Source organism: Ammodytes marinus (assembly GCF_949987685.1).
Source record: "Ammodytes marinus genome assembly, chromosome: 5".
Classification (NCBI taxonomy): Eukaryota; Metazoa; Chordata; class Actinopteri; order Uranoscopiformes; family Ammodytidae; genus Ammodytes; species Ammodytes marinus.
Genome location: NC_137234.1, coordinates 25103316 through 25164263, shown reverse-complemented (window position 1 = coordinate 25164263; position 60948 = coordinate 25103316). Strand labels below are relative to the sequence as shown.

At 41.0% G+C, this 60948-nt stretch overlaps 2 protein-coding genes and 1 gene segment (V, D, J or C); 1 reads left to right on the top strand and 2 right to left on the bottom strand.

Annotated features, from left to right (window-relative positions):
• Nucleotides 1-842: 842 nt before the first annotated feature.
• On the bottom strand, nt 843-6247 carry dnaaf4 (dynein axonemal assembly factor 4; the record flags this gene model as incomplete). Its single annotated transcript, XM_080027698.1, has 9 exons — nt 843-952; nt 1188-1293; nt 2968-3121; nt 3204-3313; nt 3868-4013; nt 4097-4310; nt 4410-4543; nt 5638-5785; nt 6125-6247. 9 exons carry the CDS (start codon nt 6245-6247, stop codon nt 843-845), a joined length of 1245 nt encoding a protein of 414 aa, XP_079883824.1.
• A 2181-nt stretch (nt 6248-8428) lies between these two features.
• On the bottom strand, nt 8429-10806 carry LOC307250581 (Ig kappa chain V region 3374-like). The segment is given in 3 exons: nt 10743-10806; nt 9591-9754; nt 8429-8542 (listed from the first exon to the last, which is right to left on the bottom strand).
• Nucleotides 10807-19694: 8888 nt separating this feature from the next.
• LOC307250580 (aminopeptidase N-like) lies at nt 19695-45772 on the top strand (the record flags this gene model as incomplete). Its single annotated transcript, XM_080027697.1, has 21 exons — nt 19695-20019; nt 20469-20769; nt 22605-22747; nt 23017-23159; nt 23438-23564; nt 25830-25984; nt 26421-26534; nt 26625-26768; nt 26867-26932; nt 31713-31778; nt 31891-32063; nt 32254-32327; nt 36297-36436; nt 36561-36616; nt 38319-38466; nt 38592-38683; nt 39073-39180; nt 39315-39482; nt 39564-39704; nt 40552-40633; nt 45617-45772. 21 exons carry the CDS (start codon nt 19695-19697, stop codon nt 45770-45772), a joined length of 2922 nt encoding a protein of 973 aa, XP_079883823.1.
• Nucleotides 45773-60948: the final 15176 nt, after the last annotated feature.

Below are 60948 nucleotides of genomic sequence, written 5' to 3'. Positions count from 1 at the left end.
GCCCCTTCCATAGTAAAACAATGGCAGCTCAGGGTTCACAAACTTTTGCACATACAAAAGTTGGCAAATCATTTTTTTAAATTTGTTTTAACAATTGATTTCCGGAAAAGAAAACTGTGGAATTGATAAACACACACCTGTAAACATACTTATGCAATCGAATCAATTTTGTTGCTAATCTTTGACATATCCAATACTCTAATCACCACCAAAGCCCCATCCCCCAAGTATTTATTATATGGAAAATAATATTTAGTTTTTGTTTTTTGTAATAATAAATAATTTATAATTCAAAAACTGGCATTTAAGTGATTAAAATCACGAAAACGATTGACTGTTTGGTAGTTTTGAGCAAGTTTCAAGTTGTTTAAGTGATTAATAAAAAAAGCAGAAAGCAATAGCATAGGATTTCAAAAATGTTACTGAAAATAAAAGTCACTGCAAACAATCATGCCACATGCTTTAACACAGCCAAAATTATCACCAAATAAATAAAAAAAGTCAAGAAAAATTTACAAAAATGCCAGAGGGCACAAGGGTTAATGAGTTGCAACATTTGACCACAAGATAGTGCTCTGTGCACACTAATGCACACCACATCGTTCTTCAGAAAAACACATTACATAAAACATTCATCTTAATTTTCCTGTCTTAAACTGACACACTTTTCTGGATTCCATTTAAACATAAGGGATTAAACTTAAAATGATTGTTATACTTATGCAACAGCCTTAGGTTCTCTGTCCTGATTTATGAAACCACTGGGTAACAGACGAATAACACAAACAATGAACAGCCATAAATACATCTGTGCAGTACAGTTGTCTGTGTGTTCCTGTGGCTCAGGGTTGACTGCAGTGCCCTTCAATAATGTCTTTGATTCTTTGTGTGTCTGCATGCAGCGCTTCATTGCAGGGGTCAATCTTCAAAGCAGCTTGGTAGTCTTGTAGCCCTAAAGAAAACAAGTTACATGTAGATCGGCTGACAACACAGAGTAGGTTGGACAGAAATCAAGTCATCATTCTGAAATACATGCTACAGCTATGTATCGTTTCTCTACCGTTATGTTTTTAAACACAAAAAGTATTTATGTTTGAACATTTGTCATTATGTGTGTAGTTAAAAAGAAAGCAAAATATGAAATTGAAAACAGTATAATCAAAGCATACAGAATGTAAGAGACCAACCTTCTGCATAGAGCTCTAACTGGCAGAAAGCAGATCCTCGTCGGACATGTGCTCTGGCTCTGGCAGCTGCATTGGCAGCAACATGGGGAGTCATCAGATCAAGTGCCTGCAGAGAAACATGAGGTTTTTTCTTCTTTAAATAAAAGCCATATAAGAGATGAATTCATCCTTTTTTCTTTACAGTCTGACATATACATAGTCACTGCAGATAAAAGCCCGTCTGACTTCAGGTGAGTTCTGTAGTTATTTAGATAATAAAAGAAAAAATCTGCTTGTGCTTTGAATAATGTGCAGCCTGTAACGTTTGCATCCCGTTGAGCAAAATTGTCTTATGTCAACCTAAAGCTAATAAAGCTAATAAAATCCCATGCAGCAGTAGCAGGGGATAGCTACTAGCTGCTAAACATATAGCTACAGTATGTTACGCCCATTAACCTATATGTGTGAGTGGGTTCCATACAGGGTCAGGGATGTGTCAGGGAAACAATTTTTTTTTATATATAGCTTCGATAAATCCTGACCGTCACCACCATCACCATACGGTTCCGTTAACCTTTCTCTGCAACGAGCTCTTGGGTCCACGCAGCCACACACCAGTCAATCAAACTACCAGACGTTCAACCAATCAGAAAGTAGCAAAGAAGCCACAAGCAATTATGACCGGGGGCCAAGCCTCCGACGCAACTCGGAACCGAGCGTCATCGACTGCTGCGCAGGCCGCTCACTTTACAGAATCCGGGGATGTAAAGTTTCTCGATGTGGGTTCTTCGGTTTGGGAGTTATAGACCAAAACGCAAAAAAATCGCAAAGAAATTGTGGGAGCTGAAATGGAAAGTCTGTTTTGCAGTTGCGATTTTGCAAATAATCCTTAAGGGTTTAAATGGTGGCCTATGCTAAAAGATGCAGCTGAATTCAGTGCATCTGTGGATATAAAGGTTTTGAATGTGGGATGTTTGGTTGGGGAGTTATGAGCAAAAAGAGATTGTCAGCCTCTCCACTGTAAAAAAGTGGAGAGGCTGTCATCCTCTCCACTGTAAAAAGAGAATTTTTTTTTGGAGCCACAGTGCTTCAAGTGGGAGCCAGAAAACCCCTATCCTGAAGGCCTCAAAATCTGCCACTCGAAGCTACAACAGCGAGCATCAGTAATATCCAGTATCCATATTTGCTGAACTGAACTAAGAGTTTTACTGTAATAAAAGAGTTTTATAAATAGAACTGTGTCTTAAGATTTAATATTGATCCCCAACACTCCCCCCCAAACAACTACCCTAGGCCTACACCCATCTCACTAGTCTGGCATTTGTTATTAATCCAGTTATACTTTCATCATAAAAAATTACTACAATAGGCTATATTTTAACTAAAACAAAGAAATTATACTGAACTGAACTTGTGTTAAAAACCATTATTATGCTTTAAATTAATAAATAAACACAAAAAAAAAATTCGATTGTGCGCTTCGCGCGCTCACATGGGAAATCCGCTTCCGTCTCACTCTAAACAATTTCCAAAAGTTGAGAACCCTGTGTCAGTATTTCATTTAGTAGAAAACTCTGCATCACTCCATCTCCATCAACATGACTAAAGCTCTGTCAGATTAGATCAATTAAAGAGCAGCGAAAACACATGACCTCAATTGCCTCCTTCCACGTACAGAAGTTATCTCTTTTTTTTATATGCAAGTTGCAAAAAACCAACATGTGCAGTGATTCGTGAGTATTCAATGTGCAACATGTGTTGCAGATGTACACAGATTTAAAGTCAAACAGACAATACATACCTGTGAGGAATCCTCAAGAGCCTTATGAAGATTTCTTAACTTCAGATGACATGCTGCTCTGTTTGAATACAGAGCTGGGAGTTTTCTGTTGAGCTTGATAGCCAGGCTGTAGGCGTTCACTCCACCAAGGTAGTCCCCAGTTGCAAAACATTTGCTGAAGAAAGAGTCAATTTCGTGATCCATTGGTTCATAAAGATAAGTATTGTTAAATAGTTTGGAGAGCAGACTTCACTTACTTTCCTTTGTCCTTTAACCAGCCGGGGTTCCGCTCCTCCTCTTTCAGGTCTTTCAGCTCTTCAACATCTGCATTGACTGCACGTCTGGATTTAGCTTGTTTTTTGAGCCACTGTTTAGAAATAATAGAATCAGGCCTAGGCTACTAAGCAAAGATAGTAACTTTGCATTCGATGTTGAAGTCTATCAGAACCAGCTAACAACACAAATACAATTTGAACTCAGTAGCAGAATAAAACATCTAGCGTCATTTTGTATTCAAATTAATTAAATCCACGTATCCCTTTCCCTATACCTTTTTTTTGTGGTTATACTACTGTAAAACCACAAGGGAAAAGGCTGTTGATGGCAGAAAAGGAGATAAAACAATCCCTGCATTACAATACCCATACTTCCCAACTATTTAGTATGCCAGAAAAAGATTTAGGATGTCCCAATACACGCACAATCAATTGTAGTATGCTGAAAATACATAAATGCCGCCCTGACTTCAATAGCATTTTGGAGTATTCGTCTTTATTCTCGACATTTCTCGACATAATGAAAGAAATTTATCTTAATTATCTGATTTTTTTTCTCTCCTGTGTCCGTAAAACTCTTCTTAACTTTAGTATGTGGTGTAGTAAAAAAAAAAAAGTATGTGATTTGGAACGCAGGGTACCTCACCTCTTCCTCCTCTTGCACTCTTGATTCCCTGAGGGCTGTTGGGAACACTCGTGGGGTAAATGTGACTTGAATGTTTCCAACAACTCTTGGAGCCGGCAGGTCCACTTGTTTGTTCTTGTCTTTTGCTTCACTGTTGCATCTGTGATCTACAAACAAGAAGGTTTTCATTAACATACTCACATCCAGTAGTAAAAAAGAGAGCATTTGATCACACAAAGAATTGACTTACCTTTGATTTTTCCTCCATCTAAACATCCATTTTCCTCTGTCGTTGTCATGGCTTCCAGTCTGCTTTGATTGTCTCTCTGCCTTTTGAGTTTCACTTTGGCTTTTTCCTCTGCTTTCTGCGTCTCTTTTAGTTGCCATGCCGTCAGCTCTGCTTCAGTTTTCTCTCGCTCGTTGTCCTTCATTTTCTGGATACTGTCTCTTTCCTCCTTTTCAAGCTGAGATTTAAAAAATAAAGTTTGTAGTCCTCTTAGGTTTCACAGCTGGTTAGACACTTGCTGCTGTGATTCATGAGTAGGTTTGTGGGGTGCACTTACCTTCATTATTGTCTGCAGTGCAAATTTTTTCTCTGTGTGCTTTTTCTCTGCTTTCGCTCTTGGCTCAGAAGAAAGCTTTTCCTGGTGTTTCAATAGTGCCCTTCTTCGGATGTCCATTTTTTTCCCCTTATCGTCTGAAACACATTGACTTATCATGGAACAATAATTCTATGTGAAGCAAGGTATGCTTTACTTTCAATAAAGTAAAGCTGACATTTATTAACAACTGACTATGTTCTTCTTAGCTGAGGATTTTCTGATATGTCTTAATATTTTAAAGCATAACCTAGTATTGTCAATGTTCAAATGTAGGACTTGGAGGAGGAGGCTATAGGACCCGCTGAATGAGTTAACATGCACTATCCTCATTGCCGTTTAAATCCCTCCAACACCTGTTATAGACACGGAACATGAGGACATTAGCCCAGTGACCAATAGACTCCAAACACAACAATCAAAACTTCATAAGAATATCTTGAGACTTCAACTTCATTTGACTCCCTGCCACACTGCCAACATGTGTACAATGTGTCAACTGCCCACCAGAGACAATAGGAAGGGATAAATGCAGAGCTTGCAGACTCAGAGGAGCTGAAAAGTGACACCAAGGGAGAGCAAGGAGTGCAGGATAATACGGAGCCCCTCTGGTGACATCTGGGGAAAATAATTATTCAGTTCGCACAATTTAATAATCTGTTTGCACGACTTATACATGAGACAATACAGAGCATTTTATTGGGGAATGAATACTCCATCCATCCATCCATCTATCTATCTATCTATCTATCTATCTATCTATCTATCTATCTATCTATCTATCTATCTATCTATCTATCTATCTATCTATCTATCTATCTATCTATCTATCTATCTATCTATCTATCTATCTATCTATCTATCTATCTATCTATCCATCCATCCATCCATCCATCCATCCATCCATCCATCCATCCATCCATCCATCCATCCATCCATCCATCCATCCATCCATCCATCCATCCATCCATCCATCCATCCATCCATCCATCCATCCATCCATCCATCCATCCATCCATCCATCCATCCATCCATCCATCCATCCATCCATCCATCCATCCATCCATCCATCCATCCATCCATCCATCCATCCATCCATCCATCCATCCATCTATCTATCTATCTATCTATCTATCTATCGGTGAGCCTATACTGTTTAAAAATGACTACAAGGTCAGCTACATTCTCTTACTTGGAGTTATCATCAGATGCTCCCACATTTTGTTGGTCCTCTTTGGCAAACTGATTACTGCAACTCCGTTTCCAACCTTTGCAGTGCTTCTGACGTCATCAACAGGTTCACAAAGGAAAGCTTCAAACAGATACGGTGGGTAATGCACCTGTATGGAAAAGAGAGTGTAAACAATTCATAGAATTTTATCAAAGGAAACTCAAACTTTTGTTTAGAACTACCATTGTGTCTGTATAGCCTACTATTAAATAGGCGACAGAAACAATGAAAAGTTCAGTAAAAATGTGAGTGTTACTGAAATAAACGCCTCACAACAAGTAGACCAAGAAATGTAATGCTTGCGGTATCCCTGTTATATTAATCCCTTTTTTATCTTCTTTTATCATGCATTTCTAGGGGTATAGCTGTCGAAAAAGCCGAAGTGGAGTGCGTGACACCAACATACAGTAATGACCACAACGTTTATTATTCTATTAACTAACTTTACCTTGAGGTATTCGTCTGTAGACACGATGTCCACCTTCGCAACTTGCGCTCCTTTTATAGGCACATTTATGTAAACGGTCGAGTCTGTCTGTGTCCATGAGTAGTCAGTCACTAGCAAAGGCATTGCGGCAGAGCTAACCATATAGTGTCAACCTGTTTGAAATAGCTGTGCCAGTAGCTACTTAGAAGTAACAGCTGTTCAATTTACAGTTCACTTAATGCGCAAAATATCGATGCAGTTAGGTCAAAAACGAACATCTGTGACCAAAGGAAATTACATGAACGCCAAAGTCTGATTCTAATATCGTGTTGCGTCTCGTTGCTATAGTGACTAGAGAGTAACATAGCCGAGAAGGGTCAACACAAAGGCAAAAACCCCTAGCAAAGTAAAATTCCCATTCATTTTCTCCATAGGGGATTTGATTATAAGCCTTAATCTAATGTCATAACCATCCAAGGCAGATTTACCGCGACGGTCGTCACCTACCCGAGAGTGAAGTCATACGCATGTTTGCTTTTTCTCAGTGCAGGAGGTTTTTGTAAGGCCACTGAATGAGTTTGTATCACTGTGGTGGACTTTTGGTGGAGGAACAAAACTCATCATTGACTGTAGCCTACCATAGATTTCCAATTTTTCCAACGTATTTCGCAAATGTAATTGTTATCTTATATTTTTTGAGTTGATAAAGTTCATTGTTAGAATTATGATTATTTTTGTAGGCTATTTTATCAAACAAGGCTGATCCCACGATCTGAGAAGACACTTACAGAGATCATTCATTTGATTTAAAAAAAATTAAAGAAACTAAAGTTATGCTAATTTCTGATAACTCATTTTCACAAATACATTCAATTATATTTAGCTTTTATATGTTTGAAAAGGAAACTATGGTTTCATGAAACTTTTAACTCTCAAAAAATAATTTCAGTAGGCCTATGATCTTTATCTGACCTGGTTTCCTGTTAAACACTAACATGGTTTTATCAATATGCAGCTTTTCTCTGTGTTCACGGTTCATTCATTTTACATAGTGAAAAGGAAGTGAAAGAGACAGATGACAAAGGTTTCAACTGTATTCACATGAGTGTTTCAGCTCAGTCACTTTAAACAGGAGAAAATCATCACGAGTTATTCTCTGTGACATGTTATAAAAACAAATAGGAAAATGTCATCAATAACCGTTTTCAATTAACCTAATTTACCCTTCAATCATGTGGCTGATGGACTGATGGATTTATGAGTGAAACAGCATCAAAAAGTATTCTCTTTATTGTAACGAAAAACCAGAAACTATTAAAAAAGTATTTCTTCATTCCAACTTCCCTCTGGTTCCCCTCTCTCTCTCCAGTGGGTGTGGTGCGGCCTACCCTGAGCGTCATCCCCCCTCCACTGAGGAGCTGCAGCAGGGCAGTGCCACACTGGTGTGTCTGGCCAGCAGGGGCTTCCTCTCAGCCTGGAGGCTGGGCTGGAAGGTGGGGGGCAGCAGCACCTCCTCGGGGGTGTCACACAGCCCGGGGGCCCGGGAAGAGACGGCCATTACAGCTGGAGCAGCACCCTGAGCCTCCCTGCAGACCAGTGGAGGAAGGCGGCCGCAGTGAGCTGTGAGGCAAGTCTGAACGGACAGAGCCCCGTCACTCAAACCCTGGACCCTGACAGCTGCTCAGTGTAGAGCTTCAGTAACACTTTCTGTTGGGAGATGCGTCTTTGATGGAGATCTTGATGGAGATACAGATCTCCTCTATTCAGATATTTCTGCAAGTTTCACAGCTCACTGCTCAGTGTGTTAGTGTGCATGCTGCTTTCTAATACTGAACTTTTGCTTATTCTTCTAAACGATCCTTTCATCATAAATGTGCTCATAAATAAAACTATGGATTGTAATGAGGCAGTGTTGTTGCGTGTATTTTATAATGTATTCATCACAAAATAAACCTTCTTCATCATCTCAGTATCAAAGCTGATACTTTTACACAGTATAACTTCTACACATAACATGCATTCAAAAAGAAAACCCTTTGAGAATTAAAGCTGGGGTGGAGGATTTGGGGAGAAAATGGCAGTTGGGAGAGATTCAAATCCAAATACCTCAACCGCTCCACTTGTTCTCTTTGGTCCCTATGGTCCCTCCATGACAGGCTCTACACCAACAAAGTCATGCCAAAGTGAATGGACAGTCCCAACAGCCAATAAGAACAGTTCACTGGACCAGTTCTCCTCATCACAGTCTCTTCACCAACCCTCTGAACCTGCAACAGGCCGTTTTCACTTCAGTCAAACTGAGGGAGGGTTTTGTATGGCTCTGAATCACTGTGTGAACACATTGCCATGGTCACCCAGACAGTAGTAATCTCCAGCATCTTCTGCCAGAACACTGCTGATGGTTAGTGTGTAGTAAGGAAGTGACAAACATTGCACTACCTTCCGGTGGCCACTAGGGGGGTGGTACCAAAAGTTTTTCGTTGACTCACTTGTTAAACAGGCCGCTTTCACAGTCTTGTTAAACCTATTTACAGCCTGGTCCACAAAACCATTCTAGTCTGTATGTTTAGGTCATATCTCCATGACAACACTGAGGGGGGTTAATTTTTTTCTTGCATGCTAGTTTTTATTCTTTTGGAGGTTAAAATGTATGAATAATTAGGGGCATGATCTCTTGAGTGACAGCTATCCGCCCGTTGTCCCTCACTTCGCCTCGGAGGTATACGTCAGCTAGATGGGCGTATCTCCCTACCTCCCCCCGACGTCACATCGATGCCTTTTTTTGAGAGACACCTATTTGCAGACCCATGTTATTGTTGGATGTTGTTACTTCCTTATTCAAGTGACGGTGACGTATTTCCGGTTCAACAATGGAGCTGCGCTTCCCCATGGGTCTGCAAATCGATACTCTTGGAGATACTGGTTGCGTTCCGAATCGCATACTTTCTACTATATAGTATGTAGAAAAAAGATTTAGGATGTCCCGATTCTTGTGGCCAGATTTAGGATGTTTAGAAGTACCCGGATGTCCTACTTCATGCGGCCAAGATTGTTAGAGTTGAAAAATGCATCCTATTTGGGCGATTCTGACCCACAATCCATTGCGCACGTGAAGTGACGTCACATCGACGAAGCCTCCATATGAAAACAAACCGGGATGCGACGGATATAAAAGCAAGAGGCAAGATCAAGGCGCAATGTTATGATGAAATAAGAGAGTAAAGTATGTCCTAATAGTATACCTACTGCATCCTAAATAGATTATTTTTATCGTCGGATGTAGTATGTAGAATAGAAAAAAGAAAGAGTATGCGATTCGGAACGCAACCACTGTTGCTTTTTTCGGCAAGAGGAGTGAGGCGGAGGAAAAATCTCACAAGATGGCGACGCGCATAAGCCAGGAGAATTGGATGCAGTAGGAATAACTGAGGTCAGCCCGGATGCTACATCCATTTTATATACTATCTATGGTTGAGAGTAGTTGCACTGTACAGTATATAAGAAGTTTGGGAGCCTGACCAGGTTTCTGAATGTACCAACTGAGATCACCATCAATATTTGAACTCCCTGTGGCGCTAATGGTCACAGTCCCTCTAAGACTAACAGACTTGGATGTGTCAGCTTGAGTCAGAAAGTTGTTTGCAGAAGACTCTGTAATGAGAAGAGAAATATAAAGCTTGAGAAATAGCACTTAAATAAATTATGAATTGATTAGATTAAATAGATTTCAAGAAAATATTTTTTAAGTACTTTATTTATGTTTTTTGAACAAACACACAAAAAAAATACAAAAACTAAATACAAAATAAAATAAACAACAAACATAGCGCAATCCACTCCACATGCTTCCAAGGACTTCCACTTCCATTGTTCAAACCACATACATACAGCAGTTTCACATGTGACGTTAAGTTGTTTACACTTTGTTTGAGTAGAAAATAAATAGTTAAAAGAAATTAAAGAGAGAACAAAATAAAAAAACTGAAAAAATTCAGTATTGGGCCAGGGTTGATAAAGAATTGAAAGAAGTTATTAAAGAATCCCATTTTTTTGTAAATTTATTTGCACAGCCTTTCACTGTTAATTTTATTTTTTCGAATTTTTAAATGAACATAACGTCTTTGAGCCAGATTTGAATTGATGGGGGATTAGGGGATTTCCACATAAGTAAAATACGGTGTCTTGCCAGAAGGGAAGTGAAGGCTAATGTTTCTGATTGTAAGGCTGTAATATGGGGTTGTTGAGATGGGGTTCCAAATATTACAATGACAGGGTCTGTTTTAATTTGATAAAAAAAACATATGACTCAAGTTACAAGAGGAGGCGTGGCATCTGTCACATTGTTCCACAACATTTGGATACATTTCAGATAGTCTGGATTTGTTAAAATGGACTCTGGATAATAATAATAATAATTCATTTTATTTGAGGGCGCCTTTCAAAGCACCCAAAGTCACCTTACAGGGCATAGTTAAAAAACAAAATCAACAATGATAAAAAACACAAGAACAATACACATTGAAACAATTTACACAAGGGTGGTGAGATGGGTGGTAGACAATGAATTATATGGAATATGTCAGTTTAAAAAGATGGGTTTTTAGACGGGTCTTAAAAGTGGAAAGAGTGTCGGAGTTACGGATGCCAGGTGGGAGGGTGTTCCAGAGGTGGGGGGCAGATCGGCTGAATGCCCTGGACCCCATGGCAACCAGGCGGGCGAGTGGCACAGTAAGTTGAGTGGAAGAGGAGGACCGGAGAGTGCGGGTGGGTGTGTTGTAGGGATGTAACGGTATACCGCAAAACGGTCGTTCGCGATATGAAAAGGCCACGAATGTCAACCGTAAGTTTTTTCTTGTTATACCGCGTCACGGTATTACAGGCGAGCTTGCATGGTAAATGCGCTCCGTCATTGTGGAGAGTCTGGTGAGCAACGTTGTCATAAACGTAGCACTCAATCTAACACTGTATGGGCCACACCAACATTGGAAACCAAACAATAACACATTGACACAACATCTTATCACTGAAACATGACTTCTAACTTCGTCTTCGTCACGTCTCACGTGGGCCGTTGTTTACACTAGCGCGTGCAGCTTCGCCACATTGAGTCACGTAGCGGCAAAGAAGAGAGAGAAAGAGAAAAGGGAGCTACACTCAACAAAAATATAAATGCAACACTTTTGTTTTTGCTCCCATTTTTCATGAGATGGACTTAAAGATCTAAAATTCATTCCAGATACACAATTGTACCATTTCTCTCAAATATTGTTTACAAATCTGTCTAAATGGGTGATAGTGAGCACTTCTGCTTTGCTGAGATAATCCATCCCACCTCACAGGTGTGCCACATCAAGATGCTGATCTGACATCATGATTAGTGCACAGGTGTGCCTTAGACTGTCCACAATAAAAGGCCACTCTGAAATGTGCATTTATTTGCTTTATTGGGGGTCTGGGGACTCAGAACCAGTCAGTATCTTGTGTGACCACCATTTGCCTCATGCAGTGCAACACATCTTCTTCGCATAGAGTTTATCAGATTGTCAATTGTGGCCTGTGGAATGTTGGTCCACTCCTCTTCAATGGCTGTGCGAAGTTGCTGGAGACGGCTTATGGTGGAGAAATGAACATTCAATGCACGAGCAACAGATCTGGTTGACATTCCTGCTGTCAGCATGCCAATTGCACGCTCCCTCAATGCTTGTGGCATCTGTGGCATTTTGCTGTGAGACAAAACTGCACATTTCAGGGTGGCCTTTTATTCTGGACAGTCTAAGGCACACCTGTGCACTAATCATGATGTCAGATCAGCATCTTGATGTGGCACACCTGTGAGGTGGGATGGATTATCTCAGCAAAGCAGAAGTGCTCACTCTCACACATTTAGACAGATTTGTGAACAATGTTTGAGAGACATGGTACAATTGTGTATCTGGAATGAATTTTAGATCTTTAAGTCCATCTCATGAAAAATGGGAGCAAAAACAAAAGTGTTTATATTTTTGTTGAGTGTAGATAGAGAAAAAGATCGACAAAGTAGCTTACCAGACTGAAGAGAAAGTTGCTCGCGGGTCAATTATATCATTATGAATCCAGGCGAACATGAGGAAATGAGATTATAAAAAATAAAAAAAAATAGAACAGAACAGAATAGAATAGAATCCACCGCGACCGGCGTTAAATCCCCGGTAAAGTCGGCGAACTTCCGTGAAAGGCAGATGAAGGAAATAAGTCCAAAGATCCTTGATATATTCATCACAACTTCACGTGAACTCAGCATAGACAGTATATAAAAGCTAACAGCATGTTGCGCAATACTATGGAATCCCTACTATGTCAAACATAGGTGACACTACTTTGGTCAAATGAAGGTGACGTTGCGAAAGTGTGAGGAAGGGAGGGGGAGAGGAGTGCACTGCAAAAACATTGATTTTGAGACTGCAATTTAAGTTAATAACAAATAAAAATCATAAATAAATATTTTACAGAGTTCATTGTGCCAGTCATAATGTAGGCCTATTAAGGTAAAACATGGCTTGTAGAAATAGAGTTGATAAGCAAATACAACATAAATAAATGGGGAAATTATCACACTATTTAAATAATTTTTATTTTATACATACTTTTACAGTTACAGACAAGTGACTAAATTAAGTTTAGATTTAGAATTCCTATTTCAGTTTGAAAAATATAGGTGTAATGCTTCTTTAAAAACGGCAGTAGAGAAGCAGTGTCTTTGTTTTGGTGATAAGTTGTTTAAATCTCTCAGAAATCTCTTCTTCATATTAAGATATAAAAAATTTGAATTATTCTTGCGTTTATGTTTTATTTAAATCAGCGTTAAACCATTTAATTTAAGGGGGTAGAAATGAATTCCGCGCTTAATATCGTATCGTGATATCGTGATATCAATCGCAGTATCGTATCATATCGTACCCAAAATTTCATATCGTTACATCCCTAGTGTGTTGGTGTGTAGGAGTTCACAGATGTATGGAGGGGCGAGGTTGTGGAGGGCCTTGAAGGTGAGGAGCAGAATTTTGAAGTGGATGCGGGTTTTGTGAAGCTGCTGTAGGACAGGGGTGATGTGATTAATGGAGGGGGTTCTGGTGATGATGCGGGCGGCAGAGTTCTGGACCAGATGGAGTTTGCGGATGGACTTGAGGGGGAGACCAAAGAGAAGCGAGTTACAGTAGTCGATGCGGGAAGTGACCAGGGTGTGAACAAGGATGGCTGTGGTATGGGGTGTGAGGGAAGGGCGGAGGCGGTTGATGTTGCGTAGATGGTAATAGGCAGACCTGGTGATGTTATTGATGTGTGCTTGGAATGATAGTGTGCTGTCTAGGATGACACCCAGACTCTTAACCTGAGGGGAGGGGGAGACTGAGGTGTCGATAGTGATGGAAAAGCTGTCAGGTTTTGTCAGGGTTGATTTGGTGCCGATGAGGAGAACTTCTGTTTTATTGCTGTTGAGTTTGAGAAAGTTGCAGGTGAACCAGGATTTTATTTCTTGTAGGCAATCGGAGAGGGAGGTGGGAGGAAGGGTAGAAGTGGGCTTGGTGGATATGTAGAGCTGGGTGTCATCCGCATAGCAGTGAAAATTAATGTTAAATTTACGGAAAATATGGCCAAGGGGAAGTAGATAAATGATGAACAGGAGGGGGCCTAGGACAGAACCCTTTAAACTGTATAAGCTGCAGCCTGGCACAAGGAGAAGATGAGCGTATACTATGCACAGCCTTATCCCACCATTGATCTGTCAAATCTACCCCAAGCTCACGCTCCCAAACATTTTTGCTTTTGACAGCGGAATTGTTTTCCAGAGTCATGAGTTTGTCATAAATAGATATTAATGATTTCTGCTGGGGTTTTAAGGTCAAAAGGTCTTCCCATGGTTGGTTAATAGAGAGGGAGGGATAACATGAAAAAAGAGAGGAGGCACAATGCCTAATTTGAAAGTACATAAATAAATGGGATGTAGGTAAATTAAAATCTTTAGACAAGTCTGAAAAAGTAGCAAAAGTACCGTCTTTATAAAGGTCTCCGAAAACTTTAATGCCACCATTTTTCGATAACATGTAGGAGATATTCCCAATGGGGGAAATAGATGATTGTTCACTATGGGCATCAGAGTGGATGCAGAGGAAAACTTAAAATGGCGCATAATTGGAACCAAATCCTTAGTGTAGATAGCACAATAGGATTCTTAGTGAAACTAGAAGGGTAATGGGCAATGAAGATGTGAGTAAAGCCGGTAGTGCAGAGGAGAAACACGACTGGGTCTCAAGCTTACACCATAATAGTTTGGGAGATTGAAGCAAATAAGTTAATTTATGTATTTGTGCTGACCAATAATATAGAAGAACATTTGGTAAGGCGAGACCACCGTCAGATGTGAATTTTTGCAGTAATGACTTTCTTACCCTGGGAGACTTACTTCCCCACAAGAAGGAAGTAACAGTCTCATCCAATGACTTTTTAGGCAAATATAAAGGAGTGCATTGAAGAAGAAAAATAAAAATAATATGTTCCTGAGGATAATATGAACCCAAAGTTGACGGCAGTGTCCGTGTGGAATTCCAATATAGTACATCGATGATCTGACATCATGATTAGTGCACAGGTGTGCCTTAGACTGTCCACAATAAAAGGCCACCCTGAAATGTGCAGTTTTGTCTCACAGCAAAATGCCACAGATGCCACAAGCATTGAGGGAGCGTGCAATTGGCATGCTGACAGCAGGAATGTCAACCAGATCTGTTGCTCGTGCATTGAATGTTCATTTCTCCACCATAAGCCGTCTCCAAAGGCGTTTCAGAGAATATGGCAGTACATCCAACCGGCCTCACAACCGCAGACCACGTATAACCACACCAGCCCAGGACCTCCACATCCAGCAGGTTCACCTCCAAGATCGTCTGAGACCAGCCACTGAGACAGCTGCTGAAACAATTGGTTTGCATAACCAAACAATTTCTGCACAAACTGTCAGAAACCGTCTCAGGGAAGCTCAACTGCATGCTCGTCGTCCTCATCGGGGTCTTGACCTGACTCCAGCTCGTCGCCGTAACAGACTTGAGTGGGCAAATGCTCACATTCGATGGCGTCTGGCACGTTGGAGAGGTGTCAGATCAGCATCTTGATGTGGCACACCTGTGAGGTGGGATGGATTATCTCAGCAAAGCAGAAGTGCTCACTATCACACATTTAGACAGATTTGTGAACAATGTTTGAGAGAAATGGTAATATTGTGTATCTGGAATGAATTTTAGATCTTTAAGTCCATCTCATGAAAAATGGGATGTTGCGTTTATATTTTTGTTGAGTGTAGATGACACCACGCGACATCAACCTCGTGTGATATCAACCTCATTTTAAGAAATACAGTACATGTTTTATTCGCGATCTCGGGAGAATAGCTACACTGCCCATTGCATTAATGAGAGTTAAGCTTCCACTGGAGGTCTGAACAGAAATAGTTTGTAAAGCAATGTGGTCATTCCTCGCTATTGGTGACATTTCAATGTGTTAACTTTTGGTAAAATTAGGCCTATATGAATAATTTGTCCATGTTTGTAATAGCCTATTATATCAGGTGAATAATATATTTAACCTTTAGGAACTTACTAGAGCGTTATGCATTTTTAATTAGCCTATGATAATTAAAGGTTTGATCGACATGCCCCAGAATGTCTGTCCAAATGAATGAATGACCTCAGCTCACGTGTGGATTTGCTTCGTCATGCGGGTTCACTTGCAAATAGGGCAATGTGAATACACCCTTACATTCTGACTTGACCCGACTATCTTGTATAACAGATATAAAAAAACAAGGCCAAAGATGGCATCACAAACGCCAAGGTGATATTTTATAGACCCTTTGTTATAAAGCCTGTCTGTTCTTGCACGCTAACTGGAATCGGTTGTAAACTCCAACATCATATCGTGTTTCCTTAATAACAACTTATAAAACTAGTAAAGCACTGTGAAGCATCGGAAAATATTGTTATCTCAAGTCCTGCATGCAGCCTATCTCAAAGGAGAGATTTGTTAGATAAACCTTTAAACATTGGCCATAAAGATAAAATGAAGTGAGATGATAGGGAGCCAAACATGTGACTTTTTAGAAATACACCCGAACAAGCATAATAAAATGGTTTGTAAGAGCAAGTAGTGTTGCATTTTTGCAGTTATTAGGTTCACCATACATTGAATTCGAATTGTGTTTCAAGTCACTTGGCAAGTAAGAAAAATAGCTGGCTCTTTAAACACTAAATGCATGACTATGCCCCTATATTTGTCTGTTTGGTGCTGGGCAGGTAGACAGAAGAGGCTTGTAGATCGAGTTAAGGCAGTAACAGTAAGGGGATCATTCTCAGAGTTTATGACAAGCAAAACCCAAAACATAAATTCACATGATCCAATAAAAAAAAGTGTGTGTGTATTGAATGTGCTAACACTTTAATTTCCTTGTGCAGCCCTGTTTTATGTGAAAAATAAATAAGCTTGAATCTTGGTGTGAAAACTCAAAATGCATATCCAACAAAAATATGACCCCAAATTATGCAGCTTTTATACATGTCAATTGTCTGGGCTATCACGTATTCTTATATGAACAACATAGAAAGTCAATTTGTGGGTGAACATTCATTTGAAGATCAAAGGCTGAACTGACGAGCCTATCTTTAATAGTGTCACCTTAAATTCTGCAGGTAATGTACTTATTCTAAATCAAGTCAAGGAATTTTGAAATTTGGATGACGAAATGTCACATGCTCCACCAGATCCAAGTTTTCCCAAGTCCAACCCCCTGCATTGTCCACTGTATGTTGCCAACAAGTGCAATAGAAGCATACACATTCTTTAAACGTTTGGTACAGTTCTTCCATTCAGAAGGAAGGGCATAAGGTTGATGTAGAGATAAAGAGTTTGGTAACCGGGGGGTTAAGGGCAGTAGATGGATCTTATCTCTCGTGTTCATGTTCATGAGGACTTTACTTTATAGCTGTGTGGCCATGAATTGTCATTCATAAAATGGTAGGATTATGGGAAACTGCCCTTCTGTTAAAGTCTAACTGCAGAACGGGACATTAGATAAATCATTTAGAGAATGGAGGGGAAAAAACAATCTTATAATCTCAATTTAATAAGAAATATTGAGGAAAAAATAAAATAGATAAAGAGGAATTCAATGTTTTAGTTTTACACCTAATGCAGATATTTTGCCTTTTAATGCGCTGTGGTAAAGATCACACATGAAGCTTTTTAGTGCAAAGAAAGCAAAGATTTTTATTGATTGAAGCTACCATTACTTCCACTCAATATGATGAACTAAAGTATAGTTTTAAAATAAATATACTTTTTTTTCTAATTTAAAGTTAGTGCATTTGTGGACCAAGAGGCAGCCAGCAGACCTTGGCCTGAGAACCTCGGAGACTTGCTGGTGACATAAGGTTGAAATAAATATCTAATGTAAGCAGGTCTCTGACCATTTAAGTGCTCAACAATTTGAAAAGGAATTTAAAATTTGACTGGTAGCCAGTGGAGAAATACAGTATTAAAATATTGTTTTCACATGAAATCTTTTGGGTGTCTTCAGTTTTCTCAGTGTTATCAGCCATCCACTTTTTAATGGCACGCTTGAGCGATACTCTTCTCATCTAACTATAGAAAAGAAGCCTGACACATGCTTGAAATACACTTTACTGTGTAGTGCAGGGTTTTTTTTTTTTACCTTTTTGAAGTGAAATGCATGAATCTGGTAGCCTGGAAATCCAGACCCTGATATCTTGAACGATAGAGGGTCTGAAGATATCAATAGTAATTTCCAACTCAAGGGGCGGCTCCTACTCGTGCATTTCAAATGCCACTGCACGCAGTTGGATAGCACTACAACCAATCAGAGCGATGCACAAGGCGACGTAAGCCCCTTTCGTTTAGCGAACAGCTGTTAAACTGTTCTGTTGCTCGTGCATTGAATGTTCATTTCTCCACCATAAGCCGTCTCCAAAGGCGTTTCAGAGAATATGGCAGTACATCCAACCGGCCTCACAACCGCAGACCACGTGTAACCACACCAGCCCAGGACCTCCACATCCAGCAGGTTCACCTCCAAGATCGTCTGAGACCAGCCACTGAGACAGCTGCTGAAACAATTGGTTTGCATAACCAAACAATTTCTGCACAAACTGTCAGAAACCGTCTCAGGGAAGCTCAACTGCATGCTCGTTGTCCTCATCGGGGTCTTGACCTGACTCCAGCTCAATTAAACGTTTGCCGTTGTCGGTCGGCAAAATAGAACATTCTACTTACTTGCTAATGAAAGATTTGAGTGACGTCTTCCAAATCGTTAAGGGTCGAGGCCAAAGCAGTCTCAAACTCACACAACATATCCGCAGTCATCTTTGATGTTTACTATCACGGCTTCGACGTCGCTTGCACGTCACTGTCGTCATCCGGTTACGTCCTCCCCATAGTACCATATAAGGGGCTCTGGCGCGCCCGCCAGATTTCTGGCTTTCTTGATAAAGCTTCAACGGAGCGTGTCTAGACCAACACGCGCAGCAAATTTAATTTGCCAGCGCCTAGTGGCAGGTCTGGGAATGCCAGGCTATGAATCTGGTGCACTTTGAGAGGAAAATTAAGAGGCTAAATATGAGGAATTTTGTGTGAACAAATAATTTGGAGACACTGGGTCGGATGAATTAGAAGCTAAAAGACACATGAATTTTCCATAAAAATATTAATTTAATTTAAAATAAAATATTATGCAGGGTCCTCTGGGTTGGGCTTGGTGCTCTTTTTCTTTAACAAGACATATTTCTCTGTAATATAGTGAATGCATTTGAATGCAGTGAGAGGAACGAAGCAGAAGAACTCTTGTCCAGCTATCTTTATTTCCACAGACGAGGCTGAAATAGGCTATAGACTATACACAGTGCATGGGAAACTGAAGGCAGCCCCATTTCCAAATGTTTTTAAATAAACTCAATACACACTGTGCTAGGACGTGAACGTGACATCACGTGATCAGTTAACCTCGGATTATCTCCCAGATGATCTGATTCAATTATTAGGCTATTAACTATCTAGACCAAAACACTTGATTCCTTTTTTTGTATGATAACTTACATTTGCTTAATATGATGTTAATATCAAAAACACAAACTCAAAAACATTTTATTTATTTTTTTCACATATTCATCCGCGCCCCCCCCCCCCCCCCCCCCCCCTGCCATAACTCCCCACAGTTTGAAAACCACTGGTGTAGTGTATTCTAGAAGAACTGGACATGCTTCTTAATCAATATCAATTGAAAATCTTCCTTAAATTCCTTCTGTTTAGCTATGTCTGGGTCTAGCTGCAGAATTACAATTTAATGTTTTCTGGGCTGCAATTTTCCAAAAAGTTGAAAGGATAGTAAGTGTCGGTATGTAGAGACTGTATGGAAGAAAAAAATGTGTCCATGTGAAGTTTTTTACAATGTCACTGTTAATGTTTCACCTGGTGCAATCAATGGTGAAAGGGGAGATGCTACTCATGGCTACATATATACTTTCACCTTCCTTTACACACATCATAGGCAGACAACATGGGGAAAGGTTTCTACATCAGTAAACCCGTTGGGATTGTGGCTGTCGTCCTGGGTGCGGGTGCCCTGGCTACTATCATAGCTCTCTCTGTCGTCTACTCACAGGAAAAGGATCTAAATAATAATCATGTTGGGCCAACGGATGGAGGAACGACAGCTAAACCCCATGTCACCACGATGGCCCCTGTCACCACCACACCGGCCCCTTCCAATGAACCTTGGGACAAGTATCGGCTGCCAAAGAGCCTGGTGCCAGACAGCTATAACGTCACCCTGTGGCCACGGCTAACTCCAGATCCGACAACTGGACTGTTCATCTTTACTGGTAAGGTTTTCATGCGTTTGATACTCATTGCATGTACTTTGTACACAGTATCAGACTGCCTTGAAAAGAGGTTTACACAGCTAAAATGGCATGTACAGAGGCTTTAAATTTTTTTTTACAATTTACAAGTACAGTTATTAACTTCAACAACAAAATGCATCAAGGTAAGGTAATAATAGTTAAACTGCATATAGTAATTAATAAACTGAAAGGCCCTGCTTCTCTTGTCTATTTTAAAAAGAAAAAAACAGTACAACAGACATATGGTCCCATTAAGCTTTATAGTTAATTCTTTATTGTAGAGCAGTTAACACAACAATCTCATTGAATAACCCTCACTCACTTGTTATTCAGATAATGGGTTGGGTTTTAAACTGTGTATTTACCTTAACATCAAAATCCCAAGAATTTAAAGATACATGTATCATACTTATTTTATGATTTTTCAGGTGAGTCCAGTGTGGAGTTTAAGTGTGCTGCGGAGACGGACCTGATTCTTATCCACTCCAATAAGCTGAACTACACCAAATTTGAAAACCACTTGGCAAGGCTCATCTCAGTCAGCGGAGTCAAAGCCCCCGCAATCAAGTCTTCCTGGCTCCAGACTGTGACTCAGTACCTGGTGTTACAGCTCGATGGTCCACTGATCCAGGGTCAGTCGTACCACTTGATCACTGAATTCACCGGAGAGCTGGCTGATGACCTGGGAGGCTTCTATAGGAGCGAATACATGGAGGATGGAGTTAAGAAGTATGTGTATTTGGTGTCAGATGACGAGCTTTAAAACTTTACCTGGTGGGAAAAAACCATAGATAGTATATAAAATGGATGTAGCATCCGGGCTGACCTCAGTTATTCCTACTGCAGCCAATTCTCCTGGCTTATGCTCTTCGCCATCTTGTGAGATTTTTACTCCGCCTCACTCCTCTTGCCGAAAAAGGGCATCGATGTGACTTCGGGGGGACGGAGATACGCCCATCTAGCTGACGTATACCTCCGAGGCAAAGTGAGGGACAACGGGCGGCTAGCTGTCACTCAAGAGATTGCGACCCTAATTATTCATAAATTTTAACCTCCAAAAGAATAAAAACTAGCCTGCTAGAAAAAAAATGCACCCCCCTTGGTGTTGTCATGGAGATATGACCTAAACATACAGACTAGAATGGTTTTGTGGACCAGCCCGTAAATAGGTTTAATAAGACTGAAAACGGCCTGTTTAACAAGTGAGTCAACGAAACATTGCTCACTTTTGGTACCACCCCCTAGTGGCCACTGGAAGGTACTGCAATGTTTGTCACTTCCTCATTAGATGCTGGTAGAAATAGCTGTGGTTGGGGCTTGGCAAAAACGTGTCACTCCAATGACAAATGATACGAGTAACTCGTATTCTTCATTCTTATTCACATGTTCTGGCTTGTTTGTTGTCAATTTTGTCCCCCATCGAGTGCATGGTTGGTTCTTAAAAAAACAAAAAAAACATGCAGCCCCTCTGCTTAATAGTTGAGGGTTGAAAAATTGTGTAAATGCCTAGCACAAACTGGATCTAAAACAGCAGCCATGTTTAAAAGTTTCTATTTCTAAATGTGTATCTTGAAAAACAAGACATAGCTGCACGCATGGACAATTCCTGGGGCCTTTAGAAAGTAAGTTGTATTCTACATTCCTGAGTCTACCCCTGTGCATGACTAACAGGGATGTAATTTATATCACTTTTATAATTTGGCTCTGCTCTTGCTAAAACTTTGTGAACATGTGTTTTGCCTAAAAGAATGTTTTGTTAAACATTAAAGCCACTACAAGTAACTTGGTCCCTTGGCGGCCCCTTTGGACAAAAGCGGTAGTATTTTTACGACGCCAGCTGTCGTGAAGCTGTTTTCTAGCTCGTGCCGGGCGTGCGAGATTCAAATAATCAGGAAGCAATATAGTGCATGTCCGTGTGTTGAAAGTGTGAGGGCGCCGGACTCTTTTCGGCTCTGTGAGAGTGGTTAGTGACACAGCATCAACTAATGCCAGTAAGTGCTACACACACCTGATTGCAATGAGTTGATGCAGTGTCACCGAAGTACTCTCACGGAGCTGAAAGACTCCGTGTCCTCACAGAAAGCGAATGAACGAGAGACAGCAGTTAGTATGGATCACGATGAGGTAATGTGTTTATGTTGTTGTAAATAATGACTATTTCAGATGAATAATGGTCGACTCATCTGATGATGGTGAGGCAAAGTAAACTTTGTTTTAGTAGGCTATCGCCCATTCATTTAGGAGTAAACACTGCAGTTCGCTCCCGTGAAATTGTGTATTCGTTGCTTGGCAACGCCCTCCCGCTCGTCTACCACTCTCCCTTTTAGCTTTTCTTCATTGCATTTTCTTTTTTTTTCTTTGATGGTTCAGCCCCGTTATCAGTCATTATGACGACAAATAACTGTCTCAAATAAAAACTATATAAAAACGTCTTTCTTTGCACTGATGGTCTCGTTTGCTGTTAAAGGTAATTTATGATTATCAGAGGAAACATGAGGCTGTTTAAAATATATTTAAATGTTACTCGGAGCTGCTTTAAGTGTAATTTATCTATTTCCTGTCAGGATTGTTGCTACTACTCAGATGCAGCCGACAGACGCCAGGAAGGCTTTTCCCTGTTTTGACGAGCCAGCTATGAAAGCTATTTTCCATATCACTCTGATCCATGACATTGGAACTGTAGCCTTGTCCAATAGTGAAGTAAAAGGTTCGTTGCACAACAATAATTGGGAGAGTATCATTTTCACAGTTTGCTTTTCCTTTTGATTTATAAGTGAATGTAACACAATTTTCGTATTGAATTATAGAATTTACAGCAGGATAGAATAAACCGCAATATTCACAGAAAGAAAAATCTAATTTCAACTAGAGATCTTATGTGATTAAAATGTTGTTCATTACAGTGTTCCTATACAGTAAAATGAATCAGATGAAATATATATTTTTTTTTTATTTACATTTAATTTCTCATTGCAGAATCAAGCAATGTCACCATGCCTGGTCAACTTGTTCAAGTCCAGGAAACTGTTTTTAAGCCAACTGAGAAAATGTCCACCTACCTGCTGGCGTTCATCGTCAGTGACTATACCTTCATCAGTGAAACCTTAGATGGAGTTTTGGTAAGTGATGCCAAAAAGACTTGACTACTACTGAACTTAAACAGCATTATCTGATTGTCATGGTTTATATATAAAAATAACTAATCTACAGATAGTAATGTAAATATTATTAATATGGAGATATACATTAACAAAAAAAAAGATTCCAAACAGCAGCCATGTTCTGATTATGATCAGCCATGTTCTGATGGCTTCTGATTATGATATTCAAGCTAAAAAAAGGTGCATGATGAGCCTGTGTAAATGTAACATATTGTGTGTCATACATTGGGTTTTAGATACGTATTTTTGCCCGGAAGCCTGCAATTGATGCTGGGCAAGGACAGTATGCTCTTAACAAAACTGGACCCATCCTTAAGTTCTTTGAGGGGTATTACAATTCCAGTTACCCGCTGGCCAAGTCTGGTAAGTGCGCCTCACATAATGAACTAGGAATGAATGAGTCTGGTAAAAGAAAAAGACAAATATAAGCCTGCAGAACAAATCTTCAATTACTGTCAAAGTAGGTCATGATTTCTTTTTTTTAAAGATATTTTTTTTGGCATTTTCATGCTTTTTATTGATATTGTAGAGATAGAGTTGAAATGGGGCAGAGAGAGGGGAGTGACATACAGAGAACGACCGCAGGCTGGAATAGAACCCGCGTCTGCTGCTGGCCGAGGCCCATGGGGGGGACGCCCTACCAACTGAGCTAAGGGCGCCCCAGTAGGTCATGATTTGATTGAACTCTTTCACTCCCTCACTGGTCAGCTGTTCTTGTAGTCTATTGCCATCATGTGTGTTTTTACGGTCAAACCTAAATAAAGCCTCCTTTTGTAGACCATGTCACTTTATATACAACTGCTGTGTCAAGCCATTTGTACAATATAAAACACTCCCCCTTAACTGCTAAACAAAAGAATGCTTGTATCTTTCAGTTTAGTTTTTACGACAGGGCTCACAAACGGGGACAAGATCACGTACAGTATCAATTTTTAACACAAACAACTTGTTTAACTTAATTGTGACTGTCTTTTATGACAGTTGTCCATGCTCATCCAGTCATTACCACCTCACACTGTACGTTCCCAGGTTTTGTTACAGTATCCTGAAATCAACCATGTTTTGTATTCTAGGAATCTAGTGCCATCCTCTCTTAAGATCACATGTTAAGATGGGTCAATTTGGTTGCACTCACACTATGCCTTGTTGATCCGTGCCGTGCTTAAGTGCAATTGTCCCCCCTCTCTTCCCCTGCTGGCCCTAAAGCTGGGAACACACCGCACTGGCCCCCTGCGGCGGTTGGCCGCATGAACGCAGGAGGCTCGCCGCTTGGTCATATTGGGCCATATTCTCCGGAGCCGCGGCCGCCGGCCGCCACATCGAAGGCGGCGGTGGTTGACCGCGTGAACGCAAGAGGCTCGCCGCATGATCATATTGGGCCATATATTCCTGACGCCGACGCCGAGATCAGACCCGTCACACTTACGGTGCAACAACAACACTAACATGGTCCAGCTGTGCCAAAAAATACAGATGTAGGTTCACTGTGTAACCAGCGGCGGTCTTGTCACAAATATCATTAAAACAGCATGAAGACGCACCCCGATCGCAAATACAAACACATTAACAGCAATTCAGCAACATACTTAACACATTAACACCAGCAGTGTGTGCTCAGCGGCAAAAATAAAGGCAGACATCAGCCTACCTGAAAGTGAAAGTGTGCCGGGTCTGGCGGAGGACAACACCGGTGCTTCGCTGTACTATATTGGAATTCCACACGGACACTGCCGTCAAGTTTGGGTTCATATTATCCTCCGGAACAGCACGCAGCTGGGTGAGTTTCACTATGCTAACCGGCGCTACCTTGGCTAAAGTACAACCAACAGCTAAACAGATGCAAAATACACATATTTGCAGAATGTATTGGAAGCCCAATGTCCTCACTCCACACGTCCACCTCGTCTTGCAGACCACCGGGCAATCTCAGCGCTGATTGGCTATCGCGGCGCGGCGACGCCAAAATGATAAATAATTTCATCTTCTGCGTTCGCCGCATATGTTGGCCGCGCCGCAAATGGTAGCGCCTTCGATTCATGCGCTTCGATGAGGCGCTGTCACGCGCCACGGAAGCGCCCGCCGCCGGCCGCCGATTCTTGGGTGGACGCGCGGCCACGCGCTAGTACATTGACTTTGTATGTAATCTCGCCGCGCGGCCAGTGCGGTGTGTTCGCAGCTTAAATATCCAGGCATAAGCACCATTGCTTCTTGCCAATACATCTCCATGTCTTTATACGCACAGGCTATGGTTTTGGAGTGAGTTTGAATCCGATTGTATTTGAAATTTTCATCCAGTCAAATTGGCATCAAACATTAGACTTGCACATCACACCAATGCAAACCCCTCTGTGACATTTTTTCAATGTCCATTGCACGTCAGGACGACCATCGATTCGTGTGCTCATATATTATCATCCATACCGTGCCGAAGCACACCTTTTTGAATCTTGCCAGGGCCAAGGAAGTGAATCTTGCACGGTATGGAGCACTCACACTGGTCAAATGAACTACATTTAAGCCGTCAATCGTGCTTGGGCATGGTACAAATGCCTATTGTGAGTGCGCCCTAAGAGCATTAGTTAACAAACTCGATTGTTATCATTATTAATAATCTCTTTTGTTATACAGATCAGATAGCTCTACCAGACTTTAATGCTGGAGCCATGGAGAACTGGGGTCTGATCACATACAGAGAGACAGCACTGCTCTATGATAAAGCATACTCTTCCAATTCCAACAAGGAAAGGATTGCTACCATCATAGCTCATGAACTTGCTCACATGGTAATTATTTAACTTTGCAAATTATATTACATCACGGTCCATGTACTTTCTGATAGTTTGTTTTATGGGTTGAATCCCAAGTGGCAGAAAGGAGAATACACTCGTATTTTCGTAAAACCGTTTTCCTGCTGCAATGCAGAAATGAAAATACCAGCTGAAATCTCCTTGTCTTGCTTATTGGTTCAAAAACAAAAAAGACTATGACAGAAACAAGGAAACGGGAGTACGGAGTAATGTACACAGTGGATCAAAACAATTACCCTTGGTTTGGACCTTGGTCCCGACTATAAATTGTGAGAGCACACTTAATCTCAAGTGGCAGTAAAGTCCAAGCTAAGTCTCCAATCCTCTTTAAAGAGTAAATGAAATTGAGTTCCCAAGTCATCAGGTCTGATAGCCTTTAAAGATCTGCTTATGTATTTTTTTCGGTTTTTAGTGGTTTGGTAATCTAGTGACTCTGAGGTGGTGGAATGACCTGTGGCTCAATGAAGGCTTTGCGTCCTATGTTGAGTACCTTGGAGCAGACAAGGCTGAACCTGGCTGGAATGTGGTAAGATTGTCATTGACTCGGTATAATCATTGTAATGTAGAATTATCATCATGAGTGGAATTTTTAACCAATCTATTTGTTTCATAATAGAAAGACCTCATCGTGCTCAATGATGTTCACAGAGTTTTTGCCGTTGATGCCCTGGCCTCTTCTCACCCTCTGTCCTCTAAAGAAGAGGACATCCAGAAACCAGCACAGATCAGTGAGCTGTTCGATGCCATTTCATACAGCAAGGTAACCTCACACACTCAGGCCAACACAACAACAATGTGCTAATCTTGCGATGAAATCCACCATTTTTCATCATTAAAAATGTGTTTGCTCATCCTCAGGGAGCATCTGTTCTGAGGATGTTGTCGGGTTTCCTGACTGAAGAAGTCTTCGTCATGGGACTCAGGGTAACAACTTACTGGAAAAACATATAATATTTATCTGAAGAAATATCACAAGCCACAGTTAAAAAACGTTGACTTCTTTTATTTGACACAGTGAAGAATCCTACAGAACGGATCACAGAGTGCGGGTTTACATGTCCTTGCTAAATGAATTCTCCCTCGGTAACATGGCATCATTAGTTATTCTGACAAGAACATGATAATAAGACATTGCAGAAAAAGTTTGCACTGCTCAATTCATAGGGTATTTATTCAAACATAGCATTAGAATATCACCATATCGATAACTGTAATTTCATTCGCTTGGATAATAAAGTGAACGAGAAAATTCAGCAGACATTTTAAAAGTGCAGGGCCACCCCCGTCGGCCCGACTCGAAACGCTTCACCGAACCGGTTTATGCAAATAAGGTGAGAAAATAAATCATGGCTGACCCCTATAATCCAAGAGGCTTTATCGTGGTGACCATGACCTGCACGTATGTAAGAAATTACAAGTCAATCAGAGTCAGGGTGCAAGGGGCGTGGCCTGTCAGACATGGCATTTTTTAGCGTTGGGCGTTGGCATACGCATTTGTGGCGCCCCCTATGGGTTTGGCTCAGAAAAACTTTGGAGACACGCTACTACACGTGTTCTGCACATATCCAGCAAGTTTAATCATGATAGGACCTATGGCCAATTAGCTGCTAAGCCCCGCCCTCGCGTAAATGTTTTGGTCAATGGCGGCTATGTTTTTCAAGCTACCCTACTAATCTTTTAGGGACACCTGTATCTAAGTCCCTTGATGCTTTGTGATACAATTGGTGGTGATTAGGTGACATTTGAAAAAGTTGTTGAGAGAAATCTGTTTTTCAGTTTATGCAAATCAGCGGAAAATATTTCCAGGCGGACTTATATGGTCCCAGAGGCTTTTTTGTAGAGCACCCTTACGTGTACCTGTGTAAGACATTTCTAATCAATCGGACATACGGTGTGAGGGGCGTGGCCTCTCAAAAGTTTTTCATTTGGGGCTTAATAACAGCGCCACCTTGTGGAGGATTCCTTAGAAAAATAATAGCACACCCCCTGGGGCCTATTGCATAAAACTAGGATAAGGGATTAACCTAGGATATTTCGGTTATCCTGGCTTGCGTTAGCCATGATCCGGTTGCATAAAAGCGGAGGGACATAAGTTACCGTGGAGATTTATCCTTTACGTTTAACCTGGTCCCGACCAGGCTAAACGTAAAGGATAAACTTATTCTGTTGCCTGATTGGCTTAGTCAGCTGTCACTCCGATCTGAAATCAAAGTGTTTAACAGTTATTCCATGATCTTCCGTGTATTGCTTTATTTTCATTAGCCTGTTTTAAGGTACCACATAAAAGACTGCATTGTCATTTAGTTAACTAGTTCTTATTTTTTATTTATTTAACCTGAACCATTTATAATTAACTTAATTATAATTAGATTAAGATGCAATGATATAAATTATAATAATTTTTGTGATAGTCTGTTCATATTGCAGGCTATATTTATACAATTGATTATCGATGGCAGATGACGTTGCAAGTGTGGGTCAAATAAATATCGAGGTGCATCTGAAACACAATTCAATATCAATGAAAAATTCCTTTAATTGAATTCAAAAAGTGAAACTTAAATATATTCTAGAAATTCATTACACATGAAGTGAAATTAATCTAGAATAAACATCAGAAGGTCGACATTTCTGTATTATAAATCCATTTTCTGATTGGTTGTATGTAATATTCTAATATTTTGAGATACTGGATTTTTTATTCCATGATCAATCAATCATCCAAAAAAAAAGGCCTGACATATTTCACTTTGTGTAATGAATCTATGAAAGTTTCACTTTTTGAATGGGCTTTCCATGATATTCATTTTTTTAGATGCACCTGCAGACTGCTCACTGTCAACTATTTTATCATAAAACAATGCAGGGACAGCAATAGCAGAAGGCAGAGAACACATCTCCTGTATGAAATGAATTGCCCCTGACTTACGGTTTAAACTAGCAAGGCATTGTGGGAAAATGGGCCGTCTTTTCCATTTTTCCATCAGTAAATCTGTGTTCGATCTTTGGGTCTACTTCTGAAAGCTGTGGGCTGGCACTTAACAGAATTACTTACACCTGGGGCCTATTGCATAAAAGTGGAATAAAGACATCCAGGATGATTGATAAAGCCAGCCTTGACAAAGTCTAGCCTGGGCACTTTGGATTAGTCAGTTGCATAAACGCCAATCCAGGATGTAAAGGGGCTGCTTTGTCAAGCCAGGTGTAAGTCATTCTGTTAAGTGCCAGTCCAGAGCTTTCAGAAGTAGACCCAAAGATCGAACACAGATTTACTGATGGAAAAATGGAAAAGACGGCCCACTTTCCCACAATGCCTTGCTAGTTTAAACCGTAAGTGAGGGGGCAGTTCATTTCATACAGGAGATGTATTCTCTGCCAACTGTTCTTGATATCCCTGCATTGTTTTATGGTAAAATAGTTGACAGTGAGCAGTCTGCAGGTGCATTTAAAAAAATTAATATTGTGGAAAGTCCATTCAAAAAGTGAAACTTTCATAGATTCATTACACAAAGTGAAATATGTCAGGCCTTTTTTTGGATGATTGATTGATCATGGAATAAAAAATCCAATATCTCAAAATATTAGAATGTTACATACAACCAATCAGAAAAAGGATTTATAATACAGAAATGTCGACCTTCTGATGTTTATTCTAGATTAATTTCACTCCATGTGTAATGAATTTCTAGAATATATTTAAGTTTCACTTTTTGAATTCAATTACAGAAAAAAGGAACTTTTCATTGATATTGAATTTTGTTTCAGATGCACCTCGATATAGTTATAAGTACTAAGTGAATTTATTTGACCCACACTTGCAACGTCATCTGCCATCGATAATCAATTGTATAAATATAGCCCGCAATATGAACAGACTATCACATAAATAATTATAATTTATATCATTGCATCTTAATCTAATTATAATTAAGTTAATTATAAATGGTTCAGGTTAAATAAATAAAAAAGAAGAACTATTTAACTAAATGACAATGCAGTCTTTTATATGGTACTTTAAAACAGGCTAATGAAAATAAAGCAGTATTCAGGAGATCATGGAATAACTGTTTAACACCTTGATTTCAGATCGGAGTGACAGCTGACTGAGCCAATCAGGCAACAGAATAAGTTTATCCTTTACGTTTAGCCTGGTCGGGACCAGGCTAAACGTAAAGGCTAAATCTCCATGGTAACTTATGTCCCTCCGCTTTTATGCAACCGGATCATGGCTAACGCAAGCCAGGATAACCGAAATATCCTAGGTTAATCCCTTATCCTAGTTTTATGCAATAGGCCCCAAGGGCCTATTGCATAAAAGTGGAATTAAGATATCCAGGATTATTGATAAAGCCAGCCTTGACAAAGTCTAGCCTGGGCACTTTGGATTAGTCAGTTGCATAAACGCCAATCCAGGATGAAAAGGGCCCGCTTTGTCAAGCCAGGTGTAAGTAATTCTGTTAAATGCCAGCCCACAGCTTTCAGAAGTAGACCCAGAGATCGAACACAGATTTACTGATGTGAAAATGGAAAAGACGGCCCATTTTCCCACAATGCCTTGCTAGTTTAACCCGTAAGTGAGGGGGCAGTTCATTTCATAGAGCAACTGTATTCTCTGCCAACTGATCTTGATGTCCCTGCATTGTTTTATGATAAAATAGTTGACAGTGAGCAGTCTGCAGGTGCATCTAAAAAATAGAATATCATGGAAAGTCCATTCAAAAAGTGAAACTTTCATAGATTCATTACACAAAGTGAAATATGTCAGGCCTTTTTTTTGGATGATTGATTGATCATGGAATAAAATATCCAGTATTTCAAAATATTAGAATATTAAAACCAATCAAAAAAAGGATTTATAATCCTCAAATGTCGACCTTCTGAAAAGTATGTTTATTCTAGATACAATTCACTTCATGTGTAATGAATCTAGAATATATTTAAATTTCACTTTTTGATTTCAGATCGGAGTGACAGCTGACTGAACCAGTCAGGCAACAGAATAAGTTTATCCTTTACGTTTAGCCTGGTCCTGACCAGGCTAAACGTAAAGGATAAATCTCCATGGTAACTTATGTCCCTCCACTTTTATGCAACCGGATCATGGCTAACGCAAGCCAGGATAACCGAAATATCCTAGGTTAATCCCTTATCTTAGTTTTATGCAATAGGCCCCTGGCTTGACAAAGCAGCCCCTTTACATCCTGGATTGGCGTTTATGCAACTGACTAATCCAAAGTGCCCAGGCTAGACTTTGTCAAGGCTGGCTTTATCAATCATCCTGGATGTCTTTATTCCACTTTTGTGCAATAGGCCCCTGGCGTGGGGATGCACGTTCTGTGAAATGTTTGCGTTGCTGCGCGTAATGTCGTGGGAGGAGATTCAGCTATAAAGAGTTGGAAGAAGAAGAAGAAGAAGAAGAAGAAGAAGAAGAAGAAGAAGAAGCAGCAATAGTATGGTGGATAACAATAATTACAGGTCCTCAATACTTGAGGACCTGCACTTAATTATAAGCAGCATTGCTACGTAGGTTGTAGGCCCTGGCCATGACATTTTCCACAAGGAACCATCAAGCTCCGCTCAGTAGAGAGAAAGGAATGTAGGTTCATGGCCAACTAGTGTATGTTTTTCTTCATGAAACTATGTAATTGTCTTTGAAACTATGACATTGTCTTTGATGTCTTTGTTTTCTATGTCATTCCGGCAGACCTACTTGGATGAATTTGCCTTCGGGAATGCAGTCTACACTGACCTATTCAGGAATCTGCAAATGGCATGTATTTTTTTCTATAAACTCTTTTGATTTCAACATTCAGCTAAAATGTAATCAAAAGGATCTTCGCTACAACTGTTACATAATTTGTGAATTGTCTGTCTGCTTCCAGGCTGTTAATGCTACTGGCACTGATATTCATTACACTGTTGATGATATTATGAGCACCTGGGTGCTGCAGATGGGCTTTCCTGTGGTTACCATAAACACCACAACTGGGTTTGTATCCCAGAAACACTTTCTCTTGGATCCAGAATCTGAGGTCACTGCTCCATCTCCCTTCAAGTATGTGCGCTTCATTTTAGTTTCTACCCCTGCCCCCTCAAGACAAATTAATTCATTATTTTTTGTGTCTGTCGTTAATAATATTGCTGTACTGACTACAGTATTCCAACTCATTTTATTATTACCGCAAAAAAGTAAATAAAAAGTTTTCTATATGAAATGTAACAATAGACTCGTTTTTTTTGTACAGCTATAGATGGATTGTCCCAATCACGTGGATGAAAAATGAAAACAACCAGACACTACAATGGCTTAAAGATGATGGTAGGATGTTAAAAGACCACCAATAACACTGTGATGTTGTACTGACAAATGAAAATACTCAGATTGACAGTTTGGTAAGTGGAGATAAAACATTGTAGGCCTTCATCGATGGCCTGGTAAGGTAATTATATATTTTCCTCAATTGCAAGATAGTCGGAGTATTAAAGAAAGAAGAAGATTTTTGGCGCTTTTCCACCGCATGGTATCAGCTCAACTCGACTCGACTCAACTCGCATTTTTGGCGTTTCCACCGCAATTTCATGGTACCTGGTACCTGCTAGCGGCTGCTTTTTTAGTATCACCTCGCTCTAGGGACCAAGCGAGCTGAGTCGAGCTAAAAGGTGACGTCGGCAGACGGCCGGCCGCTGATTGGCCAGAGACTACCGTCTGCCGGCTTCATTCTGTTGATTATTCCCCATGATTCTCAACAACTCTCCGGGACTTTTATGTGTATTTTGTCTCGCCGCGTGCAGCCTTCTTCGGCTCTCTTTCATTTGATTTGCATCACAGACCCGATTTTTTTCTCTCCATATATTCGCTAAGCTCACAGTTGTGTTGGCTGTTGTTGGGGAAGTTACTTTGAACATACGAGAGGAGACATAGCAGCTAGGCTAAATAGCCTATAGCAGCAAGCTGGGACAGACATGATAGCGAGCGATTACATTACAAGCCTCGGACTGCACTGATTACCTCAATAAAATATTCAGGCTGAGACACGGCTTGCATTTGAAAACACGTATCCTGAAACAAGCACTTAACAGTCAACTTTATCATGCCTGTGTTTACGTGCATAGGGATGTACGTGACGCATCCCTACAGCTGACTGTGTGGCAGTCACACATCAGGACACAAACCCTCCCTTTTAACGGCCCGTAGCAATATTCTTCTACTTCTTTTAGCAAACAGATACAAGGGGGTATTTCTTAAACATTTCTCATCCGTGTTTTTGGCGGTTGGTTCAGTTAATAGTGCAACAACTGCTCGTAATTTCTGCTTTGCTACTTGACTCCGGAGTTGGCTTTCAGCCCCTTACGACAACCCCGCCCACGTTCAGGAGGTACTATTTTCGGTGGAAAACGACCCGTGCTGCTACCAAACCAAGTTAAACTGAGTCGAGTTGAGTCGAGTCGAGCTACATTTGCGGTGGAAAAGCGCCATTTCATGCTTTGAAAGTGAAGATAATGAAATACAGCAATATAGGCAGCAGACAAAGAATAGAATATTGAAAATACATAAGACAGTGGGGTGTGGTGGTAACGTTCTAGTATATGTACACCATACAACAGACCTCAGTGATATACTGATATGAGTCTTAGTACGTTGGTATCCTCCCTGTTTCCAGGAGACTTGAGGCCTGGGGGAACAGATAGCTGACTGAAGCTCCGAAAAGCTTAGTGGCTGATTGAAGGTGTCACTAGGGGGACAGTCAGGCAGTTCTTCTTAAGCCCAGTTCAGACCAAAGATTTGCCTTGCAACTGCTTGCAACTGCAACTCCTTGCGATGAGACGTCTGAGACGTTCTAAAACTGGACCTTGCGATTTGACATGTTGAATCTTCTGCGACGCCTTGCAACGGCTTGCAATGCGCTGCAACGAGCAGTTCACACTGCTGCGATTTATCCCCCGCGACGTTCTAAAACCGTCTCGTCGCAAGCAGTTGCAAGGCGAATCTTTGGTCTGAACTTAAAACATTGAGGTCCACATCAGAACTCCTGATTAAGTAGGCATTCAAAATGATAAACCCACCTCAACAGAATGTAATTATGGTCCTTTAAAAGTGATGTACCGTCTCCTGACTTCACAGGAGTGATATAATGATTTGTTGGGCCATATATTGTTTTTACAGCTTTGCAAATATTATGCTTGTCATTTATATTGGCATTATACTCTTCAGCCTTTTTCACCTACCACAAATGTTTTGGGATCCGAGTAGTCCTCTTAACTTCCTACAGAGCTTTCTCCCACTGCTCCCTTGCAATACTGAAAGACGGATTTCTAATGGCGCTTTTCCACCGCAAATGTAGCTCGACTCGACTCAACTCGACTCGACTCAACTTGGTTTGGTAGCAGCACGGGTCGTTTTCCACCGCAAATAGTACCTGCTGAACGTGGGCGGGGTCGTCGTAAGGGGCTGAAAGCCTACTCCGGAGCAAAGTAGCAGAGCAGAAATTGCGAGCAGTTGTTGCACTATTAACTGAACCAACCGCCAAAAACACGGATGAAAAATGTTTAAGAAATACCCCCCCTTGTATCTGTTTGCTAAAAGAAGTAGAAGAATATTGCTACGGGCCATTAAAAGGGATGGTTGTTATCCCGATGTGTGACTCTGCCACACAGTCAGCTGTAGGGATGCGTCACGTACATCCCTATGCACGTAAACACGGGCATGATAAAGTTGACTGTTTAGTGCTTGTTTCAGGATACGTGTTTTCAAATGCAAGCCGTGTCTCAGCCTGAATATTTTATTGAGGTAATCAGTTCAGTCCGAGGCTTGTAATGTAATCGCTCGCTATCATGTCTGTCCCAGCTGGCTACTATTAGCCTAGCTGCTAGCTGCCCTACATGTCTCCTCTCGTATGATAAGTAACTTCCCCAACAACCAACACTGGGTGAGCTTAGCGAATATATGGAAAATAAATTCAGATCTGTGATGCAAATCAAATGAAAGAGAGCCAGAGAAGGCTGCACGCGGCGTAAATACACTCAAAAGTCCCGGAGAGTTGGGGAGAATAAACAACAGAATGAAGCCGGTAGTCTCTGGCCACTGATTGGCCAGACAATAGTCTCTGGCCAATCAGTGGCCGGCCGTCTGCCGACGTCACCTTTTAGCATCGGCTCAGCTCGCTTGGAACCTAGAGCGAGGCGATACCAAAAAAGCAGCCGCTACGTGGTACCAGGTACCATGAAATTGCGGTGGAAAAGCCAAAAATGCGAGTTGAGTCGAGTTGAGCTGATACCATGCGGTGGAAAAGCGCCATAAGGGTTATACGCTGCATCCATGCATATTTTCTAGCATGTCATGGATGGTGTCAGAGTTTTCATCAAACCAATCTTGGTGTCTCTTACTCTTGAGGCTGTCTGTTTGGCCTGCTGCGTCATAGAGAGCAGAGCTGATGGAGGTCCACTTCTGCTCCAAAGTGACTTTACAGACATATTCATCTCCTCCGGCTTCCCAGTAACGGAGATACAAAAATGATTTCTGACAAGCTTGTTCTGAAGGCAGGGGCAATTCAGCCGCCTCCTAATACATGCTTTACGCTGCATGGGAGGGCGTACTGTCATACGTTTCCACAAACATACAATGATCTATCCAGCAGTCTGCACCCCTCAAGCATGGGTGATGATAACATCACTGATGTCACAATGTCAAATATTAACATGGTCAATCAGGTGCCAGTGTTAGGAGCGAGGGTGTATCAAAGAAGTTTGTATTTGTTCTTCTGTTGGAAAAGTGTATTAGTTATTGTCAGGTTGTGCTCAAAGCACAGAGTGATTAGTCTCATGCCATTTGCAATAATCTGACCAAGTATCTGCCAAGTACTTAATTCCATACCCTGTTGTTCTCATGCATTAAATTCCCTGCAAAAAAAAGAGAATCTTATCAGCCTTAGGGATCCTACCAAGAACTTTGTCAAGTGATAAGTAAAACTTATCCTTGTCCACACTCTCAGATGGAAGGATTGGTGCATAACTATTTCTGACAAGGGGGATACGGAAGGGGTAGCCTTTCCAAAAGAATGTGCAGCCCGTCACTTCTATAGGGAGGCCAAGGTTTAAGTCATACACCTTTACCGGGCTTGGTCAAATTCTTCTCCTCCACCAGCAGCTAGCTCACATCAATCAGGCTGTGCAACAAAGCAGTGCCAGCCTGCAAACAGAAGCTTGGGTCTTACCTGAGCTCTCCTATGCACACATAGGTATGTTTTTTTGCACAATTATAATGACAACTGTGACTCACTTTTATTTGTAGCCACAATTGATGCAATGAAGACTGAGCCACTAGGGTCTGACTGGGTACTGGCCAACCTCAACGTGGTGGGTTATTACAGAGTCAACTATGACCAGAAAAACTGGGACAGACTCCTTAATGTTCTGAACACCAACCATCAGGTGAGAAACAACTGTCTGATGATAGGTGATATTGTGTGACCTCTGCTTTCCTACTTTCTTATTATGTGGAATGATCCAACTTGTTTTCAGTTGTAGTAACATGGTCTTTGCTCTTGCTCTCAAGCTAATTCCAGTGATCAACAGAGCTCAATTGGTAGATGATGCATTCAACCTGGCCAGGTAAGTTGAATTAATAGTATCAGACATAAAAGATGAATGTAATGAAGAGAATGATCATCTGATTACTGAAGTAAAGAAAAAATATTTTCACTGGTTTGTAGGGGTGTAACAAGTGTACATGTATTCGTACCGAACCGCACAGGCCGTACCGTACCGAACTGCACCGCAATACATAATTATGGTGTAAATAGCGTCAAGATGACGTAAATATGCCATATGTTCAGGCTTGTTTTGATTGCTGTGCAGAACTTGTACTTTTATTTAAGAAGTATTTTATTTATTGGACCTTGGTTGTTTGCAGCAGTATTTTCTTTTCTATACTGAAAAATACCTGCAATTGTAGTTAATGCTGCACACAGTTTTTTTCTGCATTTTTCATCTTAACTGAGAACCGTACAGAACCGAACAGTGACTTTTGTGTACCGTAACACCCTTAGTGGTTTGTAACCTTCACTAAAGCCAAAAGTAAGGGTCCAGGCAGCGACATCATCGGTGCTACATTAGTTTTCAGGGTGTATAGGGAAAACAGTAGTAATGTATTGAAATTCCAGATTCTATGAGTAAAGGCGCAGCTCCTGGGTTTATCCCATACGCAAATGCGTAGCACTGAACATTTTTTAGTTCCTGCCCAGCACCAACATTGTGGGCTAGGGGTGTGCGGAGACGTCATTATCTGTATCTGTATCTGTATCTGTTCAACCAACAAAATTATCTGTATCTGTATCCGGATACACAACAAGAAGTGGGCGTGGCATATACCGGAAGTTTATTTTACATTTGACTGCATTAACCCTTGTGTGGTGTTCGGGTCTGTGGGACCCATTTTATTTTTTATCAAAAGAAAAAATTATACTATTAATTATAATTTCAAACTGAGACTCATTGGCCTTGGCTCATTTACTGTGAAGAACATATATCAGAAAAATTATTTGGTCAACACACACTGTACACCTTATATTACATTCAGGATGTTCGGGTCTACTGGACCCAGGGCTAATACAAGTGTAGAAATTGTAGGTTTTGGAAGAGAGAGAAGGTTTTAAAGATGATATATAGTTAGAGGTGTCTGAATGTGAGGATCACTCACTCTCTCATGATCATTACTCATCATAAACTGCTCATCAGGAAATTGAACAATCTGAAACTGGAAAAAACATGTCGGCTACTGCTGTATTTTTTATATCTCTATCTCTCCCTATCCCTCTTTTTTTTACATTTGTTTTACTAAACTAAGATTTAGGAACAATTTGTATCAACGTAGGCCTATGTGCCAATCTCATAAACCCTAAATAATATCTTAGCCTTTCCACAAAGCCATATGAGATTTTAATGTGTCAAGTTTGCAATTTCCGATTTTATTGTATGGGTCCTGAAGAAGGCCCCATATGTTTGCTCGTGGCTCTGAAAATAGCCGAGGTAGTGCTACTCAGTCTCGCTGATGAAATATGGGAGCAGATGACTCGCTCTTTTACTGTATGTGCTAAATGCGCATTTGGGGTTAACCCAATAGTGAAAGCCTTAAAGTGCGAAGCCTATACAAAATAGAATATACAGTATTTGATTCATGCTTCCCAGTATATTTATGAGGGTATATAATTATTTTGCCAGTGAGGGGTTAAACTAAAATATGTGAAAACTATCAATTAATGATCAATATGTTGAAGGATATCCCAATTCATTTTCACAATCTTGTAATCTTAAGGGCAAAGATCATTTCTACAGTGCTGGCCCTCAGTACCACTAAGTACCTGAACAAAGAGAGAGATTATATACCATGGGAGTCGGCCCTGAACAACCTGGACTTCTTCTACCTCATGTTTGACCGCAGTGAGGTTTATGGTCCCATGCAGGTATATTTCTTTCAGCCAAACATACTAGAATATAAATTAAAAGAGCCAAAACAAAAGTTGGTCATCTTTTATCTGATAAAATTATTTAATTGTCAAATTTTCCTCTCTGTCTTCCTTGTTTTTAGGATTACCTGAAGAAACAGGTCACCCCTCTGTTTAATTACTATAAAAATATAACTGACAATTGGAGCAAGGAACCAGCTGGACACATGGACCAGTGAGTAAGGAGAAATACATAGACATCAATTGTTCTGGAGATTATACTTTTTCAGATGGACTATAACTAAATAATTTTATTTCAAAATTAGACAGTTCAACATGAAATAACTGTGCTACAAAAATATAGGGAAAAACCCCATAAGGACCCAGTGTTTAATTTTCATGAAAGTTAGTACAGTTGTTTACTCAAAGACAACAATATTATCTAATTTTATTATCCAGCCTTGTTAGCATTACTTCAGTAAAACACGAGCTAAGTTTGGCAAATCGCTTGTTACTATTGCTCCTTTTAGAATACTTCACAAATACCCCTGTTTTACTGTTCCCACTAATACTCTACATGTTGTCTTCTAATATTCCTTCTTCCTCATTTTGCTCCTTTCTCAGGTATAATCAGGTGAATGCTATTAGCTTGGCTTGCAGGACAGGCCTCGAAGAATGCCAAAAACTGACCAAGTCATGGTTCGATAAATGGATGGACTCCGACATCAATGAGTGAGTGTGTACATCATCTCAATGTGTAACTTTTTTTCCCCATCCAATACAACAATTACTATTTACTATACTTTAAATGCAATTATATTTCCTTTATCACTGTAATGGACTTTAAAGATGTCATCATTTTTCAGGATTCACCCCAACCTGCGATCTACTGTGTACTGTAACGCCATTGCAGCAGGTGGCGCTAAAGAGTGGGAGTTTGCTTGGGGAAAGTTTAGGAATGCCACTATTGCTACTGAAGCTGAAAAACTCCGCTATGCCCTGGCCTGCACGAAACAACCCTGGCTGCTCAACAGGTGTAGCTACAGACTGTCCAGTTAATACTGCTATATATTATACTACATTTTATAGTAATGTTATACATGTACACTTTTCAGGTACCTGCAGTACACTCTGAATCCAGAATTTATCCGAAAGCAGGATGCTACCTCCACCATTGTCTACATTGCCAACAATGTGATTGGTCAGTCTCTGGTGTGGGACTTTGTCAGGGCTGAGTGGTCATACATTTTCACCCAGTGAGTACAACAAAATACTTTTTAGTTGCTTACTCCAATGCATTCCCATCAAACATGAGAAACGTCCTTAGATCTGTATTCTATAACTCGAGTCTGCTCAGAATAAGAATTTCTCCATAACATGACAATTTAAAAGGTGCTGAAATGGCTTTTACAGTTCTGAGTAAAAAGGTTGTTATGGATTAAAAAAGTCAGAATTCAAGCTGAATCACAGTCACATAATACAATATCCATTTTAACATAATCACCAGAGCATATAGGGAGTTACAGCAATGTTTACTATCTGTGACTGCTTTTATTTACCAAGTGTGCTCAGTGTAATTCTGCCTTATATGAACTTTAATTGTTGCCCCTCATGAACCGTGCAGCCCCTCCACCCCCTTTATAGCATAGGCTTGATATCATGGCTGTTGAGAGGATGTTTCAGTGGTAGTTTGTGTTCTTTTTCTCCAAATAAATTATATACTTGTTTTAGCTCCCATATTTTAAGTACACATTACATAAAATATACCCTTTATTTATTTTTCAGATTAAAATAAAGGTATTTGGTGTGACTTCAAATCAAATCTCAGGCAATCGTCTGGATCTGTGTGACCATGGTCATTCATCTAATTTGATTCGGCTTTATTCAGAGACCTTTTAACTAAATGTAATTTAGTCTCTTGTTATTCAAACAGAGCAGGATGTAAAATTCCTGTCTCCTTGTTTAACTGTGCCTTTTAGAAAATACAGCGTACTTTACAGTTGGCATTTTAATTCTAAATGACAGGAAAAAGGACCCTGCTCACCTGTAAACAATTAATATTGATTTGGTAATCTGTTATCTCTTTGCTTTGTTTTACATCAGATATGGCGGTGGCTCCTTCTCCTTCTCCAACCTCATCAACGGAGTCACTAATCGCTTTTCCACTGAATTCGAGCTTCAACAGGTTAGATATTTCAGTCCCTTTTTTCACGTAATTAATTGGGTTTTTTCAGTAGTGATTTTGCCCAGTTTTAGATACAACTTTTTATCTCTTTCTCCATGGACTGAGCAACTGCCACTGCAAGCTACCATAACTTGGCATGGCTGGTCTGTGAAACAAACTGAATTTCTCCACATTTTGAATTGTTCAACATTGGGCCCTAGTAAGAGCAATACCTAACGTATATTTAAAAGGGATTGGAGGGTTGTATCTTTGTCCAGCCTTTCCAAAACCAAAACCAACAAATGTTGTACAGTAGATTAAGTTGTGTGTCACAAGGTTTCCATATGATATGGGAGATGCCTGACTGTCCGGCAGGCCTGTGGATCAGCAGGTTTCTCGCTATACATCATGGTTAACAAGATTTGTTGTTTCAAACCTTGATTTCATATAGAAGGGTCAGTTACCAACTAAGTAGTGGTGTTTTGAATTTGTGTGTCACTGTGAATTGCACTGTGAGACACTAATGTAGATAAGATGAACATAAGTAGAAAGAGACATACCATCTTATTATTACTGTAAATCTGCTCTCATACTTATTTTTCTTTTCTTAAGGCGAGACACCCCAGGTGAATAGGGATTTTTTTTTTAACTTATAGATATCATCATGAAACTTTGCCAGTTGATTACTGACACTAACACAATTATTTTTTGTATTACATGTTTTTCTTTAATATTTTATTAAATATGCAAATATGGCAATATTTAACCAATTATGCGTAAATTTGGGTCATTTTTCGAGAAAAATTTTGAGATGTTGGATAAAGCCAGAGTTAAAATCTCTATTTTATTTTAACCACATATTAGTTTCTAAAGTTTTTACACAACAGATTTTGGATACAGCCTTTTTTCATTTAATAAATCAAAAAAGACTATGTACATGTCTTAAGGTACGAACACACTGCACATCGCCGCGCGGCGAGTTTACATAGAAAGTCAATGTATTTCGAGCGCCGCCGCGCGAATCGGCGGCCGGTGGCCGGCGGCCGGCGGCGAGCGGATCGCGCGGCCAGGGGCGGCGCGGCGCGGCGCGAATGCTGCGGCCACCGCAGAAGTTGAAAATATTGAACTTTTCGCCGCCGGCAGCGCTGCGATAGCCAATCAGCGTCGTTGAGCTCCTCCCGACATCACTCGGGTGAGTCTGCTGAGCTACAAGACACGTGAAACCTGGCTGGCGGTGCAGTCGGGAAAGGAGGGATGAAGGGAAAAAAGAAGGAAAAGACAGAGAGAGAGAGAGAGAGAGAGAGAGAGAAAGTTCCAACACATCGATAAAATGTATGACAGCAGTTCAATGAGACACCTTTTAGTAAAAGGAGCAAGGAATAGACTCACATTATAGAAGAGAGAAGGAGAGAAAGCCAGGCAAGATGTACTGCAGATGAGTGAATATGCAGAGACAATAAAAACTAAATACGACAACTGACACTTCCAAACATTTCCCTAAACATCTGAAAATCTGTTTGGGTTTTCTCTACATGTTGATATGCCGGCGTGAATGTATATGCACGGCCATCGATACATATGTGCGTGTGTGTGTGTGTGTGGGCGGGTTGTGTGTGTGTGTGTGGGCGCATGTGTGGGTGTGTTTACGAAGCTTGGGTGGCAGGTGGCGGGGAGAAATGTGAGAGGTGCAGTGAGACCAATACAAGGGCCGATGGCAGAGATGATGAAGGCAGAATAGCCTACTTCAGAGACGCTCCCAACAAAAACAAATCAGTGAGGATGACGACGATGATGAGAGAGATGTAAATAGCGGGAAGAAACTGGGCGTGCACATTCAATGAGTCATCGGGCGGCGGCCGGCGGCGGACACAAATGAGCCAAAATGACCACGCGGCGCGGAACCTGCGATTCGCGCGGCCAACCGCCGCGCCGCGCTGTGCAGTGTGTTCGCACCTTGAGAAATGCATTTTCGGCATGTTTTTAGGAGGAAAATGTATCATAAATCAGACAATTAACAATATATTAACAAATCCTTGTGTAAAAACCTTTAAAATAGTGCTATGAATGATCATAAAAAGTTTGGTTGATGTCAGTGGTCTAGAAGTTGAGATATCTTTCGCAGAGTATTGGAAAAAGCTCATTTTGAGAAAACGGCCGTTAAAGATAAAAACGTGAATTCTGCTGACAATCACTGATTATAGCTAGAGTAATTTATTGAATTAGGCCCTACACCCCTCAATGCCATATAGGCCTACCACTGCTTAACATATATAAACCATAGCATAGTAACATTTACATCCACATGCTAATTTAAACGTGGTTAATTCATTATTAGCCACTGTCTGTCAACCTGCTCCTGTCGGCACAGACGCTCTCTCTCCCCACCATCTCCCCTCTGATCGTCTGACAGTCTGTGTCTCTCCGACGTGATCGGCGTGATTTACATGTCTTTAACACTTCTCCCCTTCAAATGGCGATCATGTAATGTCCGTAGCCAATTAATTAAGTATTTTTTTGTCTTGGTTTGGCATATTTTCGACGTTTTTCCCATTTTATTTTGTGATTTTCGAGCTACCCGGGGCTAGCATCACGTGATGCGTTTTAGCGAATCACATCGTCAGAAATGTGCATTAGCCAATGAGGTCGCTTTCTGATACAAAGGAAATTACCATATTTGGATCAGATAACGTTGTTCTTGAGATTCAGAGCTTTCCAACAGTACAATGGTTATTATGATTCATACAGCGGTCGCGGTGTGTTACGTTAGAATGCTCACTTTTGACGAACTTAGGAGCAAAATACAGACGCAAGCAGTCAAAGTTTAGTAAAATAAACACCTAAAACGTATATTTTGGACCTTTTATCCATACTAGTATGAAAGAAGACATGTTATGGAAGCTAAATAGACAAAAATCTCAAAATTGACCAGTGCTCAAAAAAACCATGTTTTGCCTGCCGTGTCTCGCCTTAATATTTATTCTAGCACTTGTTGGAATCACATGAGTGTAAATATTGTTGTACTCGAGGGGATGTCTTTTCACCTGGGGCCTGTTTCACGTTGCTGGTTTTACATACTCTGAGTTTAATCCTGCGCTATGAGTTGATGAGCAACTCTGGGTTTTCGGTTTCAGAACAGTGGATCAGCATTGGGTTTATCAACTCTGAGTATGTTCACTCTGAGTTGAGCGTGTGCGTAAAAGCCATCGTCAATGGATCGCTGATGACATGATTCACCATGGAAACAGGCGAAACAAATGCTTGATCCTCCCACTTCCCATAAAAGAAAAGAAAACCTCTCCGCTCCTCCCACTAGAGTTAGAAATATTAAAGAATGAGCTTACGGTATGGAGAAGAATTAACGGGGATATTATCTCATAACTCTGATCTAATCACCTCTGCAATACAGAAAAAAACGGGGCAAACAAAAGAGCATCATTGCTTCCGTATGAGAAGCAATAGGTCCTAGTCTATTTTAAGAATTACCGTAAATTACGCATATCAGCGGCAGCAAAAGTGTTAAGATGGGGCTGCACAGCGTTGCTGACAGTGTTTTATATTTGCTGTATTGTGTAGGCAAGCTATAATACTACTGGGCTACTGTGCAGTAAATACACTGTCGCTTCTTTCAAATGGGGAGTGAAAGACATTAACGTCAGACAAATTAGGTGACAGTTTCCATTGTAGAGCCTGATTTATTTATTACCAGATCCCTTGTCCTCTAGTGATCACATTTTAAATTATTAAATTATTTCTATATCCATATTAGGCTATTTAACGAGGCTTGTCTGTGACTTTGTGATCACGCAAGTGAACAGTAACGACCGCGTGCAGCCGCAGAATTACATTTCAACCTGAAATCTGTTCAGTGGCACAGACGTTAAAAAACTCCTGTTCATAAAAGAATAAATAATCAGATACATACAATAAAATAGGTTTATTAAAGGTGCTGTAAGCGGAATGGTTCTTTTAGCTAACTTCCTGTCAGTTACTGCAGTTAGCGGTCCCCTCGCTCGTCCCTACGTCACCACATTAATGCACTGCGGTCTTCAAGCAGCGAGTTATCTAGCATCATCTCAGATCCATAAGTGTGATAAAACATGATAAAAACCATCAAAACAGACATTGGGAAGGATTTTTACCTGCTCCGCCATTGTATGTGAATAAACATTCACCCATCTGTTGCTCTGCGGGGGCACCGGCAGTGAGACGGGTGCCGGTTTGTAGCGTTCTTTATTCTGATTGGATACTACTTTCGGGATCCCAGAACAATTTAATTTGCCGATTACATGCGTGCACAATATATAAGTGATCACTGTTTGAATATAGAGTGATTTAATACGTATATTAACCTAAATATATCGCTCACTTCACCTTTAATCTGAATGTAGAGCATGTTTGCTATATGTAAGGTTGCCGAGGGCTGAGAACAAGGCTACTGATCAGATAAATGATCGATCAAACGTAAAATCATCAGGAAATGATAAAAACATCCCGATGGAGATTTCTATGTAGTGATTTTGCTTCAGTCCGAGCTGCAGTGTAAAGTGAAAACAATCTCAGAGTAGATCAAATCACCTATCCAGCAGGTTAGGCCCACGGTGTATGTTGCCGCAGAAACTGACTCTCGGTTACGCTGAACCTGCTACCTGAAACGGAAAACCAAGAGTTTCCACTAACTCAGAGCAAACAAACTCTGGGTTGCCTCATAACCAGCTACCTGAAACAGGCCTCTGTACTGTTTGAGATTTTGGATATGTAGGGGTTTTACTGTGTTATGTAAATGAGAATCAAAAAAAGGTATAAAGTAAAAGATTTTATTAAATTTATGATATATACAGTTCAAGTAGGTCAAATTGTGTCTACTCTAGTCGGACTCGAATTAAATAGTAATTTGACTCTGGTCCTATACTTGTGATTTAGATCAACAGACACCTGCCTCTTTGTATTGCCCCTGTAATTTTTTGTTGTCTGACTTGTATATGGCTATTTTGTTTGTTTTTATAGCTGAGGCAGTTCAAGGCAGATAACGCTGAAGTTGGTTTTGGATCTGGAACCCTGGCAGTGGATCAGTCTATTGAGAGAACCATTGCCAACATGAAATGGATCTCAGACAACAAGGAGAGTGTTCTGAAGTGGTTCGAAGCTGAAGCAGAACCCTAATGATGCATTGTGCTTTCTCTGAATTTACTTTTAACCTAATGCAATTTTAAAACTGTCAATTTAGTTTTCCATAAAAAATCAATCTTGCTTGAAGGAAGAGGTTGTCCACACTTGAAAGCAAATTTACCCTAGCTCTGCACTCAAAAAAATAAGTTGTTGAATTTACTTAATACAGTTATGTCAATGTTTTCCACACAACTGAGTTAAGTTAGATATAATTGAAAATTATGATTAAAATGGAATCAACTCACTTGTGTGCAACCAACTTAACTAGGTTAAGTACATTCAACATAACATGGCTACATTTGCCTTAATTAACTGTGTGTAATACCAACAAAGATAATCATTATACTGACTTAACCCACTTACGTTAATATGACTCAACTTTATTAAGCAAGACTAACTTAACCTCACATTGTAGTTCCAACTTAACTTACATACACTGTAAGAAATTTCCCTGGAAAAAAACATTAATCAACTGGCAGCAGGGTTGCCATTTTAATACTGTTAAATGAACATTATTGTACTGTCACTAAAATTGACAGGATTATACTGTTAATGAAAAAAGGGATGAACCTGGACTAAATGTTTGTTATGTTGCTGTTTGCACCGTGAGTGAAGGGGATGTTATATTTCATTGGGCAGATGTGTTTCATTCCATAAGTAAGTTTACTATGTCCCCTATTTGTTCAAATGCTAAACACAGAGAGCAGCTTCTGTTTGTTACTTCAAGACACTTGTCACAATATATCAAGTTCAATGGAATGATTAATTTATATTGCAAATTGTCTCCTGAGTTGAACTAGGGATCTTGCTTAAGATTTCCACAAACCGTTTGTTATAACCAAAAATAACGGTTAGTTCACACAGAAATGTTTTATTTAAACAAAATGCATAGTGACGTAATGGAGTGAAACATCCCCTTTACTGAGGGTGCAAATAGCAACATACCAAACGTTTAGTCCAGTGCAAGTCATTGTGGGAAAGGGGGCGTCTCTACAATACACTTTGTTGTGCTTACTTGATTTATCGAAGGCAATCCGTTTCCTTCATTCTACTGAGTAAACATAACTTCAGACTAACTTGGTTTAATTATGTTAACTGCACTTTCCATTTCCAAGTAAATATAACTCAACTTTAAGTAAACTTAACCAGAGGATATAAAGTAAACAACACTTATTAGTTAAGATGTGGATGGATGAGGATTAATGAAGAAAATTGTATAAGCTTCACATGTGCAGGCAGCTCATGTCAAGTTGTCCATTCTAAGTTTGATGGTAAATTAACAGCAAAGTTCAGTATTTTTGAAAAACATTACCATTCCGTAACATAACAGCAAAGGACTGTCATTTAACAGACTGCCTTTTATATTAACAGTTATGGCGACGTTTGAATTTCTTGCTCCCGATGTCCACGTTCACGAGCATGCGCAATGCTGGCCAACGGCAACACATCTAGGACAATCGTTGTGTGTTCAGTCTTGATTGTGCGATTCACTCAAAACTGTTACTTTGTATTTACTCAACTGGCGTTCTTTGGTTTTAAGAAGTCTTACATTTAAGTGAAACCAACTGAAGTGGGTTACGTTTTAAAAGCCAACACAGACATGTTAATTAAATTTGACATAAAAACATTAATTAAATTCAACAGCTCACTGAGTTCACTTTTTTGAGTGTGCTTGACAGTCCAGAAAAGATTTTCTGTCTTTTTTTCTAAACCTTTTTGTACGTTAGTTTGATTCAAATTAAGAAAAAATTCAAAATGTATTTAAAATGATGGTGGTAGAGAAGAAATTAAATGTAGGTACTTCAAGTTAAATGGACCTGAGTGGACTTAGGTAAGGAAGCTTTTTTTCTGTTATTTTTTATTAATTGTTTATGTGATAGGTATACTCCTGAAATTACAAAATTATTTAAATTATTTTTGATGATAATTCAGAATAGTTGTTGTTATACTTATGTGCATGTTTTGACTTGTAATGCAAGGATAATACATTAGTGATGTTGCCATCACAAAACAACTAGAGAGCCTTTCGTTCTTATCAACTCAAAATAGACAGAATTTTTGTACTGTACTTTTGTCTGTATTCACCTTTTTTCTTTTTCTTTTTTTAAAATATTGTTTTGGAGGGTATACCCCTTGACATGAAGCATCTCCATTTGGAGGGGGTCTTCAGACATCAACAGAGGAACCAAAAATACAAAAGTGATATAACAATGATTGAACAGAACAGAGACAGACGACTAAAAAGCAACACTCAATGCATCAATCTATAAAAGGTCAATTATATTAGATTCCATTTATGGTCATTACAAAGTAAACTGAGTGCAATGCAACTAAATGAAGGTGGGTCTCACTAGAGTGCAAACAGCAGTTAGTTATATGCATATGCAGCTACACTCACCGGCCACTTTAATAGGCGCAGCGGTTCATTTTCTTGTTAACACATATGACTAATCAGCCAATCACATGTCAGAAATTCAATGCATTTAGGCATGTATACCTAGACAGGACAACTTATTGAGGTTGAAACCGAGCAACAGAATGGGGAAGAAAGGGGTTTTAAGTGACTTTGAACATGGCAATGTTGAGGGTGCCAGGAGGGCTGGTATGAGTATTTCAGAAACTGCTGATCTACTGGGATTTTCACTCTAAACCATCTCTAGGGTTTACAGAGAATGGTCTCGTTGAAGTCAGAGGTCAGTGAAGGATGGGCATACTGGTTCAAGATGATAGAAAGGCAACAGTAACTCAAATAAACACTTGTTATAACCAGGGTATGCAGAATACCATCTCTGAGCGCAAAACACGACCAACCTTGTAGCAGATGGGCTACAGCAACAGAAGACCCCACCGGGTTCCACTCCTTTCAGCTAAGAACAGGAAACTGAGGCTACAATTCTCACAAGATCACCAATATTGGACAATAGGAGATTGAAAAATCATGCCTGGTCTGATGAGTCTCGATTTCAGTTGCGACATTCAGGTGGCAGGTTCAGAATTTGGCGTAAACAACATGAAAGTATGGATCCATCCTGCCGTGTACCATCAACCATGCCATGTTCAAAGTAACCTAAACCCCTTTTCTTCCCCATTCTGATGCTTGGTTTGACTTCAGTACATTGTCTTGACCACGTCTAAATGCATTAAATTGCTGCCATGTGATTGGCTGATTAGCTTTTTGTTTTTATAAGCCATTGAACAGGTGTACCTAATAAAGTGGCCGGTGAGTGTATATACGTATGTATATTGACACACACACACACACACACACACACACACACACACACACACACACACACACACACACACTCACACACTCAGTTGAATGTGTGTGGAAAAAGCCAGATATACTTGAGAAATGAGGCATTTGTACTTGCATGAGCACTTAAACTAACACGATAATCATGGTTATGATTTGATTTGTTTTGTATAGTTATTTGTTTTTCCTTCAAAACTATTTGTATCTTTACCCTAGTCTGTTTTTAGGATGAGAAGGGTGAGAATGCTGCAATGTATATTTATGCAGAAAAACATATTCATGTTCAGCTGCATTCCAACAGCAAAACATATACAGTACATTTGTGTGGTTGTGTTGAAGTGTGATTGTTAAAGGAGCTAAGTTGCTTTGGACCTCAGCTGATGATCTTTTTGACAGCTGCATCGCTATATGCAATGTAGTCCAAGAATGAAATATCTCAACACCTTGCATTTGAAATGCACGCGTAGGAGCCGCCACAAGAGTTGGGAATTACTATTGATCGTGGCCAGACCCTCTATCGTTCTAGATATGGGTCTGGATTTCCAGGCTACTGGATAACAGCAAAGTGGCAAAAAAGAACTTGAAATAAATAGTTCATTGAAATAATCTAATTAAATTATATATGAAAAATAAACCAGATGTTCTTCAAAGTAATACAAGATAATGCTCCCTGATAAAAAATAAAAAAATATATCGGCAAGTGATTCAGGAAACATTACTTAAATTACTTGATGACGATCTTCATGACATCCCCAGTTATGTGTCCTGCTGAAGTCCATTTACACACAAATAGATAGGACCCTCTGTCTCTATAAACATATTGGCCTATGATGCATTACTGTCTCCATAGACAGCAGCTTACATGTTCAAACAGCGCCACCATCCCTTTGACTTAGTGCTGTGGCTGTAAATGGTACTGCAGCCAGTCCCCTGTGCAGTTGTGATGAGCGTTCAATTCTGTGAGATACATCAGGGTAGCCTGGAAATCCTGACCCTGATATCTTGAACGATAGAGGGTCTGGCGACGATCAATAGTAATTTCCAACTCTAGGGGCGGCTCCTACTCGTGCATTTCAAATGCCACTGCACGCAGTTGGATAGCACTACAACCAATCAGAGCGATGCACAAGTGACGTAAGCCCCGTTCGTTTAGCGAACAGCTGTTAAACTGTTCAATTAAACGTTTGCCGTTGTCGGTCGGCAAAACAGAACATTCCACTTACTTGCTAGTGAAAGCTATGAGTCCCGTCTTCCAATTCGTTAAGGGTCGAGGCCAAAGCAGTCTCAAACTCACACAACATATCCGCAGCCATCTTTGATGTTTACTATCACAGCTTCGACGTCGCATGCACGTCACTGTCGTCATCCGGTTACGTCCTCCCCAGAGCACCATATAAAGGGCTCTGGCGCGCCCATATTAGATAGAACCAATTGAAACGTTATACCAGATTTCTGGTATTCTTGATAAGCTTCAACGGAGGGTGTCCAGACCAACACGCGCAGCAAATTTAATTTGCCTGCGCCTAGTGGCAGGTCTGGGAATGCCAGGCTAACATCAGGGGCCTTTTGCATAAAACTAAGATAAGGGATTAACCTAGGATATTTCGGTTATCCTGGCTTGCGTTAGCCATGATCCGGTTGCATAAAAGTGGAGGGACATAAGTTACCATAGAGATGTATCCTTTACGTTTAGCCTGGTCCCGACCAGGCTAAACGTAAAGGATAAACTTATTCTGTTGCCTGATCGTCTGTGTAATGCTTTAGTTTTAATAACCTATTTTAAAGTACCATATAAAAGACTGCATTGTCATTTAGTTAAATAGTTCTTCTTTTTTATTATTTAACCTGAACCATTTGTAATAAACTTAATTATAATTACATTAAGATGAAATGATATAAATTATAATGATTTATGTGATAGTCTGTTCATATTGCAGGCTATATTTATACAATTGATTATCGATGGCAGATAACGTTGCAAATGTGGGTCAAATAAATTCACTTTGTACTTATAACTATATCGAGGTGCATCTAAAACAAAATTAAATATCAATGAAAGTTTCCTTTTTTCTGTAATTTAATTCAAAAAGTGAAACTTAAATATATTCTAGATTCATTACACATTAAGTGAAATTAATCTAGAATAAACATACCATTCAGAAGGTCGACATTTCTGATTGGTTGTATGCAATATTCTAATATTTTGAGATAGGCTACTGGATTTTTTTTTCCATGATCAATCAATCATCCAAAAAGAAGGCCTGACATATTTCACTTTGTGTAATGAATCTATGAAAGTTTCACTTTTTGAATAGACTTTCCATGATATTCTAGTGATGTTACGTCCGACACGGAAGCCCCGAAGCCTGTGTCGCGCAAAGGGGGCGTGTCCAGATGAAGCCTGTATCATTTGGCCAGTAAGATTCGACACATTCACGGGGCTTCATCACACCATCACAATGATATTCTATTTTTGAAATGCACCTGCAGACTGCTCACTGTCAACTATTTTATCATAAAACAATGCAGGGACAGCAAATTTAGTTTGCAGAGATGACATTTGCTGTATGAAATGAACTGCCCCCTGACTTACGGTTTAAATTAGCAAGGCATTGTGGGAAAATGGGCCGTCTTTTACATTTTTACATCAGTAAATCTGTGTTCGATCTCTGGGTCTACTTCTGAAAGCTGTGGGCTGGCACTTAACAGAATTACTTACACCTGGCTTGACAAAGCGGCCCCTTTACATCCTGGATTGGCATTTATGCAATTGACTAATCCAAAGTGCCCAGGCTAGACTTTGTCAAGGCTGGCTTTATCAATCATCCTGGATATCTTAATTCCACTTTTATGCAATAGGCCCCAGGTCGGCAAGAGGTGAAATTCAAAAATAACAGAATGATAAAACAATCTGATGGCTCATGTATCCAGCAGACAAAACAACTAAACAGTAGTGCAATGACAGCTGTGGATAGGAAACATAGACTATGTGTTTAGGCTCATCAGACACCTCAGCGAATAAAAAAGTTTAGCGAGATCGTGATGTGTAGCTGCTCACTTTGAAACACTCTTCTCCTTTTTTATTTATTACATTTTTATTTTATAGACTACATCACGGAACTTGGAGATGTGTGTAGCCTATAATAGGCCTATGTCTTTTTCTTTCTTTTTAAGCAACCTGGCATTGAAATTAGCCTAGGCCTAGCCTATATGTTCAACAACGAACCTCGTTGTATGCAAAACAGCTTACCACTTCAAAAGGTTGATTTTAAAATTTCACAGTGATTTTTCTTTAAGGAAATAAATCGCCCATGAATCAGTCGGGAAGAAGACAAGGAAATATATTCCTTCCCTAACCATTCAATTTAGGCTACATATAGGCTATTCGAGGGGAGACATGTAGGGCAGCTAGCAGCTAGGCTAAATAGTAGCCAGCTGGGACAGACATGATAGCGAGCGATTACATTACAAGCCTCGGACTGAACTGATTACCTCAATAAAATATTCAGGCTGAGACACGGCTTGCATTTGAAAACACGTATCCTGAAACAAGCACTAAACAGTCAACTTTATCATGCCCGTGTTTACGTGCATAGGGATGTACGTGACGCATCCCTACAGCTGACTGTGTGGCAGAGTCACACATCGGGACAACAACCATCCCTTTTAATGGCCCGTAGCAAAATTCTTCTACTTCTTTTAGCAAACAGATACAAGGGGGGTATTTCTTAAACATTTTTCATCATCCGTGTTCTTGGCGGTTGGTTCAGTTAATAGTGCAACAACTGCTCGTAATTTCTGCTCTGCTACTTTGCTCCGGAGTAGGCTTTCAGCCCCTTACGACAACCCCGCCCACGTTCAGGAGGTACTATTTGCGGTGGAAAACGACCCGTGCTGCTACCAAACCAAGTTGAGTCGAGTCGAGTCGAGTTGAGTCGAGTCGAGTCGAGCTACATGTGCGGTGGAAAAGCGCCATAAACCTAGCCTACATCCAGGGCTGCCTTTACCTGCCACTAGGCCCTGGGGCTGAGAGGTTTCGTAGGCCCCCCCGGGTGGCGGTCTTACAATACAGATGCGTTAAAGCCATGTTTGTCTACACCACAATATCTCTATTGATGAAATACAAAATCACTTAAGGTAACATGTAAATAACCCCCTCCTGGTCTAATGACTTTTAATAACCAAACACACATGGTTGGTTACAGTGTTTTTCCAAGTTATTGAGGAGACAGCGGTGGGGTCCCAGGACCTTTTAGGGGGAAGAAAAATTTGAACCTTTTAAAGTAAAATGCATCAATCTGGTGCACTTTGAGAATAAAACTAAGGCTAAATCAACTGTGTCCAATGTGAGCTATTTTCTGGAATAATTTGGAGACACAGAAATACCAAAAAGCAGAAACAAAAATATACAGGTTTAAAAAATCCAGTCATTCAGCATTCCAATTTTTTTTTAAATAATCCCTGTTTATCACAAAGCTACTTCTCTCTTTGAACTCTTTGTTTTGTTTTTAATGGCTCAACTCAATATAGGCCCTTGACCTGCGTTGCCCCGAACAATGTTATTTAAACAAAAATAACAAAAATGTACTGGTGAATGATAGGCCCCTTGATCTTCATGGGCCAAAAATAATGTGATTTTTTTTCCTTTTTCTTTACTGGTTCATGATAGGCCCCTGTTCTCCGTATGCCCGCCCCCCCTACGAAGATTAAGGGCCTATCATGAGCCAGTCAATAATTTATTGTTTTAAATGACAATGTTCGGGGCCTTCTTAGATCAGGGGCCTATATTGAGAAAGTAAAAAAAAAACAGGTAAACCCGTGCATAAAGGCGGCCCTGCCTACATCACATAGAATAGTATTTAAGGTGATTCTGTTTGAGTAGCCGATATGCTCAACAAGATGTGACTTCTAAAGCTGGGAACACACCGCATTGGCCGCCTGCGGCGGTTGGCCGCGTGAATGCAGGAGGTTCGCCGCTTGGTCATATTGGGCCATGTTCACCGCAGTCGCCGCCGCGGCCAACCGCAGCCTCATCGTAGGCAGCGGTTGGCCGCGTGACAGCAGGAGGCTCGCCGCTTGATCATATTGGGCCATATATTCCTGACGCCGACGCCGAGATCAGACCCGTCACACTTACGGTGCAACAACAACAATAACATGGTCCAGCTGTGCCAAAAAATACAGATGTAGGTTCACTGTGTAACCAGCGGCAGTCTTGTCACAAATATCATTAAAACAGCCTGAACACGCACCCCGATCTCAAATACACACACATTAACAGCAATTCAGCAACATACTAAACACATTAACAACAGCAGTGTGTGCTCAGCGGCTAAAATAAAGGCAGACATCAGCCTACCTGAAAGTGAAAGTGTGCCGGCTGACGGAGGACAACACCGGTTCTTCGCTGCACTATATTGGAATTCCACACGGACACCGCCGTCAAGTTTGGGTATATTATCCTCAGGAACAGCACACAGCTTGGTGAGTTTCACTATGCTAACCGGCGCTACCTTGGCTAAAGTACAACCAACAGCTAAACAGATGCAAAATAGCCTACACATATTTGCAGAATGTATTGGAAGCCCGATGTCCTCACTCCACACGCCCACCTCGTCTTGCAGACCACCGCCACCGGGCAATCTCAACGCTGATTGGCTGTGGAGGCGCGGTGCCCGGCGGCGCTGCAGAAAAAGATGAAAAATTTCATCTTTTTCTGCGGCGCCGTGCTCGCCGCACAAGCCTTCGATTCACGCTCCTTCGATGACACAATTTCTATGCGACGCTAATGGCCGCGCTCCCGATTCACGCGCCTCTCATGAGGCACGGCCACGCGCCGCGCAAGCCCCCGCCGCCGGCCGCTGGACGCCGATTATTGGGTGGACGCGCGGCCACGCGCTAGTACATTGACTTTGTATGTAATCTCGCCGCGCGGCCAGTGCGGTGTGTTCCCAGCTTTAAGCTTTAAGCTGGGAACACACCGCACTGGCCGCGCGGCGAGATTACATACAAAGTCAATGTACTAGCGCGTGGCTGCGCGTCCACCCAATAATCGGCGTCCAGCGGCCGGCGGCGGGGGCTTGCGCGGCGTGTGGCCGCGCCTCATGAGAGGCGCGTGAATCGGGAGCGCGGCCATTAGCGGCGCATAGAAATTGTGTCATCGAAGGAGCGTGAATCGAAGGCTTGTGCGGCGAGCACGGCGCCGCAGAAAAAGATGAAATTTTTCATCTTTTTCTGCAGCGCCGCCGGGCACCGCGCCTCCACAGCCAATCAGCGTTGAGATTGCCCGGTGGCGGTGGTCTGCAAGACGAGGTGGGCGTGTGGAGTGAGGACATCGGGCTTCCAATACATTCTGCAAATATGTGTAGGCTATTTTGCATCTGTTTAGCTGTTGGTTGTACTTTAGCCAAGGTAGCGCCGGTTAGCATAGTGAAACTCACCCAGCTGTGTGCTGCTCCTGAGGATAATATGAACCCAAAGTTGATGGCAGTGTCCGTGTGGATTTCCAATATAGTACAGCGAAGCACCGGTGTTGTCCTCCGTCAGCCGGCACACTTTCACTTTCAGGTAGGCTGATGTCTGCCTTTATTTGTGCTGCTGAGCACACACTGCTGTTGTTAATGTGTTTAGTATGTTGCTGAATTGCTGTTAATGTGTGTGTATTTGAGATCGGGGTGCGTGTTCAGGCTGTTTTAATGATATTTGTGACAAGACTGCCGCTGGTTACACAGTGAACCTACATCTGTATTTTTTGGCACAGCTGGACCATGTTATTGTTGTTGTTGCACCGTAAGTGTGACGGGTCTGATCTCGGCGTCGGCGTCAGGAATATATGGCCCAATATGATCAAGCGGCGAGCCTCCTGCTGTCACGCGGCCAACCGCTGCCTACGATGAGGCTGCGGTTGGCCGCGGCGGCGACTGCGGTGAACATGGCCCAATATGACCAAGCGGCGAACCTCCTGCATTCACGCGGCCAACCGCCGCAGGCGGCCAATGCGGTGTGTTCCCAGCTTAAAGCTGGGAACACACGGCGGTTGGCCGCGTGAATGCAGGAGGTTCGCCGCTTGGTCATATTGGGCCATGTTCACCGCAGTCGCCGCCGCGGCCAACCGCAGCCTCATCGTAGGCAGCGGTTGGCCGCGTGACAGCAGGAGGCTCGCCGCTTGATCATATTGGGCCATATATTCCTGACGCCGACGCCGAGATCAGACCCGTCACACTTACGGTGCAACAACAACAACAGCATGGTCCAGCTGTGCCAAAAAATACAGATGTAGGTTCACTGTGTAACCAGCGGCAGTCATGTCACAAATAACATTAAAACAGCATGAAGACGCACCCCGATCGCAAATACACACACATTAACAGCAATTCAGCAACATATCTAAACACAATAACAACAGCAGTGTGTGCGCAGCGGCTAAAATAAAGGCAAACATCAGCCTACCTGAAAGTGAAAGTGTGCCGGCTGACGGAGGACAACACCGGTTCTTCGCTGCACTATATTGGAATTCCACACGGACACCGCCGTCAAGTTTGGGTTCATATTATCCTCAGGAACAGCACACAGCTTGGTGAGTTTCACTATGCTAACCGGCGCTACCTTGGCTAAAGTACAACCAACAGCTAAACAGATGCAAAATAGCCAACACATATTTGCAGAATGTATTGGAAGCCCGATGTCCTCACTCCACACGCCCACCTCGTCTTGCAGACCACCGCCACCGGGCAATCTCAACGCTGATTGGCTGTGGAGGCGCGGTGCCCGGCGGCGCTGCAGAAAAAGATGAAAAATTTCATCTTTTTCTGCGGCGCCGTGCTCGCCGCACAAGCCTTCGATTCACGCTCCTTCGATGACACAATTTCTATGCGCCGCTAATGGCCGCGCTCCCGATTCACGCGCCTCTCATGAGGCGCTGCCACGCGCCGCGCAAGCCCCCGCCGCCGGCCGCTGGACGCCGATTATTGGGTGGACGCGCGGCCACGCGCTAGTACATTGACTTTGTATGTAATCTCGCCGCGCGGCCAGTGCGGTGTGTTCCCAGCTTTATGCTCACATCTGGCTCGTTGATTCTCGTCTTGAGCTCATGCTTTATTAATCCCTTAAAAGCCAACAGGAACTCATTTAGTCACAGCTCGACTGAGTGCATTGCCTGCAACATTAGGCCACCACTGATAGTCGACATAATATGCCATATGCATCTGTATACGCTACGAATCCAGGTTAATATTTATTTCATATTTCTCTGCTTTGCAGGAAGTCATCTTCCTTAAAAAAACAGTGAGATAAACACTTGTGACCACCAGAAGGCGCTGTTGGAGTACATACCATATTTTGCAACAGGTTTTATGAACGGTGGCTCGTTGGTCTAGGCTAGGGGTATGATTCTCGCTTAGGGCGCGAGGGCAAGACGTGGATAGTTGGCACAGCCTGACAGCCAATGAAATTGCAGCATCGACCCCTGCTGACTATGGTCCTTAATCCCTCAAAGTTTTCCCTTAAGTAGTTAAGATAAATATCTGGACGCCGGTACAAACCCCGGAACGGACAAAGGTAAAGAGGTGGTTTTGAAACAAGAAATGTTAATCTCACTTTGATGGTCTTCTTCTATTATGACTATCATTTAAGTTACAGACAGAGAGGTGTGTGCTAATGTTTTCTACACTTTATATTGGTAATAAATTCAGGAGCTTAGAATAATTAAAGGGGTAGTTCAGGATTTTAGACATAGGGCCTTATTCCCAAATTAGCCTTGGTGTTCTTTATCAGTGGAGACAGTTTTCAACACATTTAATTCAGTCATTCTAGTTGCAGAGTGCGCTCGTGCTAAGCTAGCGCACGGCATCGGGGGGATACTAGCCTGCTACTAAAACAGTCTTACCCACTCCACAGTACACCCGAGGCCAATCAATTATAACGCCAGACTATCGATGTAAATGTCTGTGTTGATAGAATAATTTTAGAAATAAAACCAACCTCGCATCGCATGAATTATCGCATTTTGAGGGACTACTTTCTTAGCAGCAGCGGACTTTTACTTTGCTGTGTAACCAAATCACTACAGCAGAAAGTAAACAGAGCAGCGTGGGACAGAAACTGAAACTGCACTGCCACCAGTCTACCGTCATTCTGTCCCGGTTCTCTGCTGCAGCTCCAGCGGGGGCTGTCTCTACAAACGCTCTTTCTCTTTCTGCCCTTTGAGCATCCCTCTGAATTCTTCATCAGTGTATTCCGGCTCGTACAGGTACGGTTCGTTGGATACAACAAATTCCTCATAATCGTCTTCAAAAGCAGACGCATTGCTAAGTCCTCCAAACGTGGCCATATCTTGTTTATTGCATAGGCTAATACAACTCCTTTGTGCACTGTACTCTGCGTCTGTAAGACAGCAGCAGGTAAACAAACTATTATAGAGCCTGTAACCTAGGTATTAGTCCGCCGCTGCCGCAGCCTACAAGGAATAAAGTCCCTCAAAATGCAATATGCGAGGTTGGTTTTATTTCTAAAATTATTCTATCAACACAGACATTTACATCGATAGTCTGGCGTTATAATTGATTGGCCTCGGGTGTACTGTGGAGTGGGTAAGACTGTTTTAGTAGCAGGCTAGGTATCCCCCCCGATGCCGTGCGCTAGTTTAGCACGAGCGCACTCTGCAACTAGAATGACTGAATTAAATGTGTTGAAAACTGTCTCCACTGATAAAGAACACCAAGGCTAACTTGGGAATAAGGCCCTATGTCTAAAATCCTGAACTACCCCTTTAACTCAAATGCAGTGTGGAAAAAAATACTAAAGCATTATGTCAAGTCCTTGACATATTTATTATGGCTAATAACCAATTATATTACATACCTTTCATACTAAGTGTATACAACATATTTAAAATGCAGCTACTTTTTCCAATACATTCAATGATCACAAAAAATTATTCACTTATTAAAATTACACAAGGACAGGGTTAAATCTTAATAATTTATTATTAACAATCTTCACAGCATCACAACTTAATATTCAAGAAACATAGTATAAATATAAAAACAGATTTTTATTTTATTTACAATATTTAAAAATGTACATTTTCCTGGCTCACATTTGAGGAAATAAAACTGCAACAGTATTATTGTTGCATTCACGTACTAGTAACAGTACAAAATAGAGACAAGTTTTGCTCAACTGACGAGTAACACTGGATGACCCCAAAGTAAAGTTAAAAAATATAGGCAGAATATCTGAGCAGGAAAGCACATCTATTTGAAATAAATTTTACTTTTTTCAGTAGTTACACAACAAGTAGGTACACAGCAAGTACCATCAATACCTCAAAAAAAGACAATAAAACTAATAAATTTATTTATTTAGGTGTCATTTCGGCAATTTCTTAACCACATATCGTCCAACAATTGACATCCAAAAAGCTCAGTAAAGTTTGCCAACCGCCGCCTACGATGAGGCGGCGGTTGGCCGTGGCGGCGACTGCGGTGAACATGGCCCAATATGACCAAGCGGCGAGCCTCCTGCGTTCACGCGGCCAACCGCCGCAGGCGGCCAATGCGGTGTGTTCCCGGCTTTAATGAAAAAGAAACAAAAAAAACTAATTAATTACCACTCTTTCTCTCCACCAGGGTTTGTGACTGGTTTTGACAGGGTGCCTATTCTTGGCATGGAAAAGCTCAAGATGACAGTCCGGGTTAAACAAGCCGAGGGCCTCTCCTTCGACCAGTACTACCCGGAGTCACACACATGCTACTCATGGCTGGACCTGCCCTTATACTCCACCAAGGAGATCATGCAAACAATGCTGACAGAGGCCCTGAGCAACAATAAAAAAAAGCTACAAGTGATGGTCTGATGGACTGTAGCTAGAGAGAAACAGGACTTCCCATTGAAATAGAGCAGTTTGTAAATAGATAACTGTCGCAGACTTTGTAGATAATCTTAGTTGCACATGTGTATTAGTAAACATGTATGGTTTATAATTCTTAATGTTGAAAGCAAATGCCACTTCATTGCACGATTATCTTTCCGTCATGACATTTTTTTAATCAGCAGAATGAAGCTAGTTATTACACGGCAGTGATAAATGATGTGTTCGGATTGGTCAATCAAGGCCTACCACCACTAACAGATAGGCTATTCTTGAAAGTAACCAAGAGAATGCTACCTGATAAAAATGAATCGACAAGTGGTTCAGGAATTTTTTTTTAAAGTACTTGATTACAATCATCACGAAATCCCTTGATGTGTCCCGCTAAAGTCCGTTTACGCACAAATATTTAGGACCCTCTACTACTATGCATTACTGTCTCCATAGACAGCAGCCTGTACATGTTCAAACCATAGATAGTATAATGAAGGTTCAAACAGCGCCACCATTCCATTGACTGCGTTGTGGCTGAAAATGGTACTGCAGCCAATCCCCGATGCAGTTTTAATGAGAGTTCCATTCTGTGTGAAATTAAAAAATAACAGAATGATCAAACAATCTGATGGCTCATGTTTCCAGCAGACAAAATAACTAAACAGTATTGCAATGACAGCTGTGGTTTGGAGAAATGTGTTTAGGCTCATCAGACACCTCACCAATCAGCAAATAACTGATAAAAGCGAATCTTTTATGGATATGCAATGATAATAATTCATAAATCCATATTTCACGGCAGTAGCTGCTACCCATAATGCAATGGGGTAGTCTCAGACGTGTAAAAAAGCCAATAATTTGAAAATTACAGCAATTTACAATGTGAAAAGTGTGTCTGGCAAATGAGTGAGAGAAGAAGAGTGTGTGAGAAGTGAAGATGAGCAGTGAACAGACGTTTGCACCATGAGTAAGACGAAGTGGACCATGCAGGCTTTTAAATACAACGTGGAATGCCGTTCGTTTTGTAGGCAGCAGATTGATCTGCAGCGC